Here is a 72,089-nt window from a genome sequence, read left to right as displayed (position 1 = left end):
AAATTAATCAGTATTGACCTGGAATCTAAGAGGGCTCTTCTTCTATCATACAGTATTGCTTCTCCTACTGCACACATTGAGAGGCTCAAGCCACTTAGTTTTTTTTTATGTCCTCATACATGCCACCAGAACAAATAAACTCTAGATGGGATCCCACTGCGCCTTCCACCCAAACATATTTGATGACCGCCCTGGTAGCTTGTGCCGGGCAGATAGAGTTCATCCAGAGGAAAAGGCTGCCACTCCCGTTCACCACACTTGACAGACCACCTTTTACTAGGGAGGACCGGACAAAAATCCTATGGCATAATCATAGGACCGATCTTAATTCTCCTCCCAGGTCTCTAGAGCTGCCCAGATCTTATTGGCGCTTGATTTGTCACAGGCCATATTTGATTGACTGATCATGATTATATTTTTAAGACAATCTGCAAATAAGGGTGGAGCCTCAGATTTCCATGCTCTACAGATTTCCCTTCTGGCAATAACTATTACATAAAATACAAATTTCGAAGCAGGAGTACTCATACAATAGTCCGGCAATAGACCAAAAAAGATTAATCTTGGGTTTACTTCAATCCGCTTCAGTAGCACATCCTCCAGGAAGCCACATACCTCAGTCGAGTATGAACCAATCTTCGGGCACTCCGCAAACATGTGTTGATCGTCTGAGACTGGGTACTTACATCTGGGACATTGATATATCCTCGTGGTCACCTTAGACAGTTTCCCCGGAGTCCAGTACGCTCTATAGGCAGTGTACAGATGATTCCTGCTGAGGGTCGCTGGTTTAATCACTGTCTGTAACATAATAAAGGAATCACACCAGATTTTCCATAACCCCTCCCTGTTACCTGAGAAAACACTGCCCCAGAGGTTCCCCAATTCAGAGTCCAGGCAGTCTTCTGCTCCAAAAAGGGCCCCATACCAGAACGAGACTTCACGTTTCCGTGGACCCGCTTTGGAGACAGAGTCAATGATCGTACTGGCATCCTCGTTGCCCCACGACTGTGTTGCCCACCATGCAGAAAGCTGGTAAAATTTAAATCTTGTTAAAGTCCCATTAGTCAGGTTTGGAAAGAGACTACCAGCTCGTAAGTTGTGAGCCTTTTCCGAGACCACCCCACACCGCAATACCAGCTAATTTAAGCAGCTGACACAGTTTGTCCTGGAGACAATCCGGAGTGCCAGAGGAGTCCCAAATCGGAGCCTGTGCAGTATAGTACGGTATTCTCAAAACTCTCTTGATATACCCCCAGTTTTTAAGTGCAGCTAACAGGGTCTTGAGCCGGACTTTGTTGTAAAATTTGGGGTCACCAAATTTATAAAGAAAAAACTCCTGTCCCTGCGGCACATCGTGTAACATTGCCTGAAATAAGAGGCCCTGCGAGGAAGAGTCTAATTTATTGGCCAATATTCTAAAATTCTTAAAATGGAAGGCATGACAGTATGAAAGTAGATTGGGTAGGGCCAAACCCCCTAACTTCAACCCTCTCCTTTGGTTTTTCTATGCTATTCAAGGGGTTTTTGTAGCTCATATGAAGGAACCAATTTTACCTTGGAGAGTAGCGAGATCCTTAGTATTAAAAGGTAGTGGAATTACATTAAACAAAAAGGTTATTTCGGGCAAAATTATCATTTTTACGAGGTTAACTCGCCCATATATATTCGGTGGCAGATTCCCCCATCTCAGTAGTAACTTGCAAACCTCCTTAGATACCTTCTCCCAACTGATATTTGGTATATCCGTCAGTTTCTAGGCTAGATGGATCCCCAGATATTTCATCGGCCCCCTTTCCCCCTGTATAGTATTCGAGCATTTCCACCCCATTATTTAGTTTTTTTCTCTGTTAATTTTATAGCCAGAAATTTTACCGAATTTCTCAGCAAGTTCGAACAACCGAGGTATTGCCTCAACATGATTGGAGGTGTACATAAGAAGGTCATCAGCATATAGGACGATCTTAAGTTTCAAATCCGCTATTCTGAAAGGCCTAATACTGTAATCTGTGCGCACATACAAAGGGTTCAATATATATGTCAAATAATAAGGGTGACAGGGGGCAGCCCTGCCTGGTGCCTCTTGAAATACTAAACCATTCAGTTAAGGCGCCATTGACTAAAACTTTTGCTCTGGTGTTCGAATAAAGAGATTTGACACCTTCAACAAAATTAATTGGAAAACCAAACTTATTCATAGTCTCCCAAAGATACCCCCAGTTCACCTGATCAAGGGCCAGATGTAGGTCGCCAAATACCGGTCGATACCGGCCGATTTCGGCCGTTACCGACCGGTATTTGGTGATTGAAATGTAGGGGGCCTAAAATTTACAGAATCGGTAAATTTACCGATTCTGTAAAATACCGAATCGGTAATTTTACAGAATCAGCAAATCTAGATGTATGTGGCACTGAAAACAGTGCTACAGGCCCTTAAGAATTCGTTATTTACCATGAAATACTATTTCATGGTAAATAACGAATTCCTGTATACATGCACATCTGTGCATGTACACCTGTGCCATGTGGCACACATACATGCCCTAAGGGAATCATACAGTTTCAGTAAAAATTTCCGAATTTTTACCTACATCAGATTTACCGAATCTAGAATACCGAATCGGTAAAATTCGGTATTCTAGAGTCAGTAAATCAGATGTACCTACATATGTTCCCAAATGCCTAAGCGGCATCAATTGCGACAATAGTAAGTGGCAACTTTTTTTCCTCTACGACGTCTATTGCCCCAATAGCTTGAAAGGTGAGCTCAATGAGCTGTCTTCAGGGTATGAACCCCCTCTGATCAGGGTGTATGAAGGTTTTAATAATTTTAGCCATCGTAGTAGCCAGTATCCCAGAGAAGATTTTAAGATCCGAATTTAACAGCGAGATCGGTCTGTATGATTCAATTTTTTGGGGCTCTTTATTCTGTTTAGGAATAAATGATACTGTTGCTTCAGACCAAGATGGGCGAATGCCTTCACCTTGTAGGTATATTTTTATTAAAAATGGCTTTTAATACCAGCACTACCCTATCTAAGAGACCAAGATAGACTTTAATTGGTAACCCGTCTGGGCCGGCGGCTTTACCACGACTCATTTTTATGAGTTGTTCTCTAATTTCCCCCTCAGAAATACTAGTAGCTAAATATTCCCTGTCAGGTTCGTACAATTGAGGGAGATCCTTTAGGTCTAACCATGCCTTAACTTCATCTAATCTGTAAATGATGTCCTCTTGATACAGATCCTGCGTAATGACCTGGCCTCCTCTCTGATTTTATCATCCTCTTGAAACAAGGCACTTACCCCCTTTGTACCAGACTCTTAATATTGTTTCTTACCCTTTCTGTTCTTGGTTTCCATGCCATCAGGGAGCCACATTTTTCGCCGTAGGCGAAGTGCTGTAGTTTGCTGGCATCCCACCTATCCTTCATAATCTTATCAATTCTGGCCTGAAAGTCAGCCTGTAAACTCACCAGTTCCCTCTCCAACTGAGGCATAAGTTCCCGGGAGGTCAGGGCTGCTTGTTGCAACTCTGACTCCTTTTCCTTAATATTCTTAAGGCCATCTATTTCTATTTCTTTACAAGATTTTATCCTGTGAGTCATAAGAGAGCTCAGAAGCCCCCTCAAGTATGCTTTAAGGGTCTCCCAAACTGTCTGTTCACTAGAGGAACCTATATTAAAGCTACAAAAATCACCTATTTTATCATCTAACTCCACCATCACACTCTCGTGCAGTAACAAATTCCTATTGTTAGGACTGTGGGGGTAGTTAGAGAACTCTCAAGACAAGACCACACAATTGGTGCACTGAGGAACAGACGAAGGAAATCCAACAACGAGGGAAAGGCTCTAAACCGCCGTTGGAGTGCGGCGGTTCGTGAGCGGAATTCCAAGATGGCCGCCAACTCGGGAAACGAGTCAGCGGTCTAGTGTTTCTCGCTTAGCCAGGTGCTGGAGACTAGGTGAGGCGCGCTCGCAATGGTAACTGCGCACTTCACCGAGTTTTTTGAGGGAACCAGTCGGCATCTTGAACTCCGGTGAAAATTCAGAGGGAAAGCTAGTCGAGTGGGGCATAAGAGTTATAGATTCTTAGCGTAAAGGAATTAATGCCCGCCATTATCCAGAGTTTGACTTACAAAAATTCAAGGAAGAAGAGTAAACAGATATACTCACCGAATCCAGAGTCAGAGTAGGACCAAAGACTTGAGGAGCTTCACTAAGCACCTAAGGAAGGAGACAAGAGTAACAATAAGTGACTGTCGATCGATAGTTGGTAAATTAAGTGTTCTAGAACAAAGACTCTTTCCAAGACAAGAAATAACTAGGAAAAGGTTACTAGATAACTAGGAAGCATAAGAATATCAGTAATACTTACCTATTAAGGCTTGTTGGCAAAAAGAGAGACCTGAAATACAGACAAGGAAGAGCCATAAGAATATAGAGAGTTTCAATACAAGACAAGATATCATTTAGAGAATTTAACAACATAAAAAGAGCTTTTGAGAAAGGTAAGAGCAAATAATAACAGAAAATTCATAGAATGAACGATAGAGTTATTAGAGAAAACTAATCGAATATTCACCTCTTTAAAATCTTTAGAAGCTCAGAGTTTGAAAAGAGAGAGAGAGAAGACATTAAAGGCAACAGTAGCGCTAGGATCTGAATAGTTAGGTAAGAAGAGTTATTTACAGGTAGAAGATTTCACGAGAATTTAGGGATAGAAATTAAGTTCTCTTTGTTATGTGTGCATTAGGACTTCCATAAGTTGAAAGAAGAAAATCAACTTAGAAAAAGAAACCGAACAGAAAAGATCTAGAGCAGTCTCTTCTTGGTTTATTATTTTATCCACTTCCCCTTTCCCCCCTCGGGAGTCCTAGAGAATCTGGTTTAACTTAGTTGCAGACTCTGAGTAATCTGAGGGTGGAGTTGGGAAAAAGGCAACCACCTGTTCCTGTGCAAGTCGTGGCAAGAGAACACTTAGAGATTACTCGCCTTGACACCTATCTAGGGTCTACCCCTTCTCAGTCATCTTAAGCCTAAGATTAAGAACCAACTCTACAGCAGAGTTGTCAGATATGATCGCTGGGATATAACTAATAGACCTGATGTCTGAAAGCAAACACTGATCTACTAAAAAATAATCTATCCTCGAGTATTGTTTGTATTTTTTAAAGTAGAAAGAGAATTCTCTAGCATTACCAAGTTTTAATCTCCAGATGTCAAGCAAATTGAACTCCTTAATAACGTTCTTAATTGAGGAAAATGTTCTAGTTGGAACACAGTATTTTTGATTTAGAAGTCCGATCAAGCTGCTTATCAAACACTAAATTAAAATCCCCGCCGAGTATGACTGGAGCTGACGTATATAATAGGCTGGTCTCAAGATTTAAAAGAGGACCAGAGTTGTCGTCGTTAGGCCCATGATAAACAGCACAAGTAATTAATGATCCACATATAGACAGAGTTGCCACCAGCCATCTTCTAGACTGGTCTGTGTCCCATTTCTCCACCTTAATGCCCATATTTTCTCTTACAATTATTGCTACCACTCTTGTGCAACCTCTTTGTTTGGAGCATAACACCTCCTGTACCCAACTCAGTTTACTAAAAACGTGTTTACAATCTGGGACTTCTAAATGTGTTTCCTGCAACAAATAGATATTAGTCTCACTGCTTTTTAGGAACTCACACACCCGAAAAAGCTTCCTGCTCCCCCTAGGCCATTCACGTTCCAGGAGAGGAGTTTAATCTTAGATGACCTACTCATGACCTACCCGTAAAGCTACTCAACTAGAGCTGGCAGAACCTTCTTTTGATTGTATGAGGACACATTTTCCATTTTCACCCCCCTTACCTCCCCACCTGTACCCCCCACCCTACCCCACCCCCGAGGAACCCACCTTCGATACTTGGTGTTGGAACCGCCTGTTGGGAACCCTCCCTTGGGGCAGCACAACATCTTGTTAAAATACAAAAGAAAAAAAACAGAAAAGAAAAAAACTATTTCTATTGGTATCCAGTGTTACCTGTTGGCCACAGTGTACAGGGGAGGCACGGCCCGTGCAGGGCATTATACCGGGGCGGTGATGTCAGGCGGGGGAGGGTCAGGGTGGGGGGTTGTAAAATACGGGATATGGACCATTACAGGTAAGTACCGAAAAAAAAAAAATTTGTTGCCCGAGCTGCATCACATTTGGCGATGCAGCGCAGGTAACGAAATTCGTTGTATTTTTTTTTCGGTACTTACCTGTAATGGTCCATATCCCGCATTTTACAACCCCCCACCCTGACCCTCCCCCGTCTGACGTCACCGTCCCGGTATAACGCCCTGCACGGGCCGTGCCTGGTACAGGGTTATCCAAGTAACTGAAAATGCACAAATATAACCCCCTCTCTGCCTTCTTCCCCTCCCTATTGTTTTTTAAAAATTTATTTTAATATCTAGCAAAATTCCATCCAGACACCAACTTTCACCCCTAAACCCCTACATAAAGCTAAAAATAGCCTTAGTACAATCTCCAATACAAAACCTAACACAACCATTAAACTTCTGACTACCCCCTCATCTGAGACAAAGGGGTATCTACATCTTCAGGTGAACTAAAATTATGCATCTTGTTTTTCCACATTACTTTCAGCAATACGGGAAACTTCATTTGGACCTGGGCCCCCAAACTTCTCAATTCAGGCATTCTGGAGCCTAAATCCCACTGCCTTTGCGCTGTTATCCCCCCTATATCTGACCGCATTTGGTCGGGCCCAGCCTGATGGTGCAGTACTGACCCTGTTAGGGACCTCCCTAAAATCAGCTCTTTTACACTGGGGGCTTACCTATCCGGGTGAAACTTAAAGAAGTCCCTACGTACTCTCTGAATCTCAGCTTCTAGGTCAACACCCCCTCCCTCAGCAGCATACATACAAACCCCTTAATGTCCTCCTTCTCAGCCCCCTCTGGTATCTTGAGAATCCTAAGGTTGATCCTACAGGCTTGCATTGCTAGCCTCTCCATATCCATTTGTAAGGATCGATTCTGGGCTTTTAAGGTGTCTACATCTTTTGAGTTCCCCTGAACAGATTCTGATAGTGATTTAACCTCAAGTTCAAGCGACCCAGTGCGTGTGCAAATATCATCTAATTTTAATTCAAGAGCTTCGCACGTATCGTGAATCCTTTTCTGATTTGCTTCGGATATCTCAAATTTGGTCAACAGATCCCCCCTTAGTGCCTGCAGCAAAGAACTTAGCCCGCCACTGTCAATGTTTTCGCCCCTGATGCCTGTGCAGCGGTGTCCATGTGACATTTTTTTAGGACTATCATGCCTGGAGGACTGCTTTCAATATTGCCCTCAATAGTTACCGATGCTTGCAGGACCCGTAGGGCTTGTGGGGTTGAAATAGAAACAGAAGGGGAAGGGGCAATAGTAATATCAGTGGTGTCAGTGCTAGGGCTGCCGAGGGGGTCTAAGTGGGAAGGCTTTACTAGGTTTGCAGAGCTGTCCCCATTACCAACACTTATAATCTTCTCTAGGCCCGACATGTTCACAAGGGGTGAAAAACGATTTATAAGTGTAATTGGAGAGGCACTGCATTGCAGGGCTGAGACTGACTCCGTGGACCCTACTGACCCTACTGCCTGTTCCATTATTTTAAAGTAAGTCTTGAGAGACGGGGTACTTTTTTGGGGAGGGTGCATCACCTTGGGGCCTTTCAATTTTTTAGTGTCCCCATTTTTCACAGCTTTCTTTTTGCGTGGAGTTGTTGAGGCCACACCTCCTAGTCCCTCCGTGTGGTCCAGAATGCCCTTAGTTTTAAGTTCTAGATGTGACTGTAGTTGGTATCTGTTCTTACCGGGGAGAGATAGCGCCCTCTGGATGCCCTGCATAGGCTCCCCTACTCTGCCTCTACTCCTCCCAAATGAGGACTGCTGACCAGGACCCCCAGCTTCTTCGGAAAGTCCTTGTATGGCTGCCACTCCCCCTCCCTCACCTCTCACGGGGATAGTTGGATCGGAAAAGGCAAAATCCAAATCCATACAATCCCACTCACACCCTGCCTGCGACCACTTTACCGAATCTGTGCAGGATGAGGAGGGGTGCTGAAAAAGTGAAGTATCTGCCAGGCGTTGTAAGTGTCTCTGCACACCAGCCCCCAAAATCTAACTTTCACCACCGCCGTCCGGACCCGAATCCAGAGCCTAGTCCGGCGCTCGCTGAGTCCGTCATGCGCCATAGGCTTAGCCACCAGCTCCACCTCCTGACCCATCTTTGGTTTCCTGGTCCTAGCATCCACCGCCGCGGCCCATAGCCTCGACAGCCACAACCACCATCAGGTCCAAAAAAGGAGAGAAAAGAAGATATCTCAACCCCCCCGTGATCCTCCGTAACCAAAGAAAAATAACCTGCTCTTACCGGGTAAGTTTTCCGAGCTTAGCTCAATTCATTGCTGCCGTCATCAGCGTACAAGTGCTGTGCTGCCCACTGAGCTTCCGCGACCGGGTCAGCCCGCCGCCATGTTCCCCCAGTCCCAGCCACTTAGTCTTAGCACCAAGAACAATGCCTCATGGTCTACCTTTACTCCCCTCCGTGAAACAGACATATACAAGACTCTACTTATTATCAACCCACCTAGCCACTTCAGCAACCCACTACCACCACCCATCTTCAAAGAAATCAGGGATGCCTTCACCCCCATTTGCACAAAGATTGTCAATGCTTCTTTTTCACAAGGCACGATCCCTGAATGCTTAAAAGCAGCTCGGTTTTCACCCATTCTAAAAAAAAAATTAATGCAGACAGAACTCATCTTAACAACTTCTGTCCAATCTTCAACATCCCCACTCTGGCTAAACTTCTAGAAAAATGCATGCAATCACAAATCTGCATTCTCAATGAGAATTTCCAACTCCTGGATCAACATCAATCTGGTTTTCAGAGTGGTCACATCACGGAATTGATGGTCACTCACATTATGGATGACATTTTAAAAAAGCTAGACCAAAACAGATGTTGTCTCCTAATCCTCCTTGACCTTTCTTCTGCATTTGACATTGTTAATCATGACAACCTCTAATCCATTCTTGAGCACAGGATGGGCCTTTCCATACTGGTATTGCAATGATTTACTTCCTTCCTTCACAACAGATCCCAAAGAGTCGAGGTGAACCAATCTCTATCTCAGCCCCCTACAGCACCTATGGGGGTCCCACAAGGGTCACCCATATGCTTCAACCTACTATTGGAAACGTTAGCAAATGCACTAAACTCTATGAATATTTTTTTTCATATGTATGCGGATGACACACAACTTTACCTGAAAATCACCACCCCTGAAGACTTCATACCACTCAATTCCACACTGACGAATGCTCAAAACTGGCTAACCGAGAACAACCTCCTGCTCAACACCTCCAAAACGGAATTCCTTCTCATCTTGCCTCCTAATCACACCTCCATGATAGACCTCTGGATGAAACACCTCACAGAGTTCAACTGCTCTCCCCACATTATTAATTCATCTAAATCCCTCGAAATCTCCCTGGACATGCACCTGAACATGAAGAATCATATTAGTAATGTTTGCAAGGGTGCTAGTCACCAGATGAGAATACTTAGAAATCTCAAACCATTCCTTCCACAAGATGACTTCAAGAAGGCGGTTCAAGCACTTGAATTGCTCAGGCTAGACTATAGCAGCACTATGCTCTGTGGCCTCGCCAAATATACCTTGGCCCCAGTAAGGGCTTCCTTGAATGCTGCAGGCAGAATGATTTCCGGGACAAACAGAAATGCTCATAAATCTGCAGCCCTTAAATCCCTTAACTGGTTTCCTTATGAAGCAAGAATACAGCTAGAATTATCCGGAGGGTGGAGAACATCTCGAAGAGCAAACTACTTCCTCTTAAAACTACAGATTTTTCAGAAAAAGAGAACGAGTCCCCAGCTTCTCAGGCTCTGCCCTGAAGATCTGGAACTCTCTCCCACCGAAAGTCCACAGAATATCCGCCATGGCTTCTTTCAAAAAGGAAGTAGGAATAATCCTAATGAACAAGTTCCTGCATTAAATGGCCATGGCTTGTCTGTTTACTCACAACCCTCTGATTACCTATTGTATTGGCCTAACACCTGTGAAGCCCAGAGTTGCCTTTTATACTCATATAAGTAATGTTTGTCTTCTTCCAGTATGCTTTTGCCTTAGCCAAACGTGATGTTCCTTGATACCCCCTCTGTCATTGCTCATGCATGCATACTTAAATTATCCTGGTCCTTCCCATTATTCTTGCCAACCCTTCCTAACTGTGAAGCGCTCTGATACCAGCCTGGGTCATGTTTGCGCTATATAAAAATAAATAAACAAATAAAAACTGGGCACACTGTCGCGCACCCAATCACAACCCCCCCTGAGAAGGTGCCTCCTGAGACCCTGCCGTGGCCATGTACCCAGATCAGGGCAAAATCAAGCAGCCCATGGACCGCTGGCAAGGGACATATCAAGGGGTGCACCAGCAATATTACTCCGGATGTCCTGTATCCCCGACACCAAAGACCCACGACCTGGAGCTGCAGAGGCATCATATCGGCAGGGGTGTGCCCCAGGAAGCGAGCGTACGCGCTGGGCCGAGAGGCATGCATGAAGCCTTGGCCAATGTGTAGTCAGTTGACTCCACCTACCAGCTACGGCTCCGGAATGCCCAGGGCCGCAGAACTGCGACGCATTAAGCACAGAAGATAGCAGGCACACCGCTGCACTCCTGACCACAACGGGGGAAGCCTGTAGACACTCCCCCCTGACAAGGTGCCTCCAGAGGCCCCGCCAAGGCCAGATACCCATATCTGGCCAACATCAAGCAGCCATCGGCAGTTGAGAGCCCCAGGAAATGGGCGTATGCGATGGGCCCGGAGGCATGAGTGAAGCATCGGCTACCGCGTAGACAGTTGACCTCACCTTTCAGCTGATGGTCTGGAGCCTCCAGCAGCACAAGACCACAACCCAACGGCTGGATAATCAGTGGGCACCCTATTGCACATGAACCCCCCCCCCCGAGTAGAAACCTTTTGAGATGCCATTGCAACCAGGAGCTCAAATCTGGACCATACCGAGCAAACTGCCTAAACTGGCCATCTCAAAACGACCATACAGACACGCGCTCTTGCTCCTTGGGGCTGGAGGGCTCCTGAGCCAAGGCAAGCAGACCAGGGGTAAAAAAAAGGGAAGGACACATAAAGAACAAAGAGAGGAGAGTGGAGCTTAAAGGATTGGCAAGTGAGTAACATGTATGGAGAAGGAGATCTCTGGGGCACAGCCAGACATCCAACCCCAAGCCCCAGTGAGTGACCCATGGTCGGATATCAGTGGATTTTGCATCACGAAGAAGGTGGACCCCGCTCATTGACATAGCACACAGCAGTCACCCTAACCCGCAGCGGGACCAGCAAAGTCTCTACTTCTCATCCAGGGAAGTGCCTCTGATCCCCTGCTTGGATCTGGTGCAGAGTGGAGGTGTCCCCTTGCACACAACACAGGCATAGCAAGCGCCTGGAGGAGCCTGGTAGGCTCTAAAAACCAACCAGCACACCAGAACCTGGCCACTGCCTGCAGCTCCAGCACAAGACAGGAGAAAACTGGGGATCTAGGACTCTTCTGGGGTAGGCTCCACCCCTCACTGTTGTTCTCCATTGACTGCCTACCAGCAGAGTGTGAGGGCCACCACAAAAAGGACATACATGAGCAGTGGGGACCAACATAGTTGCCCCAATCACACTGTGTCCTGCCCAGTGCCCGGAAAGTAGAGTCACCCACAGGCTACCCTGTGACTCCCCCACCCTCTCCATCTACAGGTTTGATGCTGGAAACAGGGAATCTCCTGTACTAAAGTCAGAAAGCAGAACCAACTGTCCATCCAAGGAGCCGACGGCCAGAGAGAATCACTACGCCATATGCCTATCACCATCCATGCCCAGATTATATTATATTATATTATATTATATTATATTATATTATATTATATTATATTATATTATATTATATTATATTATATTATATTATATTATATTATATTACATTATACTGACCCGCCCTCCTGATGGGGCACTCACTTCGGAGTGGCGCTCCAGCGAGTGTAGATCCACGGTAGAAAGTTAGGGTACCCCGGTGCTGCATAACAGCTGACAGTAATTCCCCCTCCTACTTACTGCCCTCTCCACTACCCTCCTTTACTGCTCTGCATCACACATCTTGGGATCTAAACCCAGGTCCACATCTCAACTACAGCCAGTTCTGGTCATCTCTCCTGGACCATACCACCTCTGTTGCATGCTGGGGAGTCTCCCGTTACCAGCACACTTCTCCATTAACCACCCCCCCTTTTGTTTCTTTTCTCCTTTCTTCTCCCCCTCATCCCCCCACCACTCCCCACCCTACTACAATGGTTAGACCTGTAGCGCATCTCCCACCTCACCCACCCCTCCCGTCCCCTAGCTTCCTTCCTGCCCTCAGATCTCCACCTGATCTCTCCTCCCTCCCTCTCTATCTCCGCACCTGGGACTTCCTGCCTGGGACCCTACCGCCTCTTCTGCTGGCCAGCCTAGACCCATGGCACACTCTCTCACTTGGATTATTTCCTGGTTTCTCAAAGGACAGTGCAGAATTTCCGCATTTCCTAGAGGCAGCACTCTCTGATCACTCTAAGGTTTTTTTTTACGGTTTTCATCTGGATCCCCTGTTGTATGGTTTTGTCCAGTAAGATATAAGCAAGAACTCCCTCCTAACTAGTTAGTCTTCGAGGAGGTCAAGTCCGCCCAGGTGACATTGTCCTATCAGAATGGGAGAGGATTCCCATGTTGAAGCATGACACAAATAAGTGTGTGAGGTTTCCTCATTCAGTTTCTACTGAAACTTATAATTTCAGGCCTATAGATTGGATCTTTGTCATTTTGGTGTCAAATGATTTACTAAAATTCACTCTAAATTGGTTTGGGATATTAATTGTGTTTTGTTTTTACTTTATTATTTTTTCAGTGTGTCATGTTCTACTGGCTCCGTAACCAGACACCTCCAGCCTTGTGAGTCTGTCCAGCCACTGACAGTGCGATGCTGTGACCCGACTGGATAAGGATCTGCATTCATGTCTTTAATGGGACCCCTGATATTAATCCTCTTTTTATCGCAGGTATGTGGGATTTATTTCTTTAATTCCTACTACAGGCTTCAAGCTCTATTTCCAACTACCCTTTTGTTAATTGTTTCCTGTATTTTTGTTTACTGCTGTTTACCACTGGAATCTTCAGACAGCGGAGCCCCGGGGACATGGCCATTGCCTGGTGGAGCTACCCATGTAGCTGTAGAAGAGATTGGCTGTGATCGCACCCTCGGCCATCATCTACCCTCCGGATTCAGGCACTGTTGTTCGCCTCACCTGCCTTACAGGTTTTGACCACAGTACCTTGGCATCTCATGACTCCTTCCTCAACCAGTTTGTTAACTCCTTCACCCTGACTTTTCTGTGTCACCTGAAGTACTTTTCCCTTTGCCGTTTTTTTCTATGTTATGCTACTTTTTAGTAACTTATGTAACTATGTTATACTGTTTCCTTTCCTGTGTTATGGGATGCTCCATCAACTGATGTAACTATCTAGCAATGTTCTGAAACAATGTCCTACTTCATGTAAAGCGCTCCGATACCTCCGGGTCTAGCCAGCGCTATATAAAACTTTTCAAATAAATAAATAAATACATTACACATTGCCTCTAACTTAAGCCTGACTGCTTTTGTGCCAAGCTACCAGAGGGTTGAGCACAGGTTAATTTAGTGACTTTTTGTGGTTCACCCTGACATGGACTGTGGTTGTTGCTTGTGTAGCATTGACATTCCTTCAACTAAAAACCCAACGTCTAACAGTTACCAATGGGATATTTGAAGAAGCACAGTAATATTAACTTATATTTCTCAAAGTCAAATATATATTGTTAGAAATGGGGACACCTTTGTCCAAGTAGGGACCCTTCGTTTTAGTCAGGATAAGAGAGTTACAATCATAAAATAACCCCTGCTCACCCCCTTGGTAGATTGGCATGAGCAGTCAGGCTTATCTTAGAGGCAGTGTGTAAAGCTGTTGCACATAACCAACAGTAATACAGTGAAGACACTATAAAAGGACACCACACCAGTTTAGAAAAATATCCAATATTTTTATATACTCAGAACAAGACCGAAAATGATTGAAATCCACTATATAGTTCTCAGAAACCTTCAATAATCAACAATAGGCTTGAAATACAGTTCCTTGAAGTCAATAGCTCTAACTGGAGCTATCAAGGCATCGTGAATAACAAATCCAAACATTTCTGGCTGATTGCAGGTCGGTGTCCAGCTACGGTATCGGGAAGACCCCCAAAACAGTACCTTTAGAAATGCAGGGCATCGGCGACCTCTGGATGAGCCCCGAAAGGCCAAAGTCCCCAGGCATCAGTTCCGGAGGACGGTGCAGGAGTCGTCGGGCCCATGAAATTTCACATGTTGCAGATTGAACTCCTCGCAGTTGAATTTGGGAGCGCCAGCGTCGGCAGGCGTCCCGGCTGTGGCGTGAAGTGCAGTGGTGCAGCATGCAGTGCCCCCAGGTTGCGGTACAGCCAGCTGCTCGGTGATAGTGCTTCAGTGGCTTCGGTGAGACCCGGGCAGCGGTGCGAAGTGAAGCGGTGCTCGGCACTGTGCTGACTGGTCACGGTGCAAGCAGCATTGTCATCATTGCTGAAACGCTGTCGGCGGTGGATGCACTGGAGTCAATGTCATCGGCGTCGCTGAGCCAAGGCTGCTGTGTGTGCTGAGGGCAGTGCGTCATGTAACTTACGAGCAGCAGCGTAGATGACGTTGTGGAGCGTCGTCGTTGGGGATTCTAGGGTGATGCATGAAGTGAGGCGGTGCACAGTGCAGTGCCCACAGGTCAATGGCCAAGCAGTGGCTTGGTGGCGTCGTCAGGTGGCATCGTCGGTGAGATCAGGGTTGTGGTACAGCATTGTGGCAATTCCCTCAGGACACAGAATCGGCAGCAGCTGCGTAGACGGCGCCAGGTTGCTTTTCGTCTGTTGCAGCACAAAACACACAGTCCCCAGTGCTAATGGCAGAAGAACTTGAAGTCTTTGCTGCTCCTGGGACTTCCTGAACAATGGGCAAGCTCTACCCCAAGCCCTTGAGAAACTCTCAAAACGAAAGATGCTGAAAGTTCAGTCCAGTCCTTTCACTGCCCAAGACAGAAGCAGCCCCTGCAGGTCAACACAGCAAAGCACACAGCAAAGGGGGTATCTCTCCTCACAGCTTCTCCAGTTCTTCTTCTTGGCAGTCTTCTTGGTTCCAAAAGAGTTCTAAAGTTTAGGGTTTTGGCCCCACTTTTTATAACCCATAATGCTTTGTCCTCTCAGGCAGAGAGTGTCTGTGCTTAGTCCAAACCAGTTTGGTTGTTTCTGGCCCAGCTTCCCAGCAGAAGGTGGAGGCAGCATTATCTACTGCAGACCAGGCACATTCAGTGGCAAGGAAATCTCCTCTCACTACTCTAAATGCAGACTGGGCCTATTCAGGTGCTAGTGAAAACTACTCCCACTACTCTGAATGCAGCCCAGGTTTTTTCAACCCAGCCCTGACAACATCCAGTCCCTCTGGAGCCACTGCTCATCCCCAGCCCTTCTCACTCCACAGCTAGACAGTCAATACATTTCCTAGCGGAGACACACAGGATAGCTAAGCAAGAAAATACCTACTTTCCAAAAGTGGTGTTTTCAAACACAATATGTAAAAATCATCTTTACTAAAAGAGGCCTATTTATATTTTGAGTTCAGGCATACTAAACTTTATTTTCTCATCTGGTCCCAATGGGAAGTTATTTTTATTAGATGTTATAAAATAACTCCCATGCTTTCCTATGAGCCTTTCAATAGTGAAAAACAAAATTGGCAGTATTTCCCTATCAGGGCATGTCCTACCTTTCAAATACACTGCACTCTGCCCACAGGGGTACCTTGGGCCTACCTTAGGGGTGAGGAGTGACTCACTTGTAAGAAATGGGAAGGTTAGGGCCTGGCAAGTGGGTGCATTTGTCAAGTCGACATGGCAGATACTAGACTGCACACAGACACTGCAGTGGCAGTGGCAGGTGTGAGTTACCTTTGAAGGGCTGCTTGTGTGGGTGGCACAATCAGTGCCCACTAGCAGCATTTTATTTACAGGCCCTGGGCACACACAGTGCACTGTACTAGGGACTGACGAGTAAATCAAATAACCAATCATGGAATCACCAATCCATAACACAATTTTCACAGAGAGCATATGCACTTTAGCACTGATCATCAGTGGTAAAGTGCTCAAAGTCCTAAAACCAACAGCAGGTCAGGATAAAATAGGAGGAAGAAGCAAATAGCTTGGGGATAAGCCTGCAAAAGGGTCATTTCCAACATATATGTAGAGTGCAAGATGCAAAAATAATCACATTTAACCAGTACTAAAAATTGGGCTCCTACACTTGTTGCAATTTGAAAGTCTTCATCTGCACTAATTATGCAAAGTTGTGGATAATTTAAATAATGAAATGTCCAGCTTTTGATTTTATAGACAGTGATTTATACTGCACAGCATTTCCAACTGTGATGAACTGCACAGTAGTGGATGTTATATTTGTAAATGGCTTTGTGGTGTACATTATAATGAGCATAAGGCTGGAATCATGTTCTGCATGCCTATTCAGGCGAGAAACACAAAATACAACCAATATGAAAGAGAAATGAAGTATTTAAAAACTAAAAACTATTCGTAAGTTGTTATAATGAGGTAATTTGATTACTATCTCAGTTACAATGTCATTATCCAAATATTTGCGTACAAAAGGTTCAAATAATATATTTAAATTGGTAGCATTTGGCTCATGTTGCTGGATTTTTTTTCTTAACTTCATTTCTCATCTTGTTGATTTTGTGACTGATAATATTACACCTTGAGGATAACCATCATGCAATATGAGTACCAAATGATAAAGCTTTTATTTAAGGTAGACTCACAAATTGATATGAAGGAATAGAGAAAATAAAAACAGTTCTTTTCGTTTTGGGATTGGGGCGCCACTAGATTTACAGATTTTTTATATTGGCCTTTTTGCCCCCGAGAAACTCGTGGCTCCATGGGAGAAGTCACTATGACGGTGGATGTGCCATGTTATATTGAAGAAAAGACATGTCGGCACCTTTGTTTTTACTGACAACAGACCTGATAGTCAGGGATATTTCTTTGTGAAAAAACATAACTAATATTCCCAATTTCATCCCAAAATGTGGAGGATATTTGTGGACGTTTTTATTTATGAAACTGCATAGGGGACACTCAAAGCAATGGTATCAGAAGAGTCAACTTATTTAACGCTTTCTTGGCTACCACTGGGGTTGTATTATACAAGTGCCAGGGGGGGTGCAAGGGGCATTTGTGCCTGCTTTGCGTGCCCCGGGGCAATTTGCTATTACGGAAGGGGCCACTAGACCCATGTGGTCCTTTCTGTAAAAGTGCCGGAGCTATTTTTATAGGGCGTTACTTCATTTACATGGGAGCATGCCCCATGCAAATGAGGGAATCCCTTTGCCTCCGCACCCGCGTCTTATTTAAGACGCGGGCACAGAGGTAAAAAAGCTCTATGGAGGTGCACTCACAGTGAGCCATCTAAAAATGTGGCACACTGTCAGTGCACCCCATGATTGCAGCCCTCTAGCAGGGAGAAAGGGGGTCCCACGGATCCCCAAGACATGCCCTTGAAGGTGGGTGCAGTCACTGACTGCACCCGCCTACAAGAGGATCTCTAATTCCCCAGAAGTGTGGGTGGGTTGCTGTCTGCGCTGTGAATATTTACAACAAGGGGTGGTGAGGGACAGAGTCTCTGAATTAAGCAGAATACTCTCACCCAGTCAAAAGATCAGGGCTAGATCCAACACCTTTTTTTAGCTCATTGCACCATCCCAGTTTCAGAACCTGGCTGTATGCAAATAAGTCTGTTCCTGTCCCAGTGCATGATGGGAACAGGGCAAACCAAACTACAAAAGCCAATTCTTACACTGGGAAGGAAACAAGCTTCCGGGGACCGGTTTCTGGCATTACAGCCGTCTTCGGCCCGGTCTGCGCTGTGAAAGCACATTCACCATAATGCAGAGCACCTTCCTGGACTACAACGGGCTCACTTTTTGAAAGGTGCACCCAGCGCAATCCAGGAAAATGTGCTGCATCCATAATATGGCCCCTGGTCAGCAAAATGGTTTTCTCAGCAGCAAAACTGAATGTAGTCTACATTAGACAAAAAAAAGTTCTTCTAACCTCAAAATTAGGGGGGAAAACTAAGCGCATATCTGATCAGAGTATCCGTCAAGTTCTGATGTCCCACTTGTGACGTCCTCTAAATGACCCATAATATTTGTAAGTCACATAGAATATTTGAAATTCTGATATTCATTCTGGGTTCCTTCACAGATGTGTGTATCTGTGTGTGTGCATCTGTGTTTGTGTATTTACTTTTTTCTCTCTTGCTGATGGAAGACCACAACCCTGCTTTGAATATTTATGTGGTTCTATAAGTGAAGAGGAGGGACTGCTGTCAAGAGGTGAATTCCAGACATCAGTACCACAAATACAGACATCTAACATAAATATTTAAAGCAAATCTGATGAAGGAGGGACTACCAAGGAGGCAGATGTATGGGTCTTTTTACAGATTTACAACAAGACGATTTGCAAGCGTTGCTAACATGTACTGAGGTGTGGACATTCAAGAATATGCTAATTTAAGACATCTAAAATATCCAACGTTTTACAAGCCAACACCCAAAAATCTTCTAAAAAAAAAGTAGGGATGAAACCACAGATCATAAAGGCAATTTCCAGTGAAGACGATCTACAGTTTCATGAAGAAATCCTACAGGAACTGCAACTGTATATTATCTTGGTATGAAAAGAAACTTACTTAATTGTGTAGAATTCAATACACATGTTTGATATGGAGATCGCAATATAGAACTGCAAAAAGGCTGTTAACATCTATAACAAATTTACTTTCTAAAGTGGTTTAATTTTTTCCAAACATATTTTTTTTCTGAAGTTATAATTGTTTCGGCTTTAGTCAGGTTGCTTCCATTTACAACATTTGTGAAAAAAGAAAACGACAAGAAAGTAAAAACTACCATATCACAAAAAAGATTATTTTTAGAAAAAGTTCCTTTTGTTTAAAAAACTAGAATTACATCATTCTTTGTTTCATCATTCTTACTTTCCCACTTTTGATAAATACCATATTATTCATTGCCCAGTGTCCAGTGCTGCCCAGTGTCCAGGGTATGTGCTTTGACCCCTAAAACATGTAACAATAGGTTAATCCCCGATTGGCATATTTAATATTCCTATACAGGCATGGGATATGGCGCAGAAATACACAATGTTGCAAGTGTAGGCTAACTGCAGTTGAAACCTGCAGTCCGACCTGTTAAAAGAAACTTTTTTTACAAGAAAAATTCATCCCTTTTAAATGTTAATAAGTCACCCGTATGTAGGTCTTATAGCCCACAAGGTAGTGTGCACAGGATGTAAAAGTGGCACATGTAGAAGGGTATTGTTACCATGTCCCAATAGTGATAAGTCCCCAAAAGCTATTTTCACTCAGGCTGACTCATAACAAAAAACTAGAGTACTGATTAAAATATTAATTCTGCTATCTCACGTTTTCAGCAAGATAGAAAAGTATTTCAATCAGTTTTTCAATATTTATTGAAAGCCCAATTCAATGGTCAGATTAGATTTTTGATAAATGTTTAAGAAATGTAACTTTTAAAATGTTACCTTTTCCCTGCCAGAAGCTCCCGGAGGTTAATTTACATTCGCCCTCAGCTACCAATCAAGGGTTTGACCATAATGAAATGTGAAAGCTGCTTCAAGAACAGGGACAATGGCTTTAGGGTGATGAGATGCTTTCGTTCCCTAGCAGAAAGAGTAGCTGAGTTGGGCCCAGGAACTTAGATAACTTGAAAGGGGCCTGCCCTGACACAAGTAAATGTCAAGTGACACCTGGGAAGGCCCAGCCTTTGTCCACATAGTCAGGCTACACAACACCCAGAGGGAAGAACAATACCCCCAGAACCAGTTTTGAGTGACCAAAGAGGAAGGAACTGCTCATTACCCCAAGCACACCTCTGGATGGGCACATAAGCTCTGCACAAGAGGTGAAGGATTTACCCATCTTGGATTTTGGTAACAAGATGCACTGTGGCATTGTTTGCTGAATAGCAGACAGAAAGTGCTGCAAAAGTGAAGAGAGAGTATCCCTGAGAACCTTCATCCTATAGGGAGGAGCCAAGAGTCAGCCCCTCTCAGAAACTGGTGTCAGACATTAATATGGCACCCCAAGGCACTGCCTTTAAAAATCTATCTGTGCCTCTGGAAAAAACAGAATAAGGACTGCCCCTATTGTTTTAGACCTATGAGGAGACCTGAGGGGCAGGATCATCTCTCACATATACACAGGCCAAATAAGTGGACTCCAGGGGCAGCTGGGTGATCTCCTGTGTGGCTACAGGAACACAAGCTCCAAGAGGCCTTTTTTCTGAAGTGCATGGCTGATCAGTGACAACTAGACATGGACTGGACCCTGAACTCATCTCTGCCTTACAGAACTGAGAGCCTCTAAGTTCCCGTCTGAGAAGTGTTCGCCTGTGGTTACTTGGGCACCCGAAGAAAGTTTGGAAATTAAGAAAACTTTTCCTCCAAAGCATAATAACTTCAACTGGACCAGCCAGAAAAAGTATCTGACCAACAGTTCTACAGCATTGGATTAGATTTCAGCTTCATTCTGCTCAAAGATCCTCACACCTCTGAAAATGCAACTAGGTCCCATTCTGCATTTTTAGTGAGAAATCACCAAAGCTCCAGAGCTCCAGTGGGACCAACCCAACCTGCTTCAGGTATCCAGACTTTGGTTGCACAGTGGTGGGTACAGTCTTAACAGCGAACTACTCACTGAAGATTTTTTGTTTAAAAAAATGACAAAGTATGGAACCTAGTAGAAATTTCAAATGGTTTCTGCCAGAAAGTGTCAAAGTTATTTTCTGAAGTTGGACTTAGAAACTGTTTTGACTTTTTGTCTTTCAGACAGTCACTAGGATAAATTCATCTCATGTATCTGATCTGTGTCCTTTATTGTTGACCTGGAATTGCACCTTGACCCTGGTCTACCGTGATCATTGACTTACATTGGACACTTTATTTTGTTGGTGCTTTTTCAACTTAATCTTTAACAATTCATATCTGCAATTTCCCTCATTGGATTTTTTGGTGTCATTTTGTTAATTAAATGTGTCATTCTTTTTATATATTGAAGTGGGATTTTTACTGTGAGGTGTCTTTGAACTTCTAACTGTTTTAGTACTTCTAAATACTTTACACATTTTCTGTAAGTTAAGCCTGTCTGCCCTGTGCCATAGCAACCATAGGTAGAGTTCAGGTTTAAATTAGTGAAACCTATGCCTTAACCTAACAAAACAGTGACTTTAAAACTCATGCTAGACTATCATCCATCCCAACTAATACTTCTCTTTCTTACACTTATCAATGACACTATGTGATAAGTAAATAATAATGAACATTAGTTATACGCCACTTTCTCAGTCTAAGCCCAATTTCTGCTGAACATGTACAGAAGATTGGCACAGCAGGTTGGATACCAGGGCAGCCTCAGTGGCCAATGACAACTGCATATTCCTAGAGGTTTTTTGCAGCAAGGTTTGGCCAACCATGAATTTTAGTGTGCTATTAGTCACAGGCCAGGCCATGTAGCTAAATAACATGGCATGAGGTTCACCGTAGGGCCTGGTCTGTGCCCGCTTTGGGCAGCCAAACCACACTGTTCATGCCTTCCAGCTATGTGCTTGGCTGCAAGGATTGGCCTGTGGCTGCCAAAGCAAGATGCACCTGTTCTTCAACCATGCATGTTTATGAATTGTCTGCAGCTCCTGCAGTAGTGGTTGTCTACACTGCACTACGTTTCACAACCCGCTGTATTGCACCCACCATAGGCAGCTAAACTGAGTAAATGAGTTAATAGAGACATGTTGTTTGTTTTTTGTGTCCTTCTTAGCTGAAAAGTTTTTGGAGGGGGAGTTATTTTTTTAATGTTTTTTTTGTATTTTTTCACTTGTCACACTCAACTTTTGTGGCAAACTGACACTTTTTTTTATAGAACTTGTGGAAACATATTCCTCTGTCTGATCCTCACCTCATCAATTGCTCTGCTCTCTCCACCAGATGTGGTCTTTCACTCAATGAAGGAGAGTATAAGCATTCTCAGATGTAGATTGGTTTCATCTGGTTGCTTCTACAGCATCACTTTAGGAGTGCTCGGCAACGCTGTGTTCTCTTGTGCCATCGCATCTGCTCTTTTCCTCGGCCAATTGGTGTACTCTTACTGATGCTTAAACTTGTGTATTTGCATGATTGAGAATCTGAAGGAGCAGTAGCCTCCTATGCCTCTATCAGTTATTCATCACAGAGATTGCCCTTTACTCTGCATATATCTATCTTTTTCTCCCCTTCTGCATGGGTAAAGGAATATAGCACTGAACATCTTTGTTCTCCTTTTGTGCAACTGCAGACAGTGGCCTAGACAAATATGTCTTTCTTGACTGTGCTATTGTAAGGCAAAATGGAGCATTGGTTTTGAGCATCACCCTCTCTAGTCGCCTATATTTCAGATCACGGTTCACTAATGGAGATGGTAAACAAGTTTGGTTTCCTCTCCAGATCACAGGTGTGTTGGGGTAACTACTTGGGTTAAGTTTTTCCTGTTCTCCCTTACGAAACCAATACTTGCTGAGATAGATAGGTTATCAATGGAATCTGTTCAATGGATTCATGACTCATTTTTACATCTGGCAGTGTAGGTGAACGACTCTAACGCATATCTGATTTCTGGGCATTTGGAAAGGTCACTGGGTTTGATACAATGGTCTCTGGTCTTTTATGAGGGACTCCTCCTCTCCATTGTGAGTGTGTGGCATTGGGTAAAAGACAGTATTGATGCACCTATTAAGCCATTTGTCAAATATTGCTATTTTCCTTACTAAATTATAGTTAGGGAATTGAACTCACTCCCCAGTGTAGGGTCAGTTTTGAAAAGAAGGCTAGATAGAGCTAGGTGACCCTGAATAAACATTCATTACAATTGGTCAAAAGCAGATCTGATTTCAAGCTATGTTATTAGTCTGTGGTACATGACACGATGGCTGTCTTAGACCCATAGGTATGGATCTGAGTTCCTGCCAATCACAGTGTGGTCAATTATTCTGTCAGATACTGTCATATGGTACGCGCTGCTGGAATGTTCTCTCCCAAGAATAGTGGCAGTAGTTGTCACTGCTGGATAAGATGCAGAACAAAGAACAAGAACAATGTGGTGCATTCACCTGTGATTCCCTTCAGATGTCTGTCCTCTGTGAATATATGGCCCAGACTTCAAGAGAAAAAACTGTCTCCTAGGGTTGTGGGTTACAAGGCAGACCTAGAAATTGCCAACTGGCTAAATTGTGGCTTCACTCAGCTCTACTAAAATGAGAGTCCTAGTTATCTCAACCTGACACACAGGGGTTAGTGCAGAAATGCCTGACCTTGGTGTGTGTGGGGGGGGGGGGTGGTGGTGGAAGGAAAGACGTTGCAATACTGTATAAGAATGTCTGAGATGCGTAGGCAATCCTAATTGCTTTCAGAATGTTAAATTATAGGAAGTAGGGATGAATTTATGGATGATGAGCGGGGTGTAACTGTTGCATGCAACAAACATTTCTCAGAATGCACAGTTCACACAAATGCATTTCACCCACACTGCATCTACTGGAGATTCATCATGCTAGAATGCTGTTGCAGACGTCCTTCCTTTGATATGGGAATGGACCACAATGAAGGGTCACACACCTAGCCATGGTGGGAACGACGCACAGGGTGGTCAGTGGCTGGAAATTAAAAGCTGTACTCAAAACCTCTGACAGAAGGGATGATATCCTGCAGTGAGCCATAGTAGAATGTGTAGTAATGAATTAATGTGACTCCATTACTGACAATCCTGACCCGGCAGTGACCCTGGTAACCTCTCCGTATAATACTCAATGTATTCAGATGACCAGGTAACCACTGTGGTACCCAGGCTACTGGGATTTGGTGTTTATAGATAACAGAATATGGGGCATATTTTCAAGGACTTATCGCCGAGTTATCAGCACTTTATCGCAGCCAAAGTAGTGATAAAATTATTGCCCCTTCACAAGGTGGTGCTAACAGCTGATTATCACCAGTTTTCCTGCAATAGCAGCTGCAAAAAACATTGCCACATATGACCCCGGCAACTAACGCTAATGAGATGCAGATTAGGCGTTCCCGTGCAAAAAGCCTCAAAAACACCACTTCGCAACATTCTCAACGGCCAGCCAGATCGGCGACAAGATCCCAAAACAGGTGATAAGGCACGTTAGCAGCAGGGATATAGCACCTGCGCTTACCTGGTGTAAAGTCGGATGACAACCTGCACCATAAAAGGGAGCGCAGCCCAGAGCCACACCAGAAGAACAACAAATGCCATGGAGCTACTAATCATGCAGCTCGGAGCCCTAGAGTGCCACAATACCCACCGCCACCACCCCCTGGACGTCCCCCGGATCCCCACCGCACCCCCCCGGACTACCACAGAGGCAGCGCAGACAAAGACAGCGGACCTTCAGGATACGCATAACCCTCACAGACCTTAAACCAGAGGATGTCATTGCCTTCTACAGGCTCAAAAGGAGAACCATCCTCCGCATCGTGAGCATCATTGCCCACAGGCTGACAGTTCCAACACAGCGGACAACCAACATCCCTCCGCAGACAAAGCTGTTGGCTGTGCTGCATCTGTTGGCCTCTGGTACCTTCCAACCAACAATTGCCAGAGTCGGAGGAGTCTCACAGCCAGCCCTATCAAAGTTCCTCACAACTGTCTTGGATGCCATCATCAGCTTGGTACCCCAGCACCTCCACTTACTCCACACTGCGCAGGAACAGCCAGAGACCAAGCAAGGCATCTACGCCATAGCTGGCTTCCCACACATGTTGGGAGCAATTGACTGCACACATGTCCTACTTGCGGCCCCTGCTGTCACTGCACACAATTACTGCACCAGAAAGCACACATATTCCATCTATATGCAGGCAATAGTGGACTACTGAGCACTCTTCACCAATGTCATCACCAACTACCCAGGTTGTGTGCATGATTCCTACATCTTCTGACAGTCCATCATCAACCTACGCTTCCAGGATGGCACCTACAGAAATGCACTGCTCGTTGGTAAGTACCAAATGAACACACCACACATCCCAACTCCGCAATCAAGCAACTCACAACTCTGATAATGCACATGTTACAAACTCACATAAAACATGCCAAACAACATGGCCACCTATTAGAAACGACAGCACAACTTACTGTGGTAACCTAGGCCAGCCATGTACATGAGCCATCAACGGCATGGCAACTCAACCACACAATAGCAGATTGAGGGGAGAGGTGGGAACCAGGCATGTGCGAAGGAGGCAAGTGACCCATGAATGAGAATGTACACAATGCCAAGTGTAGCGTGGATGTGCTGGCCAGACAGTATGCAGACCACAGACATATCTATGATGACATACACAGCTGGTGTTTGGAGTGTAGTGGACAGTGGACAAAACCATGTTACCTCAGCCAGTGGGGAAGAACGCAGAAATGTAGCTTGTTATGTCCCCCACTATAAGCGTGATAGTAGTGGGCTGGCCCGGCGGACACCATGCCAGCATAGGGGTGTGACTAAAAAGCATGTAGCTCTGGGTGTGGTTCTCTCCTGGAATGGCAACATGTCCACCAGGGAGGTGCCGCTCACCCCACCACGAGGCAGATGCTGTGAACTGTGTTGTCTGCAATCCTATGTGCATGCTGCACCCCGGGCCGCTGGTCCCAAGACCCGTTTTGCCTGCCCTGCACACCCAGGCCTCATTGCTTACCTGCTGACACCGGATTGTGTCAAAGAGGGCCCACCATGTGCCGGTGCAAGCTCAAAGCCCGAGGCCCGTGACCTTGGCAGCCTCGTCAGACCATCACGGCTGTCGTGACACAGTTTCTCTGCCTCCGGGCTCCAATGCGGTCAAGTATGTCACACATTTGCAACTGAGTCTTGATATCGTGATGGCCGAGTTTATATGGTAATGGAACGTTTGCTATCACTGTACTCCCTTTGATGTGGTGCCACCAACTCTGTGCATAGCATTCCAACCACACGTGTCTGTGGTCCCTTGCTGACTACTGCCTTCAGCCCACACTGCGGTCCAGTAGGTCACATATTTGGAACTGAGTGTTGATTTCTCAATGGCAGAGTTCATATCATTGTACGCAAGGAGAGGAGTAAGAGGAAGACGCGTTTCAGTCCGGAGGAAAAAAGATCATCTTTACGGAGGTGATCAAAAACTACCAACAACTGCTCTGGTGTCACTAACTCTGTGCATCGCAAGCTAACAATATGTGGCTGTGTGCCCCTGCTGTCTGCTGCCTATGGCCTACACTGCTGCAGAGTAGGTCACACATTTGGAACTGAGTCTTGGTTCATTTACGGCAGAGTTTATATCATTGTACAGGCCTCATCGCAGACTGCATCCCCGTTCAGTTCCGGTGCCAGTAAGCCTGTGCCCCGACATTCATGGACACTCTCTGGTTGAACTTTGGTGGTGTCTGAGTCTATTGCCTGGGAGTTGTCTTCATCATCATGTAGCTGATACTGACTTGGTGGTAAAAATTAGTCTATAGCATTCCACTCCTCCATTTGCCTGTTTCTGCTTGCTTCTGCCCTCTGCATAATGCCCTGGAAGTACACCTTCCACTGTCCCCCGCAACCCGCCGTGACATTCACCTTCGACACCGATGAGGACCCGATCAGCTCGCATGGCCCTATCTCAGTGCACCGCAAGTCACCGTCCCATGGCGGTGTGCCTGTTCCGGCTGCAGTGCATCCAGGGCCACTAACTCTGTGCAGCTCAAGTAATGGACCTTTGCTGTTTGAACTTCTGATTGTCTAATCACTGTTGTACTTGTTGCCAGCACCAACCAGCCCCTGAGGGGTTGCTTACACTCACCCCCACCCATCCAGCACAGGCGTCACTGGACATGTATTGTATTGTATTGTGGTATCCTTATATAGCGCACCTGTCACCACCAAGGGCATCCTGGCGCTTTTGACTCATGGTCCAAGCAAAGCAACGGCTCAACCTATCCTAGGAAAAAGATAAGTTTTCAAAGCCTTTCTGAAGGCTGCAAGTTCCTCAAGACTTCTCAGGGATAGGGGCAGGGAGTTCCAAAGTTTGGCCGCCGCTACTCTGAACGAGCGACCGCCCATCCTCACTCTCTGGAAGCGCGGGACTACAAGTAGCCTGGACGACGAGGAGCGCAGGGCGCGAGATGGAACGTACCAGGCAAACATACGCCGCAGAGGGATTGGGCCCAGGCCATGGATAGCCCTGAACACAATACACGCTGCTTTGTAGCGTACGCGTAGATGGACCGGAAGCCAATGGAGTTCCTGCAACGCTGCCGTGGAAGAGCTGTGATAGGGGCGGGAAAGGGCAAGTTTGGCAGCAATATTTTGCACCCTTTGAAGCTTGCCCATAAGTGTTAACGGGGCCTCCAGAAGCAGTGCGTTGCAATAGTCAAGTCGACTTAAGATGGTACTTCGCACTACTTCTGGTCTAGCTTGCTCAGGGAGAAGGGGTAAAACCTTGCGCAGCATGCGAATCAGCATCATGCACGTTGAGGTGGTCTTATTCACGTGCAGATCTAGCTGCAGATTGGGCCCAAAAATGACGCCCAGATTGCGTGCCGATTGTGCAGCTGACACTGTCTCTGAAAAAGACGGGGGCCAAAAGTCAGCAAGGAGATCTCGAGGAACTCGATCAGTTGAACAGTGCAGGACCTCCGTCTTGGTTCCGTTGAACTGTAACGAGTTCAAACGGAGCCATTCCGCTGTAGCCTGCATGCACTGATGGAAAGTCTCCAATGGGACTGCATCCTGTCCCTCCAGTGAAAAGACCAGCTGGGTATCATCCGCATAATTAAATGCGGAGAAACCAAATGATTTAATGAGCTGGACTAGAGGGCGGAGGTAAATATTAAAGAGTATGGGGCTGATGGCAGAGCCCTGGGGTACTCCTTGCCCCACACTCCGCTCCTCTGAGCTGAAGGGAGGTAACAAGACCCGTTGCTGACGGCTGTCCAGGTAGGAGATCAACCAATCCCTGGCCTTGTCTTTGACCCCGCACTCTTCCAACCTCGAAATCAGGGTAGGATGACTGACCGTGTCGAACGCGGCCGACGTATCGAGCAGCACCAAAAATGCTGCCCGACCGCTGTCGACACGCGCCCGCAGATTGTCTAATACGGTCACCAACGCGGATTCCGTCCCGTGAGCAGGGCGAAAACCGAATTGCGTCTCATCCAGCCAGGTGTTCCCTTCTAAGAAGCCGGACAGAGTGCGGGTAACCAACTTTTCCATGATTTTAACCGGAAAAGGGAGCAGGGAAATTAGCAGGTAGTTAGAAAGGCACCCAGGGACGAGCGTGGGTTTCTTTAAAAGCGGAGAGACCACTGCCTTCTTCCAACACCCCGGTACAATCCCTGTTTGAAACGACTGGCAACAGATGGCATGCAAGGGCTGGAAGAGATCCTCTTGAAACACCTTCCATAGTTTTGGAGGAAGAGGATCCAGAGGCGAGCCAGATGAAATCGTGCAGGCTAAACTGCCAAACTCCTCCAGAGAAGGGAGGGGAAAACTGCTCAGCTGGGGTCGACTGGCCACAGTCGCCGGAGCTCCCAGACTGATAGCCGGATCTAAAAAGGGAGAAGAAGAGCTACTCAGCTGGGGTCGACTGGCCACCTTCGCCGGAGCTCCCAAGCTGATAGCCGAATCCACAGAGGGAAGAAGGAGACTACTCAGCTGGGGTCGACTGGCCACCGTCGCCGGAGCTCCCAAGCTGATAGCCGGGTCCAAAGAGAGAGGAGAGAAGCTACTCAGCTGGGGTCGACTGGCCACAGTCGCCGGAGCTCCCAAGCTGATAGCCAGATCCAAAGAGAGAGGAGAGAAGCTACTCAGCTGGGGTCGACTGGCCACAATCGCCGGAGCTCCCAAGCTGATAGCCGGATCCAAAGAGAGAGGAGAGAAGCTACTCAGCTGGGGTCGACTGGCCACAGTCGCCGGAGCTCCCAGACTGATAGCCGGATCCAAAGAAGGAGGAGAGAAGCTACTCAGCTGGGGTCGACTGGCCACCATCGCCGGAGCTCCCAAGCTGAAAGCCGGATCCAGAAATGGAAGAGAGCAGCCATTCAGCTGGGGTCGACTGGCCACAGTCGCCGGAGCTCCCAAACTGATAGCCGAATCCACAGAGGAAGGAGGGAGACTACTCAGCTGGGGTCGACTGGCCTCACTGGCCGGAGCTCCCATCCTGAGGGCCCACTCCAAAGCTGGGGGCAAAGAGCCACTCACCTGGGGTCTACTGGCCTCCATCGCCAGAGCTCCCACGCTAAGGGCCAGATCCGAACGAGGGGAAGGAGAGCTGCTCCGCATGTGACCCTGGCAATTAAAGGGGCTGGGGGCACATGCCCGTAGCCAGTCCCAAAAACTATCTAAGTGTGTCCTTGTGGTCATTATGTATGCATGAGTGCCCTTGGCCCTACCACATTACATTGTACTGTGTACAGAAGACGCCACCATATCACGTCAGGTAGTGGGGTAGACCTGGGACATGTGGCTGTGTCGTACCCCCTGTGAGCGTAAGCGGAGTGGACTTGCGTACAACAGTCCAGTGTAGGGGTGTGGTTAATCACCCCAGGGCTCTGGGCATGGTTTAGTTTTGGCCTTGCCAAGGAAGTAACTAATGTGTGTGTCTCTGTTGTAGTGTCAGCACCACCCGTCCCGCAATGGATAATGTTGCTATGTAACATGCTCCCGGAGTGCGGGCTCGGCCGCAGGAGTAAATGAAGGAGCTCAAGCACACTCGGGGTCAGGGATCATACATGCCAACTGTTGTGTGTCTGTCGCTATTACCGCAGCATAAGTCAAAGGTCTACCCTCAACCGCATCGCAAGTTCAGCCAGCCATGAACTCTACATCTGTGTCCACCCTATCCTTACCATAGGCTTACACACATGTGGCCGTCCACCTTCAGCACACAACATCACTGTGTCGTTGTCAGGCTTGTGAACATGCGCAGATAGGCATGACAATGGTGTGCCCTAGGAGTGCAAGTAATGCAACTGTGCTACGCACAATAGTAAATAGGCCCGGGGGATGGAGGAGCAGCAATGAGGCTTTGTAATATACATTGATGCCGCACATTTGCTACAAGCAGTACATGTCAAACAGGAATCACAAAGTCACAAATATCACAACTATTGACTCATGTCTCTCTGCACTGTCACAGGTGATCAAGGATGTGCACTCTGCGCTTGAATGATGACACCCCAACGAGCCCCGAACACACCGGCCCAGAAGCAGTACAATGTGGCCCACAAACTCACCAGGGGCATCAAGGAACACACATTTGGCATGTTGAAGTCACGTTTCAGGTACCTGGACATCACAGGTGGAAGGCTCCTGTACAGCCCAGACATTGTGTACAAGATGATCGTTGCATGTTGTGTTTTGCACAACATATGTGTACGCACCAATGCCCCATGGATTCAAGTGCCAGATGCACCGGACGATGATGAGGAAGATGAGGCAGGTGGACCATACCCCACTGCAGCTGCAGGAGGAATAGCTCGTAGGAACACCATCATTGACAATTTTTTCACATGAGCACGTCACATTGTGCCAGTGCTTAGCAAACATGGGGCAGTACAAAATTACCACAGGCACAGCATGTGCAAATAAATGCATTCCATGACACATTGCCTGAGTGCATGTCAGTCATCTGTACAAGCACATCACTCAGACAAGTGTAAGTATTTCATAACTTGATGATAGATGGTGGGTGTGTCACCTCTGTATGGTGTCATGTATTCAAAATGCCAGTTCTGTGTGTCACAGATAGTACGGAATCCCACTCTTTGGCATTTCACATGTGTCCCAAATCATTACATGTTGGCTGGCATTTGTGACCCACAAGTGACAACAGGGCATCTTCTGGGGTCAAATATGTACTACCATAATGCTGGGATGCACCCTGTGACTCAAGTCCCGCAACATGAGCAACATGGTCATAGGGGGGAGTCATTGCCCCTATATTCGTCCATGCTTTCATACTTGATTGATCATAGACATGACACATCTGTGTGCAGGAGGTGTTGATTGTCCCGGTTTCACAGTGTGTTCCATGTATGTTTCCACATTGGCGCCGTTAATAAGCAGACTGCATATCAATGTACATTGTGACTGCTTGTGAGGAAATGCCTATTTGATGCGGGACAATGGACATTTGTTCTACATCACGGATGTGGGGTTGCACTCGTACATTGTCATCTCACTATTTTTGTCTCTGCTTTTATGGTGCATTTTCCCACATGACGTGTGGGAATAGCAGGCCTGCCGCTGGTTATTGGTGATTTTTGTATCGCGTTTTGGGACATGGCCGCTTTTTTCTTGTTCGTGTTTCACATTTTTTGCGGCGTCACGTTGATTTTAATGCGGTCATTTGAAGAGCTATCTTGAGACTATCATATGGTACTGCCGTGTTGAGAATACAACGTTAACAAGGCATTATTTTCACGCGATGGACTGCGTTGTGAAGAGTTGCGTTAAGCTAATTTTGCAATAATTATAACACGTTCTTGAGAATATCCCCTTTATTTTTTTCTTGAAAGGATACAGATAACTGGGAGTTATGCTGCTTAATACCCTGATACTGGGGTATGCTGCAGTGACTGCACCATCTCAGTCACGGAAAATAGATTGGCTTTAACCACAGAGATGGCCAGAGATGGGGAACGCCATTGAGCTGAGTGAAATCATGGTGGGAGACAGGGAATTGGCTCACATATAATATTTATGCCTATAACACATCATTATATTACTTTGTTGATTCTACTTTATTCGGATATAGGATTTCAAAAAACAAATTTAATATAGATCGACATGGCGAATACATTTTTATTTTGTTTTTGAAAACGTAATGGAAGAAAAAAACGATACTCTTATGAAAGTCATAAACTGAAGATAAGTAAAACTAATTTCCTATTTTTAAAGTTCTTTAGAGTGCTTATGGCACAGCAAAAAATGCATACACTGGCCCTTCTTTACAAACGAAATACCTAATATTTGTTCTGTCATCCATATCCATCTCGTTGTTTGACTATGACGTGCATCTCAATGTGCAAGATGTATTGGAAGACAACTTGATGAAAATATGTCACTTGGAGCACAAAGGGAGGAGATAGTACTTACAGAAAAGTCATTTTGAGACAATATTTTAATGTATGTTCCACGAATCACCTCGACAGACTGTCAAGAAGAATGTTAACTTTAATGGTGATAACATTAAAGTGCTCAGAATATTCAAAGAAAATGGTATTGTAAATCCGAAATGACTTACCGTCATGTAATTGAAATGACAGCTGCCAAATAAAGTCTGTTGCTGACATACACCTAGCAAGACATGCTGACAGCACAGTCCACAGCTGGGTGAATACGAGGGGGCGGCTGAGCAGAATTAAAGTAAAACGAGAAGGTATTCTTACAAGTGTTAGCCAGTAAATTTCAAGAGTGTAGCTACACATATTATAGAAACAAGGCAATAAATATTTCGAAAGGAAAATCTGCAAATAGTTTTGGAGTACATTGTTCATGGACAGCATATGCTGTACTTCTATTAAATGATTTTCCAATTGTTCTCTATATTTAACACTATTAAAAAAGAATCAGGCGGATGGCTAATGAAGTACAAAATGGAATCTTGACAATATTTAACAGGGTAATGTAGGGATATGTAAAAATCTGGATTTTTACATGGTGTCATTCCTTATCATAATCCAATATACATAAAAAAGGAATGCACTATATTTATTAATAAAAATAAGTTTTTATCTGAAGTGTGTGTTATAATGTGCATAAGCTGCTTTAAAAATAGGAGCTTTATCTCCGTAATGTTACTCCTAAAACTGAACAACGATCAGGTCATTTACAGAAGTATGGGCTGATGAGCAACAACTGACCAACTAGGGGTGGAACACATAGTAAAGCTTCAGGTGCAAATTCAAGAAACAAATGTTCAATCTAAGGATTTCAAATCGGCTGCAGTTAAAAACGGAAGCATAATACATGCCTACTCAAGGGCTTATTTTTAAGCACCTTACGCCTTTTTGTCATGTTCCGTGGCGCAGGAGCCTGCTCCATATATTCACCATGCAGCACTAAGCCACTTTGTTTGACTTTATGCTGCCTTGTAACGATTGTTCCCTTTAATGCAGTTCTCTGTGTAAAGGGGTGTGCAATGGGTGTTGCTGTGGCTGTTACCAGAAACATCAATTACTTATTGACACTGTCCCAGATTTATGAAGAATTGTAACTCTGAGACAGTGCCATAATGTGGAGTAATATCTTTATTTCTCCTCGTTTTACTTATTACTATGTGTGCTGCAGCACACATTGAAAGAGGAAAAAGCCTCTTTTGATTATTTCTGTGCAGGAAGGTTTTCCTTCCTACACAAATAAAATTCACCCCTGCATCGCAGGCACCTTTGCACCATAGTGCAGAGTTGCTTCATTCACGCATGGCAGTCCATTGTGCGCCAGAGTAGGGGTAAAGGACAGGAAGGCGCCATATCTTATAGATACAGGCAGCCCTGTACACCTGAACCAGGGGCAATCAGTATGTTGTCCTAACAATGGTTCAAGTTATCACTTTCAAATTAAAAAAAAGTCAATGACAATTAATGCAAGAAGAGGGAAAAACCAGAGGAAAAAAAGGGGGAGGAAGGAAAAAGGAAGAAGAACCCCATATAAGAAACAATGGATGCCCAACTTACATAGGCCTTTTTTGGACATGCAGGGTGTTCCGTAATATTTCCTTTGAATATAATTTTTCCATTTTTTGTTTTGTAGCCCTGACTTTCGAGTGAAAGACACGGAAGATTTACTCTCTGCATCCTTAGCTAAGGTTCTTAAAATAATAGATGCAGGTAAATATGGCCAAAAAGGATCTATGTAGGTTGGGCGTCCATTGTTCACCCTAGAATTTTATTTTTTTGATGCTTATAGTTTGACTAATAGCCTTTTAACTGCTATGTTGATCGGATTCATCATTATCTTGTTGTCATTTTTTGCAAATTAAATGTACGACTTTGGTAAAATCCTTGTTTGAAGCATCAGCTGTCTAATAGATTGCCCAACAGTTAGGCAGATGCTTTGTAATTGCCACTAATGTTGGATACCTTGATTGGCTCCAAATTACCTTTTTAATTAACTTTTGTAGCCATTGGGGAGATGCCCTTTGTGATTTAAATTTTGGGCGCCAAATCTTTTTGTTGAAACGTAAGTGGGGCAACTATGGGATTTCTTACACCCCCAAAAGATAGTGGATAGGCTTGGCTTATTGATATTTTTCTCTTTTCAGTTTCAATTCCTTTGGCAATTGGGCATGGTACAATTAAATAAGATATGCAATGTATGGCGTAACTTTGCAGCCTGCACCTTGAAGTAAGTTATACATCTGCAAATCTGTGTTTAAACAAGTATCACATATAGGATGGACTCAATAATGTTTTTCTCTATTTTCTAGTTTTTGGCGGTTTGGTATGATTGCGGTATACCATCCAAAACAGTGAAACTATTTGGGGTCGTAGTATCCCCTTCGAAGCGGTGAATTTCTTCTTTTTGAGCCAATAATTAGGTGGTGGTAATCTACATTGAACACATCCTCTGGTCTTCACTATTAGAGTATTGGTGTTAATTTTCTACAATCTTTTTTCTCTCTTTTCTTTTTCCTTCTTTAATTTCTCTTTTACCCCCCCCACCCCCCTTGTTTTAGTTCCGGACCACTTAGACATATTGAAATGTGTGTATACATATATGTGAATATAGTTTTTGTATTTTATAGATAGTTTTGACTCTCAGCTGAAAAAATCTTTTGTCCTGATGATGACCATGTAATTATACAAAGGTTGAAACGCTGTCAACGCATATGTGGCTGGATCTAACGAAGGACGCATCGTCTTGCTTGTTGTTGTTTCAGTTTTGTCCTGAACCTCCCTGGCTATGTAATTCCTTCTGTCTGGTTTCTGTATTGTATAATAATTATTTTGTGTACCAGTGTATGTTTCTGAGCGCATTATTTTTTTAATTTGTTTTTAGAAAAAGTCTATATATTGATTAAAATGTGTATACTTTCTTAATATTTCTTATATGGGGTTCTTCTTCCTTTTTCCTTCCCCCCTTTTTTTCCTCTGTCTTTTCCTTTTTCTTACATTTATTGTTATATCTTATAGATACTGCGCATTCCTGCCCTTTTCTTTTTCGGTAGGGCAGCGCAGCAGAAAGGCCTGCAGTGCTGCCCTACGGCAAAAACTCATAAATGAGGCCCTCAACTCACATAAATGTACAGACTTAAAATTGCGCAGAACAGCACTACATGCATGTTTCAACATTGTGTTCCACAATGATAAAAAATTCTGCAGTGCCATATTTTCAAACAACTGCAGGCCAATGATGTCATTTCCTACGTTTGTACAGAAAGCCGTGTTTTCACAAAGCCAAGCTTGATGCCAGAGGTCAAAGGTGTGCAAGTGTTAACAATTAATACTCAAGTAACGCCCCTCAATAGATATTTTCAGTCGTAGACAGGAACCCATGTGTATTTTATGAATGCTGAGATTTTCCATTCTCGTATTGTTTGTATCAGCATTCATGTGACATTAGGACTTCACTCCAAGCAAGTTAGCTCTACGTTAGTAGATCTGGCTTGCCATAGGTTACTTAAAGTTGTTTTGCTGTTCCTGCCTCAATGCACTCCATGTACATAAATGAACAAGACGTTACAATGTTGATCACAAAACTGGTTTGCATTACAGTGGTGTAAGGTTGTCAGCACATGTAGCCTTTTCTGAGGAAAAGATCATAGACACTGTTTTGTGACACATTGCAACATGTAGCAATGCTTAGCATCATGTGCCCACCTAAACAAATTAATAGTAAACCCTGGCCAATATGTATGCATGAGATTGTGCTACATACACTGATAATGGCTACTTATGTTGCACTCATGCAGAGCATCCTGAACACGGGTTGCACTTAAAGCTTGACAATATCGTTAAAGGGATCGGAATCAGGAATAGTCCACAAACCTGCTAATGCCTCCCCCGCACACGTTGTCTGTGCATTCAACTTAGACCCTATACAGAACTCTGATGCATTTTGGTTGGGTTCACGCTATACAAATACAACATGTAAACATAGACACATAGATGCATGCATTCATACATACATTTACACATATAATGCACAAGGCCCTTTTTTCAAGAAGCTTCTAAATTTTTTGCACATTGATCCTGTGTGGACAATTTTACACATCTGTACGTTTAGGAGCAATAGAAAGGAATTTGAATACATTCTTATGTACTGAACCTTTAAGGCCTGTCCATCAAAAGCACTTTTCTCATTACTTACATGGAGGTCTGTGGGCAATTTCCAGCCTTTCAAGTCTATGCATGTGCTACTTCCACGTTAACTGGGGAGCTATGTGGCACAACTATTCTGCTAGGAGTCTGGCCACCAGGTTAACTGTCAGACTGCATCTCTGTGAATACTCGAGCTGCTTGTAAAGTAAAGTGCCTTAGGCACATCTAGGATGAACCAGCTGCTCATTGCGGATGTATGTCTGTCTGAATCTGCTCTTAATGAATCTATGGGTAGTTTGGTGGCGGATAGAGAAGTAAATCCAGTGGATGCATTTCTCTAAAAGAATGGTCGATTTAACAAATTCTTTGTACTTTAAACACGGCCCGAGTCTTTTTGTGGTGCAGTGATAACTCTTAGCAGTATTTATAGTTATAACAAAGACCCTCAAATAAAATTGTAAGCAGAAATAGTGTTGCTGTGCCCTGGGTGGAGTCAACATCATATTCTTGATCAGGGCTCACACTTTATTGCAGTGTGGTATTTTGAAAGGATTCTTGTACTTAGATTTCCATTAAGATTCTCATAAAAGGTTAGTATCTTCAAATTATGCTTTACTCTTTTCCTATTCGTTTTTTCAGGGATTTAGGACACAAATGCACCCATGGGTTGCTTTTTAGAGTTACTTTCTATTACCTTTGATAATCCTCTCCAGTCTCTAAATTTACGGGGCTGTGATTTATTCATCTTTGGAGAACGTAGTAGTTTAAAGTGAGAGAGGAGGCGAATGGCACAAAAGTATGTGACAGTAGCCCTACCAAAATGTAAATTTAAGAGACATCAACATTAAGATGGATCAACAAGAATTGCCTTCTAGAACTTCAACTTCATTTACATTATTACACTTTGTGGTCAACAAATTCAGCAAAACACACAGGGACTTATTAACAAGGCCCTTGAGACACATTTGCGTCAATCAGAAAAGTGACGCAAATGTGGCGCAAGGGGCTTGTAAATCTGCCCCACAGTCTGTACTGACATACCACAAAACGAAAGGAAGTTTGCTTTGATGGGTTTGCAATGGAGAGATCATAAGGAATCAACAGTACTCAGTGAGTGGCACACAGTTGAATCATAGACCCCCTCACAAGGGGTGGTGGATGCCGGGCTTCAGGACAAAGCTGTGTTCAGCTTAAAGTCCTAGCTTACCTGCATCTTCTGCTGCTTTTTAAATACGCTGGTACAATTTCCATAATTTAAAGAATTTCACATTACATTTTTTATGCAAAATTGTTGAAATTATGGGATTACACCACAATAAATATTTACATGCAATTTGTGGTAATATTTTACTGTGAGCATGCCGGAACAACACAAAGGGCCAGAATGCGAGTGGCTATTGCTCATGACACCTGGATATTTTGAGATATAATTCTGGCATGAAATTCGTTGTTTCTTAAAAAATTGACAAAAGGATCAATTTTACGCTAAAGCATAGCATTCAGCTGTGAGAACATTGAAACATGTACATGTGGCATGAACCTAAATCTATTTAGCTTGTGACTTGGCTGGCTGACAAACCATCAGGCCTGGTGCGTTTATCCTCTTGAATGATGATTGATTGAAAAAGATTGGACGTGTTCTTCCAGTCACCATTACGAATTTAAACGTTTGGCATATAACAGAATAATATGTCAACCAAACTCTTGGTCTGATCATTGGGTAGACCATAAACTTTCTATTGATGGCATCACTGTTGGCTCTGTCAATGGAAAGCTTGATCTGACTGCCAAACAGAGTAGGGGCTGTTGGTGGAAGGCCATTACACCGCCCACCCTATTTAAGGTAGACAGTGTGGTGCCATTCTTTTCTGTCCATCAGTGACAGGAAAAATCTGGTGGTGAGGAACAGAAAAACAACAAAAATGACCCCCACTCGAAGAAAACTTCCAGGGTGTAGTGGTCATCCATTTTTTGTTTTGAAAAATAAAAACCTTGGAATAGTTTATTGAGTGGCAGCCAAAACTGATGGCACACATCCGCCAACGGTTTTTTCATTGAAAAGAGCCACATTGACAGCAGTACTATTGGGTTGTATGACGATCCATTGCACTTAATCGCATCGCTGTAATTTACATCGCCGTCACTACATCGCAATAGCAGTCACATCGGCCATTTTAGCATCGCACTATGTTGCAACGCAAATGCGGCCATGCAATAGGATCGCGTGTCACATCGGCGACCTTACATCGGGCGACATGACAACGCGATGGTTTAGCCCGCACATTCAAATTCGTTATAGCCAATGGGTTGTTCGGGGGGGTGGGGGGTATATATTCAATATGCATGGTATTCTGTAGCAACAGTTTTACTTAGCGCCCAAGAAGGGTGATCGGGAGCACCCAGCCAATTCCAAACATACAAGACGCATGTTACATGAGTCCACGGCGTCCACAGTCCTCCTATAAGTCTGCTGAGGGGGGGCTAATACTTGCATCTACTGCCTGCAGAGAACAGCCTATTGCTTCCCCACTCCATCTTGCACTCAAATAATATCCGAGATGCACGTCCTTCTCTAAATGTACACCGCTGTGGTATTTACATTTCTCCTCCCCTCTCATATCGCCGCTGTCTGCCTTTAATGTATGTTTACCTCAGGGACATTTGAATGTCTATCGTATATCATTTGCCCTCTCATCTGTTCCAGTAGTTAACCCGTGGCATTTAACTTCTCTCCCATACCTCCCCATCCTAAGATGCTTCTGTGTAAAGTAAAGGGATGCCTCCTCCCCCCCACCCCCCTTCCCCAGCACCCACCCCTTTCACCCCTAAAACTCAAACATAATAAAATGGCTCCAGTGCTGGGTGCTGTGGCAGCTGGAGGGCGGAGGGAGTGCTGGTAAAGAGAGGCTTCTTTGTGGCCAGGCTGGCAGCTGGCAGGTGAGTGAATACTTTGACTGACAGCCTCTGGAATCAACGAGGGAAGGGAAGACGGCCGATGACAGCCACAGAAGGAGGAAGTGTGTGTGGGGGGGGGGAGATACTGTGGTGGGACGGACTAACAGACATTGAGAGAGGTAGGTGAAACCCAACAGACGCTGGGGAGGGGCACGGGCTGGCAGACGCCGGAAGAGTGGCACTGTGTCAGACCACTCAGCAGGCACGCTCAGGCGGTGGGGGTGAGGGTTACAGACGGGGACACATGGGCGGGCTGACAGGTGGAGAGAAATGAAACAGAAGCAGGGGTGGTGGAGAGAAAATTGAGCTGTCAGGAGTCCTACGGCAAAGACTAACAATGTCACACGGAGGAGGGAGCGGTGTCAGGCCTCCCCAGGGGAAGCGGGGAGTGGAGGGAGACAGAGTAGGGGCAGTATCCCCCCTACGTATGTCTCCAATGAGTACCTGAATTCCAAATATAGGAAAAACTCGGATTTATTTAACTCGTATTCTTCAACCGAAAGATAGAATATGGCTCCGTGACCACTCGTCCCACAATTTAGAAATGCCCATCCATCCATCCATCCACCCAGGCACCCACACATCCACCCATGCATCCATCCAGGCACCCACCCACCCATCCATCCATCCACCCATCTAGGCACCCACCCATCCATCCATCCATCCATCCAGGCACCCACACATCCACCCATGCATCCATCCAGGCACCCACCCATCCATCCATCCATCCAGGCACCCACCCACCGGTGCTTAAACACAATTCTGCTGCTCATAGTTGACGAATGCTGCTTGTTTAATTTCATTTGTGCTTTAATACGTTAATATTTAATAAAATAAACTCAATTCAGCTTTTCATTTTTGCTTGAATACGCAATTCTGCTTTTCATTCTATTAATTATAAAATATATATGCTCTTGATATGAAGGGAAGATAGGAGGCTCGAACCTTGTCTGACAGCATCAAAGTCTGGCTAGCTTTCCGTCAGACCACCTGTTGGTGCAGTTATTGACGCTGTAATTGCTGAATATCTGCTTTTCATGCTAATATTTAATAAAATAATGCTCATAGTTGACGATGTATCCATTCAATTGTGCAATAAGATGTAATAGTTCACGTCCGTCAGACCACCTGTTGTTGCAGTATTGCAATCGTTAACGCGGTGCTTAAACACAATTCTGCTGCTCATAGTTCACGAATGCTGGTTGAATACATTAATATTTAATTAAATAAACACAATTCTAATTAATAAAATAGTGCAATCGTTAACGCGGTGCTTAAACACAATTCTGCTGCTCATAGTTGAGGCTTCTAGAAGGGTGGATTTTGGTTCATCAAAAGTTAAAGTTCTATAACTTATTTTCTGTGAATTTTATAACAAATCTAAACTTGGCAAGTTATTGGATTTATTTTAACTATCATTTTAATACTTCAACGTATATTTGTAGCTCACTCCTATCAATAATTTATTAAAATATTCTCATGATACCCTATGGAGCCCATGTGCTACAATGGGAAAAACATTAGTTTTCCCTCACAACAGCATACGCAACATATTTTACAATGTCCCTGCTTATATTACAAGGCATCCTCCCCCTGGGGCACTTAGGTGAGACATTAAAGGCGAATTACATGTACAAATAAGGTAGTTTAAGACTTTGAATGTACCTTTAATTCCAAAGCCGAATTTGCATATAATTTAATGTTAAAAGCAGCCTGCAAAGCAGGGCTGCCATTTAAATGACAGTAGGCAACACAGCAGTGCACTTTTAAGTCCATTAAATCTGCTTGGCTTCTTAACTTACTTGCCATATACAAGAACCTTATGGGTAGGATGCCACACCAATTGTAATTACACCTAATTACTATATACCTTTTACGTGGAGCACTGGCCCTGAGTCTGGTTAGCAGAGCCCAGGGCTCAATCAGAGTAAGTTACCACCAGTTTCAGTCAGAAAATGGGATTGATCAGGGAAAAAAGGATGACTTTCTCACACACCTCATTGAGAGAGCAGAGAAAGATGGATTTTGGATGGACAGTATGGTCCACCAGGATCTCCCTTTAGGCGTTAAAGGTTGGCCTAGTAGAACATCCACGAAGACATATTAATATCCTGATATTATGTTCAATTAAACGAGACCCTGAGGACTTGTTTCATTTTATGGTACCTGATAATTTCTCGAAGACATTTTAAATACAAAGTACAATCACACTGGTCGAATATTCTTGAGCTATCATTGATAAAATGAAACCAACTGTTGCATCTATAAGTCCCAAATATTAATGCAGAGGGTATCCTTTCTTCGCCTAACCAGCTGCCTCTCCATTCATAAATATTGCCGTCTATGTAAGTCTGCTTGTGTACTGTTTGACTGCGTAAGTGTTGAGAGGAATTTTATGTGTATCTGTGTGTGGGTTATGTGTCTGGCAGCCTCTGTATGTTTTAATCTGACTGCACAGGTATCTGTATGTTTGAAAGACTGCATCTCTAGTGATGTGTATTCATGGGTGCTTATAGGTCTCTATGTATGGATACCTGTATGTTTGTGTATCCATATGTCTCTAAGTGTTGAATTGTGTATCAATGGATGTCAGTAGGTGTTGCACTGTATGTGCATGATGTTCCTCGTGGTCCATCTTTACTATTAACAAAACCAATAAATACATACTTGAAAATAAATGTGTGTAGTTTTGTCTGTATGTATTGTGTGTATGTGATCTATGTCAGTGTGAGCACTTCTGTCTCTGTGTGCAAGTACGAAACAATAGCCACAACTAATTGCTTGTTGCTGCTTGTTATTAGAGAAAAGATTATTGTAGTACAATTCAAGCAGATGTAAACTGTAAAATTGAAATACAACACAATGTAGCTGTAAATTCAAGTAAGATGTATTAAACTAACAGACACTATTGAAAAGTTGTGACAGATTTAATCATGCGGAATGGAAATGCAAATCAGCAACAAAAAGCAAATGTTCAAAGTGTCTTTGCTCTGTAAGCAAAGATTTCAAAGCTGGATTAAATACTGTAATTTCGAAGCAACTGGTTGTAGTACAAACAAAGCGCAATAATCAAACACACGTCTTTTGTTAATCTACTGGGAAAGTACATTTTAATAAAAGGAGCTCTTCTTATTAAATATAACTTCAAAAAGGACTTTTCCGCCGTGGAACCATACCTGTGCGTGTCATCTTGTTTGTTGATATGCATCTATAAACAATTATTTATTTTTCTGCGAGCTGTTGATTCTGAGTGGTTTTTTGAACTCCTCTCTTGTTGTTGAAATACATCAGCCAAGTGTTTCTGCTACGAATTAATTTTACATATATTATTATATGTTTCCTAGTTTTTGCATAATTCAGACCGCAGTGTTTTTGAGTCACTTGTCACCATTTGATGTTAATGCTCTCACGATAGGCTGTCATGGAGCGTCGTCCCTTGACCTATAAGGTAATGCAACTCTTAGCCTCAATTTATGCTTGATTTTCAACCAGAGTAATTTAGTTGTGATGTTTAATCATGAGACTGTATGGTCCAGTTGGTGTAAAGTGTAAGCTTGCACCTCGAACTGAAGTTCAATTACCCGTTGTTTTCCTTATTTGTGATTTCGGTGTGCTGTATTTATGCCTGACTGATTGCTATGGTGTGGGCTTTACTCACAAAGGCTTGTAATCGCTTGAAAAACAGAGATAATGAAGAGGTTTACTGAAGTAGAAGGGTATTCCAAAGTGTTGGGTCCCAAACATAAAATATCTACTTCCTGGGTAGATGCAATGATAAGAGGGGACCTGGAGAATCAGCATAGCACCTGATCTAAGTGATCTAGTTATTGTATATTGTGAACACTAGCAGGATAGTAACTTGAGAGCAGACTAAATTCTGCTCACAATCAAATGCCATTGGAGAATAGATGAAGTGCCTTAAAGATGTGGTCACTGCCATGTGTTGAATTCTCTTTAGCTTTCCAAGAGGAACCTGGGGTTGAATCTAACCACTGGCCTATGCTTGTATACAGAAGTGAAAGATGAGCATTTAGTCAATTTGTTCAGGACTGGATATGATGTTCTTGATGGCACCTTAAAATTCCTTGGTGGTATTCTTACTCATTGTTATACCTGACTTGCATGGTGTGCTCGACCCTCACAAATTCTTCCTTCCCATCCTGTTTTCTGAGCGCTAAAGTACTCGTGCCCTGTTCCTGAAGTCTGGTAAAAGTGGCTCACATAAAATTGGCACATTTAATATATTTACAAGTCCATAGTAAAGAAATACTGAATTTACCCAGGTCATGTAAAGTAAATCCTACTAGTGGGTGTGCAGCACGGATTGTGCCATTGACTAAAATGAAATGAAAACATTTTTTCAGAGGGTATAGCCACCCTAAGGCATCCCAGTGCTAATAGCAGCAGCAGATAGAGAAGACAGGTTGCTATGCGGGGTTTTGGAAGAGCCATGTTTTCAGGAGTTTCCGGAAGAGCAAAAGATTAGACTCAAGACGTAAGTGAGGAGGGACGGTGTTCCATAGCTTGGCGGCATTATAAGAGAATGAGCGTCTGCCGCTTCTCACTTTTTTTAGTTTTTGCGGACCGAAGCAAAAGAGAGGTTGGCCGAGCTGAGACATCTGTTAGGGTAATAAGGGCAGACAATGGATTGAATAATTGGTGGTCCATTTCCCCAGAAGGACTTGTGGGCGATGCATGGAGACTTAAATTTGATTCTCTCTGATACAGGTTGCCAATGAAGAGTCTTCAGTGCTGGCTTAGTGAATTGACGGTAGGGGGTCTGAAGGAACAAACGAGCTACACAATTTTGAACAATATGCAACTTGGAAGTAGTTGCTTGGGGAGCTCCTAGATAGAGGGCATTCCCATAGTCCAGGCGGGAAAGAATAAATGCCTGGACCATTAATGTTCTAGCCGAAAAGGGAAGAAGAGGAAGGATTTAACGGAGCATCCTAAGAATGCCGTAACAGGTGGCTGATAATTTTGTCACTTGGTGCTCAAAATTCAGGGAGTGATCTAGCCACATGCTCAGACTTTTGATCTGATTTTTTGGGGCAGGAGCTGGTCAAACACAGTTTAGCCACAATAACCCTGAATTTAAGATGGGAAAATTGCCTAAGAGCATAAGCTCCGTCTTTTCTCCATTCAGTTTAAGACAAGAGCGCTCCATCCACTTAGGCACCTTCCACAGACAAGGGTTCAGGCCGGAAATGAATTCTTCGACTGGTTTACGGCCACCACTAGTTGTGTGTCATCAGAGTATGTGACTATCTTAATACCAAATGGACAGACTATCTCAGCCCGTGGGCTAATGTATATGCTAAACCGTGAAGGGCTGAGGGACGATCCCTGAGGAACATACGCTTAGAGATGTTATCTCCTTCGAAGACCTGTCTTCTAGGAAGGACTGCAACCAGGTGATGACACCTCCAGATACTCCCAGACTCCTGAGTCTGAGAATCAGGATTTTGTAGTTGACAGTGTTGAAAGCGGTGCTGAGATCCAGGAGGATGATGGCCGCTGTACCTCCTTGGTCCTGAATTTTCCTGGACTCTTCAACTACCGCTAAGAGAGCAGTTTCTGTCCTCTGTTGGGGACGGAAACCAGTTTGGGAGGAGTGTAGAAGATTGTGGGACTCTAAAATCCCAGACAGGACTGAGTTATCATGTCTTCAGATGATCTTGCTAATCACAGAGAGGAGGAAAATAGATCAAAAATTCCCCAGGAAGTCAGGTTCCAGATTTGACTTTTTGAGCAGTGCTTTCACCATGGCAGATTTCCAGGATGAAGGGACTAATCTAGTCGAGATGGAAGAGTTAATCAATTCCAGTACATTTGAAGAATTTTTCCAACGGCTTGGTTTAGAGAGTGAGGGGGATCTCTGGGAGAACCCGATTTTATGTGATTTAAATGTAACATTCAACCCCTTGAAAATGAATACAGAGTAGGAAGATGAAGAGAGAGGCATCCCTAGACTAATGATCTGGCGAACAGACAAAAGGTCTAAGGTAGCAATGCAGGTAGCCTCATTGATGTCACAGCATGGCTTGCAAGCTTGTAATGGATGTACACAATCTGACAAAGGGCCCACTCATACTTTTAAGAGGGTTTCAGGGAAAAGCAGAATCAGTTATATTCTATTAGATGTATCTCTTTGGCACTAACTAGAAGATATGACAATTACTGAATGCCACAATAGTGACCGTAACTCCTTAGCTCTATATTTGGTACATATTCATATTCTCCCTCGTTGCCACTCTCCCCAATAGACATAAGGGCCAATTTTCTCACTAGCAAAAGGAAGCGCATAAAATGGCCAAATTTAGAATCTAATAAGAATACTTTATCCTGAATCTACACTTTGGTAATCCATGCATTAATTCGGTTTAACAATAAAGCAGAGGATAACCATACCATTATGTGTAGTTTTAATGAATTAAAGGAAATTATAAAATAAATATTTTTTAATGAGGTCAATGGAAAAGTGGCTAATCCCAATGGTGCATTGTGGTATGCTTCAGATTGCAGGATGGCCAGGGAAAAGCTGTTGATTGCTATGAAACGTGGTAAAAGAGGTGCCAGAATTGAAAGAAGGAAGCAGTAAAAACTACTCAACTAAGGGCCAGGAATAACTGAGATGATAAGGAGTGGCATGAATTTGCTAGCGCAGCCACATTGAAAGACAGTAAGGGCCCGATGTAGGTGGCTCATTACCGGTCGGTAAACCCGAAATTCGGTACATTTCGACCGGTATTGAGCCATTTGCTATGTAGGTGATGATTCGGTAAATACTGAATTTTTATGTACCGCTTCGGTATTTACCGAATCATTATTTACCGATTCGGTATTTACCAAATCGGTAAATGGCATGTAGGAAGCACTTTTAAGAGTGCTTATGTGCTCTAAGGATTCGTTATTTACCACCAACTATTAGTTGGAGGTAAATACTGAACACCTTTGAAGATGCAAATCTGTGCATTTTCAACAGTGCCACATGGCAGACACACACTGCCCTTAGGGCATGTATGTGTGCCACATGTGCACACAAGCACTATTCAGGGGTGCAACAGGGTGTGAATGTAACACCCTGCCACCCTTCAATGTTTCCCTATTTTACCGAATCGGTATTAACCGATTCGGTAATTAACATTAATTTCTAAGGGCCTCCGTAAATACCGATTCGGTGAATACCGAATAATACCGAATAAATACCTACATCCCATTTACCGAATCTAAAATACCGAATTGGTAAAATTCAGTATTTTAGAATCGGTAAATTTTCATTACCTACATCTAGCCCTAAGTCATTTTGTCACTTAATAACCAAAGGTACTCTATAATAGGAAAAAGAGGAATATTATTACATTTAACCACAAATATTAGTAAACCACTTTAATACGCAGACTTTAACAAGCAGAACAAAATGGCGGGCATTGAGGCAGTTAAAGATTATTTGATTAGTGGTAGTGAAGAGGAAGATGATACCTTGATTATCTTCACCTTGGAGGAGACAATGTTAGCAATAGACAACATGAAGAAAGGGAAAGCTCAAGGCCTTGATAAAGTACCCGGAGATCTATTTTCTTCAGATCCAGTATTCTGGGGTTACATTTTGAACCAGATGTTCAATGCCATAGATAATGGAGTGCCAATATCTGATGCTTGGAAGAGTACCGAAATAGTGCTGATCTATAAGAAAGGAGATACGGGGGATCCAGTCAATTATCAGCCTATTACCTTGTTTGTCAATTCCCAGAAGCTATTTGGCAGGTAGTTACTAATGAGGATTCAAACCTGCATGGAGGAGGAACAAGTCTTGTCACATCTTCAGACGGGTTTTATTCAAGCACAAGCACCATTGAAAAGGTGTTCCGATGTATTTTAATACTTTGGAAATGTATGGTCTCAAATAAGGAACATAATGCAGATCAATTTACTGCATATTATAATACATTTACATAGTGACAAGAATGCCCATGTAAGATGGGGAAGAGAAAGGTGGGCTAATAGAACATACAAATGTCAACAGGGGTGTATGACAAACATGCATATTAGCTCTGACTCTGTTTACCCTATACTTTATAGGACTCATTTAGACACTGTATGATTCCAACATTGTCTTCCTGAATTTGATGGACTAAATGTTACCGGCTCTGCTTTTTGTAGACAATATGCTATAGATTTCCAAAACTCCCATGGGCTTGCAGAATTTAATTAATCAGTTCCTCCTTTGGAAAACATGACTTGGTAAATAATGTGTCCAGGGCAAAATGTATGACCTTTGGTCCACAAAAGGCTTTTAGACGCAAGGCAAAATTAGGATCAGCTTGCTTAAAACAAGCCAAAGATTTTGACTACCTGAGTGTAAGAATTATCAACATTCTAACGTGGGCACCACAGATAGCTAAGAGTCAGTAAAAAAGTTGATGAACTTAAAATTGTAGACCTCTATCACTGGCCATAGAAATGTATCATGCAAGAGGACTAGGTGCAGCTCAATATGGAGCAGAGATTTGGGGTATGGATGAAAAAGGGGGTCTCAAGAAGGTTGAAAACAGGCTTACATGATCTATACTTATGTTGCCTCAAAATGCCCCTCTCACACCCATGCGACTAGATCTTGGTTTAAAGAATGTAACGCATGTGGTAGCACTTAAGCACATGGTCTATTGGCTTAGGGTCTGGACTGGTAATTCACCAATCCCTTTCATGCACCCATTCACTGAAGTAAGCGCCCAGGACAAATCTGGGCACTTCAAAACCTCAATGTTGAAGCTAGGGCTGCATAAAGCCTGGGATTACCCCAATTGGATTAAGAATGACGCATTGGGTTGGTTGAAAAGGAGATATTGGAACTACATTCATAGGAATTGGCTGCGTAGCCTGAAGTTGGCGTCTTAACAGAGAGGTTTCTAGACTTTAAGTACAACACAGTCTTTGAGTTATTCCTGGATCGAATTGAACCACTGCAAGCCAGATCCATTTTCCTAAAATTCAGGTATGGAGTTCTGCCTGTAACAAAGTACCAAAGCTGATGGAATGATTTTCATGACCAATCTTTCTGTCCTCCATGCGAGGCAAGCATTGAGTCAGAAGAACCCATTATGTTTTAATGTGCCTCTTACACTAAATTGGAGAAGATTTGAAATATCCAATTAGTCTTACTCTAGCTATAGTACACTTAAGGCATGCCATTAGAATCTTAAAAAGTGATAATACAGAATGTTAGTGTTTGCATTGTCCAGATACTTAATCTATGCATGGCGATTGAGATGTAAAATTTCAAAGCAAGACCGGTGATTAAATATGTAATTTTATTACTTACTGCATTTTAAATGTTTTATGATTACTGTTATAGGTGGCAACAGGCTTGATCTTAATCTCTATTGCACATGTGTTTTGAGTAATGTTGGCTGAACACATTTTATGTGTGGTCTAATTTTTCATGAGCATAGTTTTTAGGTTTAAATAGGATTGATCTATGCCTACATTCCACAAGCACTTAGAACAATGCTGATTGCCCATTTATTTCTGTGTCAAGGATTAACATTAGATGTAGGAGGTATGTATTAATATGTATTGTTGGCTGGGTGTTTTTAGGCTTGGTCTAATTTTCAAAGCAATTGTTTTTATATATACATATGAACGATGTATATCTTTGCTGCACAGGCACTTTGAACAAATGCTGATTGACCAATTTGTGTGCCCAGGAATAACAATAATCTTTGGAGGAATGTATCTAGTCATTTTTCTATTGGTTACTATTTTTTAAAAATACCTGGATGTTGATGTACCAGAAGAAATTAGCATTGTTTTTTATTTTCGTTGTACATGCATGTTCAAGCCCCTTTCATGAACCGTTACTCTACAGCTAATTAGAGCCGTTGAGTTTTGATCTTGACTTTGATCCGAGCTATGAATGGTTAGTTGTCAATTCAGTTGCTCCTGCACTGAGTGTTATTTTATACTGCCTGCTGGAGAATTGTTGCACAGGAATGTCTTTGATTTAGTTTTTATATCAACCATAGTTTATCTTGGATTGTTTTTTTAATCACAGTATATTATTATTTATGGATTATGAACCATGGCTAGGATGGTTATTTATTGAGACAGTGATTCCAATTCAAGTTAATATGCACATGTACATTTAGTATTTGTATGTATTTCTTTAGTGCTTTTATGGTTTGTTTTAAAGCTGAATAAAGACTATATTGAAACAGTGGCAAAATGTGGAAGTGATTGCTGGTAACTGAGTTGCAGTATAAGTGATGCATATTATTGTGTAAACTTATGGTACAGGCCCTGTAATAATGTGGTTATGTTTTTGTTATGTGACATAGTGATGTTGATGTAGTGTGGTGATATATCTAGTGCTGGTGTGGTATGGCACATCACCATTGGATAAATCATAGTCTGGTGTCTGTATAAAGTTATGTGTGTTTGAGGCAAAATTGTTTCTTTCCTGCATTCCCAAATACTTCTTGGTGTAAATCTGTTATTGTGGTATCTCCTTAGTTTAAAAACCTACATGTTAGCACTCCAATTAGGTGGTCATCATACCTATGTTCTTTTATCTTCCGTTATCACTTCTCTGGTGACTTTCATTCCCTGGTTTGTTGTCTAACACCCTGTTTCGTTAAATCTTTCTCATAAATTCAGCATTTTCAAATCTCATGTCTGCTTATTTACTTCAAGTCACTATCCCTCTATGTTAGCTTTCTACGTTTGTACTCTAACATTCAGCATTTGTATGCCTGCTATCTCATCTATTTGTTATCCCAGTATTATACGGCCACATGCATCAATGTTCCAGTTTGCGAATTCTTAATTGCGCAAATTAAGGAATCGCAATTAAGAATTCTCAAACGGCTATGCATTAAGAAATCGCAATTTTTTTTGCGATTTCTTAATTTTCCTTAATTGCGATTCACAATTTGCGAATCGCAATTAAGGAATCCCTTTCCATTGATTCCTATGGGCCTAGAGGCCCATAGGAATGAATGTGAAGGCATTCTCATTTTGCGATTCGCAATTAAGGAATCGCAAAATGAGAATGCAATTTCAAGGGTGCAGGGGGGGTCCAAAGGACACCCCCCTGCACCCCTGAAATGTACATTTAAGTACATTTTTCACACACACATGCCCCAAGGTCATGTGTGTGTGTAAAATGAAACTTTCAAAAATGCACTTTTGTGCACTTTTTTAAGTTTTTGCAAATTACCATGAAGGTTAACTTCATGGTAATTTACCACTACCTATTTGCGATTTCGCAATTTAAAAAAAATCATGCATTGCATTTAAGAAATCGCAAAATTGCGATTTCTTAAATGCAATCGCAATTTAAGAAATCACAAATAAATTGCGATTTCTTAAATTGCGAAAAAATCTAAAAGATTCATGCATCCCAAAAAAGGGATTTGCATTAGCAAACGGCTGAATTTTGCGATTCGCACCGTTTGTGAATGCAAAAACCCTTGATGCATGTGCCCCATAGTGCCTGTTCCTGTGTCATTTTCCTACATTATCTTCCTGCTCAAGTCTGCATACTTGAGTAGCTTTTTTCAATGCGAGGTCATCTTTATCCATTTACTCTGAATACCCATTATCCTCTTCTCTGTTTTGGCCGTTTCATAGTAAGTGCAATCCCTTCTTTGTTCTTTCTTTTTTTTGCCTGGGTTATTCTGACTGTTTCAGCTGTCCTTTTGCTAGTCCTTCAGACGTTAAATCTAAGCTATGTACCTAAAATCAGTCATCATTTTATTTCATATTGTTATTATTCTTGAACTACTGTATTACTGTTTCTGTGAGCAAATTACCCCTTTATGACCATGCCCCATATAAAACTAACTTTGGTTATTTTCCTAAATGTTTTTTTCTTGCATACATTTCCCCATGTTTGTGTGTTTCTTACAGTCTTCTTCTACATATCAGGTGTCCCTATCCCATGGTTAGCTGACATTTATTTTTGTGTCTTCATTGCATCTCTCTTTATGAGCATGTTCCCATGTTTGTGTGTCCCTGTCACCGGTGTGTTAGAGAACCCGCCAGGTCACCTGTTTGGAAGGCTTTGAGCGTTTTAAACCCACCGGGCTAGAAAAGCCCAATGTTCAGTTTTTCTTAAATAAGTAATCATGAGATGCGCATATTGTGCTTACAAGTTCATTTTGCAGATCCAATAAAATGAAAATGTATTGTTTGCATCCATGTCCTTTCATTTTTTATAGCAGGCTTCAGTTTATTGAGGACCGTTTTCAGGCATTTTGCCTTGAAGGAATTGTGGATCATTTATGAGGCATGAGCTGCAATATGCAGAATGCCCTGAAATTAAAATGATGCATTATTGTTAACTAGTATATAGTTCTTAGGGCTGGTGAGACATTATCTCTTGGGTTTGGAGGTGCAATATTTCTTTGACACATTGAAAACCATGGAGTCTCCCCATTTATATGCATACTTACTTATGCCTACCACCCAACCTGGGGTGTAGGCCATTAACCAGGACTCTCCAGGTACCTCTGTCCTGGGTCTTTCTCTTAAAAGGTGAAACCCATCTCCTTGCAGTCAGGCCAGAGGCCTCAGCGCCAGGTGTTTCCTGGCCTTCTTCTTTTCTTTTCCGTTGAGGTTTCCAGGTCAGGGCTTGTCTGGTGGTGTTTGTTGCGGTCTTGTGGAGCGTGTGACCTATCCAATCCCAGCGTCTTTTCATGATTTCATCAAGAGCAGGGAACTGGATTGTCTGCAACTATCAGTCATTGTGGATTTTCAGGGTTTTCCTCAGACAAGTGTTGAGGAAGGTCTGGACTTTATTGGTGGTGGTCAAGCCACATACTGACACATGCTTAAAAAATGCTATTTGCGATTCTTTATTAGCAAAAAATAAGGATTCGCTAATAAGGAATAGCAAAAGCATATGCATGTAGGAATTGCAAAAAAATGTGATTCCTAGGAATTCCCTAATTGCGACTCACAAATTGTGACTCGCATTTAAGGAATGGATTCCCTACAGGCCAATAGGAATGAAAGGGAATTGCATGCACAATTTGCGAGTACCCATTAGATACTCGCAAATTGTGCATGCAATTTGAAGGGGTGAAAGGTGTCAAAAGGACACCCTGTTGCACCCCTGAAAGTGATATGTGCACCCATGTTGTGTACACACATGCCCCAAGGGCATGTTGCACACACACATGCCTCAAGGGCATATGTGTGTGTTAGCTGGAACTCAGAAAAATGCTCTTTAGTGAATTTTTCAAATTTTTCGCTAAATACTATCAGGTTCAATTTTTCAGTATTTAGCGGACCCTAACAGCGAAAATGCTATTATAAATGCCATCTGGCATTACATTCAAGGCATCGCAATTTGCGATTACTTAAATGCAATTGCAATTTGAGATTTTTGCATTTGGGATGATTCATCCCAAATGCAAAAATACCGGTCGCAAAGAGGCAGAGTCTGAGATTCTGCCCATTTGCAACCAGTTTTTCCTTTGATGCATGTGCCCTGAAGATCTGTAAGCCCTTCACCATTCTTGTTCATGTCATAAAGGCCATGGCTGCCCATGACTTCTTTGTAACAAGTGTTGTTGCTTCCAATCTTGGCATTGGAGGCCCCCCATCAGTACGGTGATGTCTCCCCCAAGGCATCTCTCTATGATGGGCTAGAGTCTGTTGAAAAATTGTTTGATTTCTTCTTCTTTGCAGTAATTTGTTGGTGCATAGAACTGAATAACATTCAGGCTGATCCTCTATTGATTTGTGCTGATTCTGTGACCGTGGAATTCCAATCCAATTAGCGCTCTGTTGGCTGCTGGCGTTAGCATCCGTGCTACTAGTATGTGGAACGCTCTCTTCCTCATGTCCAGTATACAGCAGCATTCCTCCTGGAGCCAGTCTTTTCCATCTGGACTGTGTCTAACTGGTCTTGCTGATATTAAGCAGGGGAAGGTTGTATTTTTTCATCTTCACTGCCAGGTGAGCTGTCTTGCTTGTCTCGTAGAAAGTCCATACATTCCATGTCAAAATGGCGATCGTCTTGGTTTCCAGGGATCTCTGGCTTTCACTACAAAGTGTCATAGCTCTCCATGAAGGAGATTCCTCTGTCCTCAAGGTTGGGATGTCTTTTGGTTGACGTTTCTATTGTTAGGCCTTTCTTCTACATGGTGAGTGAGCTAACTGTGCTATAACCCTCCTTGTTTTGCAGCTGGACTTTTGAATGGCCATGGCAGTGTTTCATTAGTGTCAGAAAAACCTTTAAAAGGCACATGAGTTCAACCCAAATGGGATAGTGCCAGGGCAATGGTGGCTTGAATCTTGTAAAGGGGGATAGGTTTGGAAGTTTGCAATGAAGCATGGGCAGGTGGATTAAGACTTGTTTTTACTGTTATGTTCATCTGTGGTTTCAGTGACTGATCTTGTGGTTTACCCCATGAAGAAATAAACAAATCTGGCAAAGTCATTAAAGGGGATGGAGGTGATTTTTGGAGGATTGATTGCATGGGTTATGCATAGTGGCAGTAATGTTGGCAACAGGAAAGTAAAAGCATATTTAGTGATGATGTATATGTTTTGATGCACAGATAAGTTAAGCGTTATGGGAGTCTAGAGGTGATGTGTGTAATGAATTAGTAGGGTGGTTAAAGAGGCAAAGACATTGTCATGTATTCCTAGGCTTTTATGTAAGCTAATAGCAGAACGTGATGACCATGGCAAGGATCCCTGGCATATCTAAAAATAAGAATCCTTGTCTTATTAACATCTTTGAACAGATTGAGGATGCCCCATATTTGTTTTAAGGTTGACTATATATTCCTTAGCAGTATAAAGTCTACCCTGGTTGGGTCACTCAGCATGTGGTATATTGACTGAGCTATGTGTCACTGTGGTGTTCTAGCGAGGCATATCTGAATATTAATTTGACCATCACAATATTGAGCTAGGAAGGCACTGATTGATATGATGAAATGTTGGTTGAAATGTTGAGAAGAGTCGGTTAGGGGAAAAGTTCATGAATATGTCTCATTGGCTGGATTCCAGTGGGAATCTTACCATCCAGCTCAGCTTTACCATGTCTGTAGCTGAGGTTCTAAAGTTATGTTGTATTAATTTAATGATGATTTCCAAATACAATCGCAGAAAGTCAAAGATTTTGATCATCACCAGAAGATGCACAGATGTAAAGCAGTCTTTCAATTCTGCAAAGAAAATAAAAGTACATGTTTATGCTTTACCTCAAGCTATAATTAATGTGATCTCTTCATTCTCTTCCTTTGCTCAACTCTTCCAATCTACACCACTTTTAACATCTTCCTTCATCGCCTACCTTCTCCCCTACTTTGGCCTTACAAGCTCCCGGACCCGATAGGTTTCCCTTGATACATTTATTGGTATGGGCGAGTTGTAAGCCCCAATACTTACTTAAATCTTTAATGCGGCAGCAAGGGATTTCGTACCTTCCCCTTAGGCTAAGTGCCTATATAAAAGAAAGGCAATCGAGCAGACCCAAAGTGCTACCATCCCATTTCCCTTCTTGCTTCATCAGCAAAACTCCGGGGCAGGGTTGTTTTAGGAGATTGGAGGATGGGCAACCGACAATTCCATTCTGACAGAGGCCCAGTATGGATTCAGAAGAGGACTTGGAACAATGGAACAATGCCTACATCTCAAGCTTCTGATTGGGAAATACACAAGAGCTAAGTCAGGATTACTTTGTCTGTGTTTTGTGGACCTTATTGGTGCATTTGATTTAGTGTACCATTCCATACTGTGGCACACTTTGCTCTCTTACGGGGCCTCTACAGGTATTGCTTGCCTTCTTACACAGCTCTACAGGAATCTTTCAGCCAAAGTCCGATAGAGCCGCAACAGAAAATTGTTGGCTTCTTTTTCAATTAGGCAGTGTGTAAGACTAGGAGTGTTCTGGCCCCTTTTTTAATTTCCCTATTTAATAACAGTGTCAACAATGCCCTATGGTCCCTGCAGGCCGACACACTAATGGTTGAGAGTCACTCTGTACCTGTGCTCCTCTACGCAGACGACCTAGTCCTTTTTGTCAAGGATCGTGGTTTGATTGCAGAGTTTAAGGGATTCTTTTGCATATTTCATGGATTCAAAGAAAATAAAGGCTAACAAATCTAAGACATTCATAATGACTTGTGGATAAAAAGCAAGAACCTAAGAACATTTTATTTAGAGGGTTCTTCGACAGCTATTGTCAAATCCTTTTCCTACCTGGGTATGCTCTTTTAAGGTAAGGGTTCTTGGGCTGATCATATCCAGAATACTCCGCTGAGGATGAAAAAAGTTTGTGATGGAGTGCTTAGATTCTCTAGTAAACGAGACTGTTGACACATCAAGGAAATGCTTCCCATTTAGAAAGCAAGGGCACTATCTGTTCCAACTTATGGTGGGGATGTGTTCGGCCAGATGCCTTGTAATCCTTTACAGGCGGAGGAAAAGGCTTTTTTAAGGTGTTTGCAATGCATCTCTCCCTTGGCATTGTCTTTCATTTTACACTGGGAGGGGTGTTGAATCGTTTGCAAGATATATTGTCATCCAAACCCATTTCTTTTTGGCTCTCTATCTGGGCCAAATCTGAGACCACAAGCATATAGGACTGCGAGTCTCTAGGTTGTTTCCTTATTAATTCGTGGCGGCCCCCCATTAACAGCACTCTTAGGTCAGTGTTCGGTTTTTCTGGGTTGCATGATCCTGATAGGATTCTAATGCTTGAAAAATCGGCAATGATGACTGCGTTACTTGATGCAAGGGCAAAAAAGAGAACCCCCATAGATGAGATGAAACAGACTGTGGTGACATATATTTCTAATGTTGCACTCGAGGGTTTTCAACCCTACCTCGCCTGGGTGACAAATAAACAACATCGTTTTGCTCTGACCAGATTGTGGTTGAGCTCTGTACACCACCTTGTTTCCTTCCCTAACATTAATCAGTGTGATATGTAAAATGTAAATGTAATGCTTACACGTATCACCCCCGAAAGGGTCTCAAGGTGCTGTACACATACCGTTGTTGACCCCTTCCTGGCCTTTCCCTGTGAAGAGCCCACTCCTGGGCACCCCCAAGGTGAAGCCAGGCATCCTAGCGCTGTTGGGGCCGTCGTGGAGATTAAACAAGCTATTGTCCAGAGTTGCAGAGTGGGACCCATGCTTAGAATAGGCAGGAATTGAACCCTAGTCCGGGCCAGATCTCTGCTTCAGGGTATGCCGCTCTAACCATTGAGCCACACTTCTCCTCATATAATGACCGTACCGTGTCCATGTGATGGAACTTCTAAACAGAGTAGTTTGCATTTCATGCATTTCTGTCAGTTTTATATGAACTTAAGGAAGCACTATTTGAAAGCCATTTTTATTGCATACGTCATTAGGGACCACAAAGCTGCTATGCTCCTTTTGTACACCATGAAGTCCCTGCCTGCAATATGTTTCAATGTTACGTTATTCATCTGTAAAGCAATTCATGCTAGGAAAAGAAGGTCCCATACATTCTTGGCACCATACTTTTACTTTTAAATTGAGCCTGGAATGTATATTTTTATGTTTTAACTCATTTTATGACGTATTATATTTATATCATATAACATCTGCTTTAATGGCCCGTGTTAATAGTGCCAAAAAAAGATCTTTTTGACTTAACTATGACTTAGCTTTACAAGTTCCTCTTCCACAGTACCTATAATTCTTTGATGTGTTAACACATGTTCCCAGCTGTGTATGAACATGTTGCAGTAAGGTTCTTCACAATCTATCTTGTGTCACATTTTACGTTTCTGCCACACACTTACATCAACATGCATTCAGGAATGAGTAGAAATAAAACCAAGTAAGATGTTCTAAATAGATATCTACATTATTTAAATGACATATCTTCTCTTCTTAAATGTTATGTTGAATGTGGCAATCTTTGAGAATGGGCAAAAGGAAACATATTTCAGAGAGGAAAAGACGATTTCAAGGGGGATGGGCAAAAAACACATTACGAGTGACAGAGGACACGTCTATTTACATAATGAAAAGAGAAATACATAATACGTTATTGCAAATATTTAAAAAAAGATCCAAATGATGCTCAAAAAATCTTTGAATAAAGTCAGAAAGATAATCCAGGTAAAGTCATCCCCACCCAAATCAGATGATGTTTTGGAGTTGCTGTTCAGGTGAGTCTAACTTCACCACCACACCAACCTCTCCTCAGATGCAGACAATAATGCTTGTAGGGAAAAACTGAAAGCCCCCTGAGGTACTGGATACACTGAAGTTAGGTTGGAAACATCTAGTAGAGATACAACCAGAGCAGCAGCTGGGGAGGGAAGGGAGAGAAGAAAGTACAATATACCTGCAACCAAGGAGGTCAAGATGCTACATAATTCATGAGGCTAGTCAACATCTCTCATGTTGCCCACAACTCTCTAGTAGTGTGGAGAAGTGTGGCACAAGTGTAGAAGTGTGGCTCATTGGTTAGAGCGGCAGACCCTGATGCTGTGGTCTGGCCCGGGACCAGGGTTCAATTCCCGCCTTGGCGAGTCTTGGGCTCAATTCCCTCAGACCTGATAATTCTCACCTTGGTGCCTATTCTAATCATGGGTGCAACTCTGGGCAATAGCTTGCTTAATCTCCACAACGGCCCCAACAGCGCTGGGATGCCTGGCTTCACCTTGGGGTGTCCAGGAGTGGACATTTCACAGGGAAAAGCCAGGAAGGGTTCCACAGCGGTATGTGTTACAGCGCCAGGAAACCCTGGTTGGGGTATCAGTGCGCTTTACAAGTACACAATCATTTCATTTCATAGTACTCTTTCTGCAATTCCAAAAGATTTTCAGCTGTCTAGCAATCACCTGATTCATGTCCTCCATGAAAGCAGCCATGTTGACAAATTCTGTGGTGAAAGCGGCAGCAATTATTTTTGGGGCCTCTGGTGTGATGGAGGTAATGGCTGCAAGTCCAGATGATAGTGAGGCCTGCTCCTGGAACGCCGGTGATGTATCTTCTTCTGGGCCCCATCATCCAGCTCCTCCTGCATGTGGTTTCCAGCACTAACATCCTCTTAGTGGGCACACAAGCATCTGTACGGTGTCTCTTGGATTGCAGAGTGACGGACTCTCACTTCCAATGGTAGGTGCCTCCTCCTTAAAGGTGGAACTCAATTGATGTGCTAACCTAAAAGCTTATATCCGTTTTGTTCTCAACCCTAGGTCCTGCTCTTCTTCTGACTTACGAGCATGCCTGCTTAAACGGAATGGTGTCAAATAAAGAAATGATTAGTGCATATTTCCGAGAATGTATCCACATGCAGTAACTTCTTCAGAAAAATAACCATTAGAGTGACAAGCAATTCGCTCCCCTTTGACCTGCAACTTTTTTTATTTACACATTCTCCTTTCACAGGTGTTGTTCAAAGGGTAAAAATGGGAAACAGTATCACCCAAGGTAAAATATTCAAACCATCTTCACAATGCAGGATGCCTTAATTAAGACTTGAACCTCGTTGTCATTAATTACTGATGGCAGCCCTTCCAGGTTGGAAAGCAGCCTCTGAGCCTTCTGTCTACCAGTAAATGTCAGGGTGATTGAATGGCCTTTTCATCTTATGATATCCCAGGATATGCAGCTGAATGGCATTTTAAGTCACTAGCAAACATTATTAATTGTCTTTGTTAGACATGGAAAAAGTACACTTTTTACACATAGCGTACCTCGAATAACACTGTCAGCCTTACGTGCGCTTACAATGGCACACAGAAATCTCTGTACGAGTCAATAATCCAAAGATGGTAACTAAAGGGTGTAGCATCCATGGCAAATTACAGAACATTTATTAGTGACTGTTTTGTGTGCCAAAATATGCCAATATGTTTGAGACGTGTGTTCATTTTGTAGGAGTTGTTTCTAATGTGATATAAAGTAAAGGTAACATGAATGTTGAATTATTAAATTAAATAAGACCATATGACAGTGTTTATTTAAGGTTCTCCCTATATCACAAACACTTTCCAGTTGTAAACTTCTAATGTGCCAACCTAGTGCTATCAAAGTATTTACATCCTTTCAAAACATTAAATAAAAGTTAACATACATACCATTCATCCAACAGCACGCTTTCCAGCTTAGCATTTTTTTCAGAACCCCCAGGACATTTTCATGACACTGTAAAAAGAAACATGACTGGACAACAGTTTTAAAACATAATTGCACTTAGGCTTTAATACAAAACAGACTTACCGCCTTTTTACTACTATATGCTGTCAGACCTGGGTGCCGCTTAAGGGACTAAGAGCATACCCCAAGCACATCCTGTGCATTCAGGAGTGCCCAGTGCCTGAGGTCCTCACCGGAGTTCATGGCACTCCTTCCCTTCCTGCGCATGGTCACCTACTGGACTTTAGCGCATGGTGATGTACTTCTATATTTGGGCCCATGCTGCATTACTCGGGGTAGTTCAACTCCCATTACAGCCAGAGACATCTTACGCATTCCCGGGGACGTGGGACAAATGTATTTTGGGGGCCCCTGTTCTGAACAGCTTTGAATGTATGCTCCAATTTCAGCTATTCCCTGCCTTTTTTGGCCAGGTCACTGAGTGCACAGGCACACTGGTCCAAATTCTAAATCTACATCTAATTTTCAAGGACAGTGACGTATTTTTAATATTGTAACACAGCAGCAGCTCATTAAATTTTCTGCAAATAATCTCTGCGACACCTTCCCATTTCTCGTATGTGAGGTCCAATTTTGATAAAAAAAGAAAGCTTTTTTTATGGGTGTTGCACAGTGTGGATCACAAACATTTCTCTGGAAAATGTCTTTAATAGACTCCCATACATCACCAACATTAAAAATAAATTAAAGTAAAACGATATTTAACATTTTTTTTTAAGAATTGTTCAAGGGCATCAGGGCAAGAAACTGCAGAACAGAGCTGGCTCTATCAGGGAGCCCCCTGAGTTGCTGAAGCCGTGGGCCAGGACCCACTTTGCTCAAGCCTCAAAACGTCTCTGATTACAGCTAAGAATAATAATGGACATCCTAACAACTTTTCTTTATTTCTTCTTCAGACAAACTCATCCCCCTCTCTTCAAATTCATCTGGCATGATTGTGTTTTGGTGAAGGCCATTATTGGTAGGCATCTCTGTTGTGGGGGAGGAGTTGCCAGACAGGAGTACAGAGTTCTCTGCCCTGCTCTTTCCAGCTACATAAAGAAAGCAGAGAAATCTGGTATTTCAGAATATCTTTTAAAGGATAACGTGTTTGATGAAAAAAATGTGGATTTTATGTGAAAGATTTTTGTATTCATAATATGTAACTTTTAGAATTTACTATTTGTTAGTGTATGCATTTACAGTGAGATTTGCTATAAATGCAAACAGTGCTATCTCAAAATGGATGTGTCAAATCTGCTATTCATTATTAACTCAACACTGCTCACTGTGATACAGAAACTAGCTTTCCCGCTCAGGTGAAAAATGAAAGCACTTTTTGCTCACACAACTGCAGACCCTGACCTCTGTCCCATGCCCAGCCCTAAAAGCCTTTATAGGAGCATAATTCAGGGGTTATGTCTACATGTAAGTCCCCGTAGAATATTACTCTAAATAGTTAATATAATACTATGTATAATAGTGGCCCTGGAATGTGTGTACACCTTATTGTACCTCTGTTGAGGTTGTGTGGTTGGACATCAGAAGGAGGTGGAGAGATAGGGTGGGAGGGCACAGCCAGCATCTCCTGCAACAGAAACAAGTGATAATTAAATGTGGGTTTATTTTAAAAACTGTAGAAATTCTATACAAATGTGAAAGTTAAGACTATCAATAATTGACATGCTGTTCCCTAGGCATACATGCACCCCAGTTGGAAGAAACGAAGCAATTCATTCTTGAGTTCTTTTACCAACAATTGTTATACTGCTATATTATTTTCAATGTTCAAGTTTATAACACTCTCCGAGATTCAACAAGCATTACATGGAAAGCCTAACGCTAAAGCCTGTGGGAACGATGGGTAACCCACATAATTCTTTAAAATATTGTCAGAAATGGGGGTCGCTAGTTGGCAGGTTAGTACCCTGTTCAAATAGGGACCCTTCTTCCTAGTCAGGGTAAGGGAGTTGAAATACTGAAATAACCTCAGGCTTATCTCAGATGCAGTGTGTAAAGAATCTGCACTGAACATAATGTAATACAGTGAAAACACTTCAAAAGGACAACACACCAGTTTAGAGAAATATCCAATATTTATCTGTGTAAAGCCAGACTGCAACAATAACAATCCAACATACAGTTATTCAAAAATGCTCCTGAAGCAAACGTAGACTTTAGAAACAGTTCCTTCAAGTGGATAGCCCCGTCCAGGGCTACCATAACAGTGTGGATCAACAATCCCACGGTTCTGGGTGACCACAACAGTGCTGCCTGGCTGCAGTATTGGAAGACTCTTTAAACAGTACCTTTTCTAACAGCCAACTGTGATGGTGTGGGCAGGTGGTGGCAGGTATCAAAGCTGCGCTGTGTAAAGGAGTTCTGCAGTGCTCACAGATTTCGGTGCAGGTAGTGGCTCTGTGGCAGTTGTCCAGTGACGTCGGTTAGATGAGGGCTGTGGTGTGAAGTGTAGCGATGCTGGTCATGGTGCTTATCGACATGGTGCGATCAACTGCATACATCGGAGATCAGTGGTCGATGGGGCTGGCATCGGTGTGCTGCAACTGCGGAGTGGGATGGGGTGGTGCTTGGAGTAGTTACGAGTGGTGCCTCTAGACCATGGTGCAGACTGCAGCGGTAATGTCAGCTGCTTGAATCATCATCAGTGAGACCAGGGTGGCAGAGTGTTGCAAGCTGATGGGAGTGCGATGCCCACAGATCACGGTGCAAGCAGTGGCTCAGTGGTGGCAGTGTACATCGTGATCAGTGACACCAGGGTTACGGCACGAAGTGCGGTGGTGCCCTCTGTGATGCCTTCAGGTCACAGACCCATCAGCGGTCCTGGTGATGGTGCCAGGTTGTGGTTACCCTTTATAGCAACTGAGGCATGCAACCCCAAAGGTGTTAACGAGAGGTTGGCAAAGTCTTTGCTGTTCCTGAGACTTCTTGAACAGGGGGCGAGCTCAACTTCAAACCCTTGGAAATAGCCAGATGAAGAAGTTTGTAGAAAGTTCAGTCCTGTCTTTTCTCTACCCAAGACAGAAGCAGCCACTGTAGGGAAGCACAGTAAAGCAGGCAGCAAAGTGGCAGTCCCTATTCACAGCTTGTCTGGCTCTTCTTGATCCCTTGCAGGTGTCCATCGGGCATTGCAGCACCGCCTGACGAGGAGCTTGACCATCTGATGAAACATGACATCCTTTGGGGTGTGTGAGGGCACTTGCTCCTATTGGAGCCTACTCCTTTAATTCCAAACACAATTCGCTCCCCCTCTCTCATTTTCCTAGCGGAACATCACACACTGGTCTATGAATAGATTATTGATACAAGGAACAAGTGTGCTGTACCTTATCAAGTATCTGTTTCCCCTTTTTCAAAAGTGGGTGCACTTGCCAGGTCGATGTGACAGTAAAAACTGCATGCAGACTCTTTCAAAGGCTGCCTATGTGGGTGGCACAATCAGTGCTGCAGGCTTACTAGCAGCATTTGATTTACAGGCCCTGCGCACCTACTGTGCACTGTACTAGGGACTTAGTAGCAAATCTAATTAAGCCAATCAGGAAACACCACTCATGACACAATTTACAGTAGAAGCGCTTGCACCTTAACACCAAGCAACAGTGAGAAGGTGTGCATAGACGCTATACCAGAAAAACGAAGTGCAGATTATCACCAAAACCAGGAGGCCAGAAAGCAAAAAGACAGGAGAAACATGACAAAAGATGGCAGGTCTGCAAATATTCTCTAGCGAACATGTGCCATTTCCAGCTTATTTATTCAATTTAATCAGAGTGTGGGGAAAATCACTCCAACTTTTCAAGAAGCAACAGTTTAATTTCTTTTAAAAAAGTATCCTAAATCTGTCCTTTCATATAGACCGATCAGTCTGCTCAATACGTACTATAACTTGCTGAAGAAGCTCTGGGCTGCCAATGGCGTAAATTCAGCAGCACAACAGCAATACAGAGTGGTTTTGTACTTCTATATAGGTTGACTAATGTCTGCAAATACTCCGGGGCATATTACCAACAAGTAGCGATAATTATCTCTAAATAGGCTTAGCGATGATTTTATTATCGCTGCCTATCGCTGGATATATTAGCGGAGAAAACATGCTATTAGCAATGTCTTTCTCCATTGTGCTAAAATATCCAGCGATAGCGGCGAAATGCGTGAATATCGCTGAGAATACAGGGATATTCACGCATTAGCGACGAAATGCTCTTAGCCATGTTATCCACCTCACTTTGGATAACATGGCTAAGAACTGGTCTGGGCAGGTGTTAGTATTTGGAGATAGTCGCGCTTATTGCGAATATTTCCATCGCTACGCCTGCCTTGCTAATAGGCGATAGCGACGTTAGCGACTGCTTTCAGTCGCTAACTGGTTGGGTACGCCCACTTTGCATGTCATTAGCGATAAACATCGCTGACATGCAAAGCGGGCACCAAACCGCTCGCTGCCGCCTAAAAGCTGTCGCTAACATCAGTTAGCGACAGCTTGCTCATAGGGCGATAGAATTATCGCTGCTTAGCGGCTGAAAACGGCCGCTAAATCGGCGATAATTGCCTATCGCCCTGCTTGATAATATGCCCCACGTTTTTAAGTCTGGGAAAAGACTATTTTACAGTGAACCACATAAAAGTTCTAGTTATGATAGTTCATGCTGAAAAGACATTTGACTTTTAACTGGGGCCTTGTGTTTTTTATACGCTTCAAAAATGTGGTTTTTCCCTCCCAGTTTATTTCAATGCTAGCAACTCTATATTATGGGGCTCAGTTATGATTAAAAGATGAGTGCATCAAGGGTGTCCCCTCTCCCCGATTTTCTTCACTTTTCTTACCGAGTTATGGGAATTTATCTCATGTATAATAATATAAAGGCTCCCATAGAAGAGATTATGAGACTCAAACCATTTGCAGATTATATGATTTTATAACTCCAGCCTGATGAGCATGATCTAAAACAATCTTTTCAGACAAATGCAGACTTCAATAATGTTGGGGATATAAGATAAATCAAAGCAAAAAATAATTACAGATTTTAAACTTGACAGCTGACGACTTCCCGATTAAACTACACTCTCAGGCAAGGGTGGCGTCCCAATCAGATATCTTGGTATAGTTGTGACAAATAATTTTTCTAGCTTCTTCCACCTGAATTATGGGACCTGAATTATGGAAAAATGCTATGTAAAATCAAAGGATTGCTCGATAGGTGGTCTCTGATCCCTTGGACTATATATAAAGCCAAATCTCAATGATAACATTGTCGGTCTTGCCTTTGCTAATGTGTTTATTTTCTAATGTCCCAATTAAAATCATCAACAGCTTCTTTCAGAAAGTAGATTCCGAATTTATGAGTTTTATTTACCAGGGTTAAGCTGGGGGCTCAATGACTCGAGACATCCCAAGGAGGATTGGCATGTCCCAATATGTGTATTTATTATTAGGCTGCTTAATTGGATGCAGCCTCATGCTATTTAAATGAGGACAGGGTGCTAGATAAGTTTTTCTTTGAGAATATGATTCAGGTTTCTTTCAGATATTTACGGGAGAATAGGTGCCTTGAACAAATCTTCCAGGTCTCCTTTCGATGGTATTTTAGTCTTCTTGCAAGAGAGCCGCTATTTGGACCTGTCCTTGGCAGATCGGGAGATTCGCTTCAGGTACTCGTTAGGCTTCAAAACTTTGGGAGATTTCTTCAGACAAATACAATCTATTTCATGGGAAGAATTAATAGAAAGGGGTGACCCGCAATGTATCTAAAAATGTTTAGGTTTTATCAAGCTCAAGTATTTTCTGAATGTTCACTCTGAAGATGAAATACAAGGTCCCCAATCGATTCGGAGTACTCTTGGGAAGCGCAAAATTTCAGGAATCAGAAATTGGTATGGATTGTTAAAGGATCTTTCCGTGAATCCAAACAAACTGCTTTTCTTTCTACAGTAGCTGATAAAACACAATGTCATATATCAGTGAGAAATTGGCAACTAATTGCATAGATAGGTATTAAAATTAAATCTCTTTGGGCAGCTAATTCTCCATAAGATGAATCCTGTGGTTTCAAGCAATTGTTTCTGGTGTCATCGATCAGGCAAAGTGGCTTGGCACCACACGTATTTTGTATGCCTGCATCTTAAAAATTTCTGGCAGCAAATGTTTGAGGCTATTGGTCATGCTATTATCTGCTTGCTGTTGCCAGATGCTACTCTAGTTTTATTTGGGCTTCCAAAATTAGCCAACAATTAATAAAGGGTCAACAATATTTTATATCTGCAGCCTTGACCATTGCACGCTCATTTGTTCTTCAGAATTGGAGGACCGTCAAGGCCCCTACAGTCTCAGACTGGAAGAATAAAATGTCCCACCCTATGAATTTTGAAGAGGCTTACGCAAAGCGGGCAGGAGGACTGAAACAATGAAATGATATCTGGCAATATTGGAAATAGGCTCGAAAGGCAGTCAAAAGTTGTATACCCACTTTGTAGATAGTGTCCAGGGGGACTTCCCTCAGTTTACACCATCATTTTGAAATAAATCATGTAAAATCTGGTATTGTTGCTCTACTGTATATTAAGTCACCCTGAATCCGAATCTGTCCCGTTCTTGAAATTTCAATTTTTAAAGCACTCTTGTACTTATTTCTTGACTGAATGTACCTACACAATTGCACATTTAGACGCACTAGTGCACTTTGCTCGCTTGAATGTATTTATATAAGGAATGGAATGGTATACTATTGTTTAGAGTAGAACATTATTCTAGCACTTTCACTTGCTCTTTGCACATGTAGTATATGTGCTTCAGATTGAGAGTAGAGGCGACAGAACAGGGGTTACATTTTTTGAAAGCTGGTTCTATTCAATTGTATTCACTTATGTGAACTCGGATTCCAGGACATGTTTTAACTAACATGCATTATGTATAATCTATGATCAACTGCAGTTTTCTGCTAGGTATTATATTACCATTACCTGTATACAAACTGTGTTTCGCATTTATACGTCAATTAATGTATTTTTTTTTCTTTCTGCTCAATTAAAAAAAAACATTTAGCCCACCAATATTCACAAGTGGGCCGTTCCTTTGTAAATGTATTTATCTATATATCAAAGTAACCAAGAACAACTTCTTCCTATCTACCATCCGAATACTAACATCTGAGCAATACTCCAATAAGATAGCTTGAACAACCTGAGCGAAATCAATATTCAATGTATGTGTAGAATATTCATTAACAAAGGCCCAACAGCCTGCAGTCTTTGGACAATAACATCACGCCAGCTCCCTCCACCTTCTTGTAGTCATCTGAAGCTTTTTACCTGTATGTGGGAGTTAGGATAGGCAAAAAATCAGATGTTCATTTAAAATTTAACCCGCAGAGGTTAGCTTCTTTTAACAAAGACAAGTTAAACACATTAATCTTAGTCAAAACCTCAGCGGAAATTAACACTTTCTCCCTTGACTGCTATTTCAGTCTGTCTTTACTAGACAAATCCCCCTCCCTATACTTTGAAAATGTGGCTAACAGGTCTACAACTACTTGATTCAATCAGTCCTTCCACCTATTCAGAGCTGATCTTAATTGCTGTCAGATCCAATACTTTTAACAAGTAGCTCGTTTGAATAAAGGTCCAGTGAGGGACTGTATTCCATTAACTGAAACCGGATATCCGGTTCTATATCTGGTCACTCTTTCCAGGTATCTATTCTTAATAAATCCCCAATATTCTGTTAAGAACGGCATGTGATCCTTTAAAAAATATCAATGAATCAAGTAGAGTTGTTGATACGTGTTCCTTATGTTTTAAAAGCCATGGTAAATGTTTATAGCAAAACATGTTGGGTGATTTGGTCATGCATAGAAAATTCTTAATTTAGTTTTCCTGCATAATTAAATCTAAAAAAAATATTATCAATTGGTTTACTAGGATCTAGGGGGTAACAAAATCTATAAGAAACATGTCCAAATTAGACAATTAATATTCTTTTATATTTGGCAATGCATGGCTGACTTCTGATCCTGGCCTGCATAAAGTGCTCAGTGTAATCCGTATTGTTTTGTTAGCCCAGACAATAATAGAAAACAAGCACTCTGTTGGCACCAAGGTAATGTGACAAATAAAAATGAAACAGAGACATTACAGGCATGCAAATCAGCACACCCAGCCCCATTAGAGGGATATCGACAAACCTGTCCACCTAAAGAAGAATCCTTAATTGTTTTAATAAGAGGTAAATAATTGAATGTAAATAAACCATCAACATCTTCCGTAGTGTAGATACGCAGATATCTCTTGGGCTTCAAATATATCAGAGGGCCAACTTTTAGGGGTAAAGATTAATTTGTACAATTGCATAAGAGAATCTTAGTTTTTAACCTGTTTATTGTATAACAAGCCACAGACAGAAATTCTCTAAAAATGTCTGAAACGCTTTGTTGGGTGACCACATCAAGTTTTAAAAACAATGTCACATTGTCGGCATATAATTCGATTTTTCACCTTCCCTCAAGAGGGATCTATATACGTATGTGTTCTAAAAGCAATCCCTAAAGAATCTATGAAAGTTGCAAAAAGGATGTGTGAAAGAGGACACCTCTGTCTGTTGCTCTGATTGAACTTAAGAGATGCTGATACCATTAGAGTTTATAATTAATCATGCAATTACCCCCTCATAAATCTTGGAGAAGGCCTGAATAAGATTTATAGTAAAACCATTCTTCTGAAGAATAAAAAAGAGGCTCTTCCAACAAACCAATATAAAGCCTCAACCAAAAGAATTGCAATTGTTGAGAGTTGTCTTCCTAATATTAACCCATACTGAGCTCCTACTACTTTTTCATTTGGTTGACCAATAACTTCAACACAATTTTATAGCCTGTTTTCAATAGACAAATGAATGTTCTTAGCTGGCCAGCAAGTAGTGGGCAGCTGCAACGTTTAGGTTTGCGCAGATGGTGCTCCTCTGACTGACACTGCCTTAGCAGCGAGCCCTGACAAGTTATTCAATTAAGTGAGGGGCCATCAGTGTCCTCCTTGTGTTTACGAATACCTTTAATCCTGAGATTAGACCTTCAAGAGTGATTCTCTAACTCCTTCTGTTTGACTCTCAATGCTGCTAGCTTTTTCTGACTGCTGCAATGTCCATGTGGCCTAGATTAACTGATCCTCTGATCTGATACGCTCCAGGCTGGACAGGTGGTTCAACACCTGCTTGACAATTTTTATTTCCATTAGGTTTATTTACAAAGTGGCCAGAAGGTTGATTACTCTCAAGTCTTCACCTGCAGTTGTGCCACCCCCACAGCGCAGGTGTATCGATTCAAGTGTCACATCTGAGGTATCATCTCTGCTGCTTGTACAGACATCCGGTTACATTTGTCCCAAAAAACTATCCAAACTCATGTGTGCAGGAGGAGATAGCTCTAAATTAGATGCTGTGTCCGGCGCATTTGACAGACCTTGTGTACTTGACTTATTATGAAAGAGGGGAAACAATTCCAAGTTTCTACTGCCTGTAGGTGGCTCCCCCTGATTTTATGATCCAGAAAAATGTGCCTGGACTTTAAGGGACCTGTTGAGTTCAATAGCTGTACAGTAGAGTCTTGTGATGCCAATTCAGAGGTTATATCCTCCACCCTGGCTAACTCGAACACAGCACCCCTTGAGAGTTCTCTACTGCTGTCTGCCTCATGCTCCTTAGCAATTTATGCTGGTATCTCTAAAGTCTTCCCCTGCCAAGCGCGCACATCTCCCAGCAGTGAATGCCCTATTAGCTTTACTGCCTCCCTTGGTTGATTTTATTGGCATACTTTTAACACAGCCCCCAAAATATCCCAATGCTGAGAAAACATCCAGAAGGTCGTCCACCTTTTTTGAGGGGGAAAAAATATAGAAAACGATGAAGTTCTGCATGCAGTGATTTTATTAACAGAGAGCGAGGGGAAAGCCAAGGGAGGATCCTTGCCAGATCTTCTAAAGGGTAGTGCCAGAGCAAACTATGTTGTGTGACTTAATGCACTATCATCTGCTTAGTCCGATTCCTCCATTGTTGGCCCTATCAAGGACGCCACTTCCTCCCAAGCTGATTACCAAGGTGGGTAGGCGATTCGACGAGACCACAGACTGAGCTCATTACTCATTTCTCAATGGCAGCCGTGCCTCTAAATCCTCTGAGGTGGAGGCATTGGGGCGGGGCGGGGCAAGGGAACTGTGCGGCATACTACGGGGACCACCTGTACACCATCTAAAATCCCTGTGAGTGTACAGTTGGTGATTTGATCTTCTGCTTCCAGAATGCAATCATGTGAAGGATCACATCTAGAGAGATGTTGTGTCTAGAGCTAACTGCTTCCTTAGTCATGCCAAAAATGCTTATCCTTTGCCTGTAAATAACTTGAAGGGCAAAGTTACAAACACATGGTGAACACATTATTTTTATGTGCCTTGCTTTCTGTTGACTGGGTGTGAGTATTTGATTGGTTTATATGCTCCGTCCAGCACCACCCCCTTTTGTACCACTTTGCTTTCTTATGTGGGCAGCCTGGTGGTGATTGTTTGATGTTGCAATCACTTCCAGTAGCTGATGAGGTGACAAAGTCCTCACCTCCTTGCGGTATCAGTTGTGGTGAATGTGTTTGAAGCTTGGTTGCAACATGTTCATAATATTACTTTTCGGAAGAATTATTGTTCTTATAATTGAAAAATGTTTTACCATTCAACATCATTAAAAACGCTATTAATTGCTAATTATATTGGGTAAATTATGGCACTTTTCTTCCTATATGGTGTTAGTGTTATATATTGCCTCCCGTGATTTTTATCAGTGCTGCTAAAATATAGCACAAAAGGACAGTTTTGAATTTCAACTACTGATGTGTGATTTTGTGTCAATTTTGCGTAATTAACCAAGACATCCTTTAACAGCACCATCTCAAAGGACGGGAGCAGCAGCAGGCGAGCCTCAAAAGATATGGCCCAGACATTTTTTTTCCCTTTGTGCAATGCATTGAAGCCAATTTGATTACTATGCAGTGTTAAAAATGTGCAAATCTATTGGTGGTCAATGTGGGATGCTTGGTTTACCCAAACGCTTTCCTAGAGTATATATGAGCATTTGTTTGCAGCGGTACTGCTGTAGCAGATGTAGGTGCAACTTTTGTGAATAGCAATTGTCTTACTGTTTCGTGGGTGTGTTTTATTTTGAGCAGGTCATTCCTGGAGCACTTCCTGATTGTCCCTTATCTCCACCCATTTATTACTAGATATTCTCATTTTGCACCACTCTCCTTTCTCCTTAGAACTAAAACATGTTACTCTGTTTGTCGAGTGCTTTGCGCTCGTTATGGAAAACTCTCGCAAGAGGTTTGTGACAGGCAAATGTGATTTCACAATTTATCACTACTAGAGTACTAGTACCCATATTACGAAATGATTTTGTAAATCAGCCCCTCGTCTTTTTCCATCTGTACTTACTTCATTTAACTTGAAGTCCTGCCATGCAGCTCATTAATATTCCCTCTAAGCCTGGTCATAAATAATTCTTAGTTTGGATAGAAGTGCTTTAAAACGTTGGTTTTGTTTCGGTTAACCAAAAAGATAAATTCCCTGAGGGAATATGAATTGAAAGTTTAAGAACAATAATAGCACTGTCTTGCTCCATCTAATTAATATAGCCATTAAATAATATTTCTGAGGCAATTCAGGCTTCCACCAAAGAAAGACTGATAGAAACAATTACTGATTCAAAAATAGCTTACATCATGCTAATGTTTCTGTATTAATCACTTTAAAAAGGTATGTGCATTAATGACATGTGAGTCAGTGATAAATCTTCACACATTATAACTCTTTCTTTTTGCATTATTTGGCAGGTATGCGTTGTCTGCCCAATCTTACAGTCACTGGTAATGATAATTATTGTAGAATTAGAGTAATTCAACACAAAAGAACAGCACAATTTTCTAAGAACCGTTTCACAATGTAATTACAGATAAGGCAAGCAATCTCTGAATTCCTACCAACCAGGTGAGCAAAGTATTCCAAAGAGTAATTATAAGTTAGCATTAAAAAAAGAGGGTAGAAGTCGATCACGAGATATGCAAAGCCAGCAAATTAGGACGTAATGGGTGCTTTACTTTTCCGGCACCATTTTATCCACCTAGTTAAAACCATTATCAATGCGTTATTTTTTGTTCAGGAACAGTGATTTAATGATTCGTATGCCCCGTAGCCCGCTCGCCTCAGTGCCCATTCAGCCATTCAAGCATTTGATTTGCAATTACTTATTTCATTCTCTGTGGACCAATCAAGCTTACAAGGCAGACCCAGGT

This window comes from Lissotriton helveticus, chromosome 8 (assembly GCF_964261635.1).
Source record: "Lissotriton helveticus chromosome 8, aLisHel1.1, whole genome shotgun sequence".
In the NCBI taxonomy this organism is placed as follows: domain Eukaryota; kingdom Metazoa; phylum Chordata; class Amphibia; order Caudata; family Salamandridae; genus Lissotriton; species Lissotriton helveticus.
This window is presented reverse-complemented; position numbering follows the sequence as displayed.